Consider the following 72,089-nt stretch of genomic DNA (forward strand, 5'->3'; position numbering starts at 1 on the left):
TTTTTACCAGAAAAAATGTCAGTGAATTTTCGGGCCATTATAAAATTAGGTACACTAAGTATACTAAGTTTTATTGTGTTTAGTATCACTAAAATATTGGAAAGAAAAATGATTTATTTCATTTTTTTCAACGTAATCGTAAGATGAAGAACCAAATTTAATGCCGCCCAGCGGAAATATATATAAGTTTACTATCTATCTATTAATTAATATTTTATTATCTTTTTATGTCCAAATGCTAGTTTATCCTTTTCATAAGATTTGTAATTATTATACGTGGAACAAAAAAAACAATAAAATCTTTAAGTTCAGTTCCTATGAGTTCCCCCACAAAAATATAATTATATCATGTGAGGAAAATTCATTGTATTTAGGATTTGAATTTACTATTTATTGATTTTTTTCCCGTGTAAACAATTAAATATATAAATGTAAAAAAAATTCTTACAAATTCTGTTTAAACAATAAACTAGTAACTAAATATAAAAGATAGTGAAATATTTTTCACTAAAGAATATTAAAAATTTTTCCATCTTAACAAGATATTGAGTAGACAGAGAACTGATAAATATTTCTGCTAGGCAATATTCACCTCGGTTATGCACACAACGAATTGGAAAATAAAGGGGTCATTTTTCGATTATTCTGTCAAGTTGTATTCAAAAATTTACAACCATTTTAGATACAATAAAACTTGAACGTAATTTATTCCAATAAAATTCACTTTCCCGTTTTAATAAACACTATTTTCTAAATTTCCCAAGCGAAAAATTCAGCATAGAATATATTTAGAGCATTTATTTATTGATTAAATATTTTAAAAATTTATTTAAGATTGTGTGAATGTGTTGTGTGTAATAAGATTTATAAACTGTAAAAATGAAAATAAAATACGTGAAAACCAAATTTTTCATACCGAATTTTGCACGTACATTTTATTTTTTATTCAGTTTAGATAGTTAAGACATTTAAAGCTACAAACAGTGATTGAATTCTTACACATATATGTTTTGCCTTTAACGATTTAAACTGAAGAAAAATAAATAAAAATCCTACAAAAATATATTCGAAATGTCGTATAAATTTAATACTCCGCATTCAAACAATTTATTACGGATTTATTATTAATAAGCTACTTTAAAATTTAGCAACCAACAATCACCTAGCAATTTTTATTCTTCGATTGATATTTAACAATTCACAGAAAACATTGAATATGATATGAGTAAATTAATATCGAGTCTAAATAAAAATTTTTACGGTTTTCACTTAGCTTGTTTTAATTAAAATAACTGGTTTTCACGTATAATAAAATGATCAAGAGGTTTTTAAAAATGAAATTATTATTATGAACCAACTCGTATAACCTAAGCGATTCAAAAGATCTGTATGGTCATTCTTCCAATTTCGACGTAAGAGGTTGATTTTTTAAAGAAACATTTTCAACGAAATAAAGATTCTACTTGATCAAATGTCTACGTGTTATAAACAACTTTTAATTTTTACCTTTTAATGCCTTCATCTTGATCACTAGTTTCATGTTCGATTACAATATTACTATCAATTTCATCTTCTACACGAGTAATCTGTTCTGTAGGACGATTATCACCACTACAACTCACTAAACTTGATGGTTGCGATAAACTATGGTAAATTGAAAAACTACTGTTACGTGACGTTGATGACGATAAACCGAATAAACTTCGACTTAAATATGGGGATGAAGAAGCTGCGGCTCCGCTACCTCCTGAAGAAGGGGACGATGGTACAAAACTACTCGGATTGGGGGTTTTCTCACTTGATTTACTACTGCAGGCAATCGGTTGTGATGTACACGATTGGCTCATTTGTTGGTGTGGTTTTATTGATCCTATGCATTCTATTGGTAGGGATTGTGTGTTATCCTGATGAATTGAGGATTTTGTTAATGTTGCCTCAGTATGCATTGTTGTTGTACTCGTTTCCATTGAAGAGTGTCCTGAGGGATTGGAATTATCACGACGTACAGCTGCAATTACTTCCTCGGAAAGTGGTTTTACTCGGACACGATAGAATCGTGTTCCTTTAGGAAAATGATAACGATTTTCAGTCTAAAAGAAAAAAGAAAACGGGACTAATTTATTTTCATTAAGCGTAAAATCGATTATTATACAAATATTCTTAAATTTTCAGAGATCAATTGAAGGGATGAAACAAAATTTCTTCATAACATTTAATTCATGAAAAAGTATAGTTATTTTATTCACCTCAAAAATAAATGATGTTCACCTTAAAAATCTTTTCGATTATAAAAAATGTTTTTAGGAATATAATACAATTTTTTCGGATATTTACCTTTTTAGCATAACAAAATTCCTTTTCAATAATTTCGCCAACAGCCTTATCCTTTTTAGTGGCTTCAGTAGGCGGTCGTAAACCTAATGAAGGTATACAATCTGCATTTAATACAAATATTGAACTGGAATCTAATAATAGCACATAATTCTGAAAATTTTTATCCCATACAACCAACACGCGATCGCCCACACTACATAAATTTATGTTGATATTGTACGCTTGGATTAATGCTAACTGACTGGAGGATAACATACGATGAACACGATTCTCTGTACTCGTTGACGCGTCACATGTTTGTGGACGATTTTCAGCACTCCTAGAAAAAGAGAAATAAAAAATTGTTATACATTCACGGGGCAGCGAATATTTTCCTTTAAATACTTACGTTAAAATATTCGTTGGACAAACAGCTACCGATGCTCCCATACTTTGTGCCATATTAGTGAACAACATAGATCCTGCAGTCTGCATTGGTGAGAAAATTAATCGTTTTGAACGTTCTTTAGATAATTCTGCCTCCAAGCGACATCGATCTTGTTGTAATTGATCGATTTTTTCCAACAAGGATTTAGTTTCCTGCTGTTGACTTTCAACAGGATTATTTTTTAAACCATCATCATCCGTTAACTGCTGAATAACCTCTTTATATTTACGACATTCACGACTTAATGCTTCTTCTCGAAGCATCAATGCCTCAATTTGTTTATCCTTATCTTCGCGTAATTTACGTATCGAATCACTAATAATCATATGCCGTTCATCTTGGAACTTCACTGTTAACATATCAAGTTTTGTTGACCATTTTTCTTGTTCTTCTTCGATGGCTTTTTTCACAGCATCTTCCTGCTGTTGAATTAAATTTTCTTTGAGCTGCGCAATTATTGATTCGTGATTAATTAGCTCGATCACATCGATACGATCAATGCGTTCTAAGCTTGTATCACTAGGACTACGTTCCATATTCGCTACCGTCATTAAACGAAATCGTGAGCGTAATGATTCAATTTCACTTTGATGTTCTCGCTGCATTTGTTCACGTAACTGTTGTAATGCGCGTTCATGATCATAATGCAAATTCTCGATTTGTTTTTCGAACTGTTCACATTGAATTAACGCTTGTTTTAACTTCGTATCAGAATCAATATATTTTTCATTGATTTCTTCCACACGTTTTTTATACGCACATTCGGTACTAATTTTTTCTAATTTTAGTGTTCGAATATCGTCATCTTTGGCAATAGCTAAATTTTTAATATCATTCATTTCAAGTTCATGATCAACGGTTAATCGCTGAATTTTTTCACGCTCACGTAAAGCGGCCTCATGTTGATATCGTTCCCAAGCTTGTAGTAAATCTTTACATTGACTAGTGAATTCTTGTTTTTCGACATCTAAGTCTGATTTAATTGCACTCATTTGTGTACGTAAAGCAGTTGTTGCTAGCTTTGCGAATTCGCATGCTTTATGCAATGCATCTTTAAGATTTTGTATTTCTAATTTTGACGTACCCAAATTATCCTACAAAAATATTTCGAAAAAAATTACTAAAAACACTGACGTGGAAATATTTAGAAATTTTTTTAATTAAAATACATTGTTTATTAGTATTAGGGTTGCCAATTTATTATCAAAGGTGAAAACTATCCGACATTTCTCGAAATTAGTGATAAAGTTTGGAATATGTATCAATTTTAACAAGTTAAGCGTCAAATGCCTCACTAGATCATTTTCAGTTTCTTAATTCGCAGCGCGTAATCACGGATGAAGATTTTGAAAATCAAACGAACGCTCAGAGTTTCGACCCCTTTAAGGTTGTTTTCTTGGTATCCCGATCAAAATGGACACGATGATCCAAATACAAACGCTTCTAAGTTATGGGCATTGGATTGCCAATTTACTGTGTTGAAATTTGGTTTGTATTGAATATGTATTAGGATTATCAGGATGCTAAGATCCGCAAAATCTGTCATTATGAGCAAAGACCGAGACCCAATTTCAATAAGATTCCTGCGGGGTACTATATCTATGCCTGAAGGCTCAGTTCTTCAATTATTTTTTCAATTTTAAAACAAATAAGGCGTCTATTTAAAATGAAAATTAAACGGGCAACCCTAGTATAAAATTTTTTATGATAAATAACTTAAATAAAAATAAACGTGTTAGTTTAAGGATAATTGGATAAACTTAAGGATAATTATAAAAAATTAAGGATAATGAGCCACCTGATTCTACATACCAAATCCAAAAATAATTTTTAAATAAATTATAAACTAAAAACAAAAATAAATAAAAATTATGTACGATTGTTAGTTTTTCTTTTTGAATTTCGATCATTTTCTTCATTTTTCAAATCATATTAGAGGGAATACAATACGATAATTGAGGCCATAAGGAATTGTTATGTTAATGTACGTACAGTGATTGAATATAATTAAATAAGCGAAATTGTGCGAAATGTTCTAGAACAGATGTTAGTTACTAACTTATTTTCCCCTAAACCAATATCGTTACTACAGAGCCCTTTAAAATATTTCGTATTTTGATAGCATACAAGTTCTAGGCAGATACTAACAATTTTTCTTATTTCATTTCTAAAACACTCTGTATACTCTTTTCATGCCTAGATTATCTTTTCTATCACTTCCCCCTAATATAAAGTGTGATTTTGGAAAATTTTATTTAAATTTAAGGTTATGCGTGAAAAGTAGGCAAAACTTCACAAACGAACTTCGTTTGAATACAAGATCTTCTTGAAACATAGCTAAGAAAACTCTCCATTAAATTACCTTTAAAGCAAAAAACAAAAAATCCAAATCGGTTCATCCATTTAGGAACTACGATGCCACAGACAGATGCAGAAAGTAATAAATAGATTATATAGATGTAGAAAGTTCTTAGAAATCTGCAGTTTTTTTGAGGTTACGGATTTAGAAAGAGTGCGAAAAAAGAGTATAAAGTAAATTTAACTTCTTGGGTCAATACAATTCGAAACGTTGTCTTCGATAATAGTAGGTTGTTTTACATAAACTACCCGATCATCATAAAATCAATAGATTTTATTCAGATAGCTCACGAATCGATAGAAGTAAAAAAAGACAACACTTAAGTTTTGTGGTGTGTAATCATACTAAGCCCGTAATCCAAAAACAAAACACGCATTTTTAACATGAGTTTCAACGGCAATTATTCGTCATTTTAATGTGAACCAAGCTTCGCAATGTTTGGCCTACTTTTACGTAATTACACTTTGTATTGTTCGCGTTAAAAGAAAAATTTACAAATGACTATGACAAATAAAAAACAAAAAAGCGGTACACTAAAAAACATTGTCAACCTACGAATTTGGATAGTTTATAGAGTGTTACAAAAAAAAAGAGAAAATGATTTTTATCGAAAAAAGTAAATTAATAATAATAAAAAAAAGAAATTAAATTCATTTTGTTTTGGTGTCGACGATAGAAATGTACCTGGAGGAGAGCAACCACAGTATTCGAATCATCCAGTTGACGCATTAATTCAGCGGGAGGGAGCAACAATAATGATCCCCCACCGCCATCCGTACTAAGACTCGATGGCATTGATTCATCAATATAATATTCGGTGGTCACAAACTCTGATGGCATCATCATCTGATGGCCCTGGGATAACATGGATACTGATGTTGGTGATTGGCCAGATTCAGATAGGACAGGACTGCTGTTACTACGCGCCTTCAGATCAATACAGGATTCAGTTACTGAGGATTCTGGTTGTATGGATATATTAGAAGGGGATTTTGGTTGTGTTTTTACAAGACAAGTGCATGTTTCATTCCCGGATGTTAATGCTAAGGATGGTTTGAATACATCATCCGAGCGCATTTCAAATTTTAATGATTTTATAAACATGCATTCATCTTGGTGTATGGTGCGTGAACGAATATTGGTTTGTATTGTTGTTGTGGTACGACTGAATGCGCGTGGTGGTTTTTTAGGAGGTAAAATGGGGTAAGGAATATTTCCTCTGTGATCACCAACCTCTGTGAGCGTTGACGCATCAAGCGTTGTCGTTCGTGTTGTTGATACATTGTCTGTTGTTTTATTCTCGAACTGTAATTCAACGGGACTTTGACCCACTTTTTCAAATTCTTCGGTATCCGTTTCAGATTCAAAGCCTCTGTTTTATTTTATTTTTTTTGAGAGGAAAAAAAACGAATAAAATTATACAAATTTATACAATAGTTTAGAATTATTTCAAATTGAGTATTTATTAAAGAAAGAAATATTCAAACGATACAGAAATATTCAAAATGCACAGGACTCGAACCCGAACTTTGTGTTAAATTGTGAACGAAGTTTGTGAAAAATCGTGTTGAAATGTAAGACTGATTGTAGTTCATTGTCTGATAACCTTATTTTAATGCCTTAATAAATTAATAATATAGTAAGGCTTGCTTGCTATTATTTAAAAACAAAAAATTACCTGTCAAAATCTTTTAAATGATGATGTGCTAAATGACTTGATGCACCAGATATTTGACTATCAGTTGGCCGTAACAAACCACGATCAAGTACACTTCCTAATCCAGCATCAGCTACAGCTTGAACTAACCGATCTTCGATACACCGGTCATCACCTACACCTCGTTCTTCGAATTTAACACCAGATAACTGTTTAAAAAAATGCAATTAATTCCAAGCAAGTTTCGTTATAATAATTGAAACTTACCGATTTTGATTGGAAGAATTGTGTAAATGCTGCAAAATCAGGTATTTTGATTTTTTCAGCAATTTCTGGTATTTTCTCCTTAACCATATCGATATCTTCCATTGATAATAATGGTAAATTACAATCAAATAATGGAGGTGGTTCAGTGGCATAAGGGGGTGGCATATCTGTTAAACCAGTGAATAATGCATTTAAAAAATGCTCTTCAAATTCAGCATGGAAATCTGTTCGACGCATTAACTCTTCACTATGTATAGAGGTTAAATGGCAAGCTAAATCTGATGCCCACTGAAAAAGAACGAACATTTTATTATTGGACACACTAATGGGAAAATTTTGGGAAATGGGAAATTTCTTTAATTTAACTAAAATGTACTCACCGTTAAAAAAGCTTGTGAAAATTGTCGTCTACGTACAACTTCTATAACAGCATTTAAATACATTTCTGGAGCTTTATGAATTTGATCCAAAACACATAATAAATAATCCAAGTGCTTTTGTTTGGACGTAAATGTTGATAATTTATAATCACATTCTAATAATTGTCTTTCACCCGTTAAAATCCATCTAAAAAGTTAAAATACATATTGATAAATGCTATTTGATCAAATTAAGTCGTCTAGATCAAATTATGACGTAAATTTTGGTTACTGAATACATTTATACCATTTGAGAGAGGATGGACCATTTGGTAATACATTTTAGCATAAAAGATTTTAAATCACAGAGATTAGCAGGGAATGAATGTTCCACATATTCTAGTTTTCTTTTTTCAAGCTTAGTGTTAATCAGAGACAGAGTAATCGTTCTCTCCTTCTTTTTCAATGTAGAAAACCAAATTATAGTTGTGGTGCACTAGATGGCGAAAACTTTCAGTATACAAACCCTTCAATAAATTTCCTTTTATACTTCTTGTTCCCTTTTAGAAGTGAACTACTACTACTACCCTCAAAATGCCACTTCTAGTACCCTCGAAATGCCCCCAATTGTTATCACAGGTGCGCGTCTCTTGTCATTTTATTTTTCCTTTTTACGATTGTCAATCCAGGAGCAGTTTGAACTTTGCAAAGGGGAATTTACGAAGTTTTTATGTTAACAATTTTCTGTTATTTGTGATATTTTAAATATCTCGAATAAATTAGAATGGGTGATAAATATCACTATTTACTTACCCTAAGCGTCTATGTAAATTTATGCATAATTCTTCTTTTGCTTTATTGCACCTACGCCGAATATCACGAAGTAAATTATAATTTTGTAACATAACATTTAATTGACGTCGATGTGACGCACAGAGATCTGGTAATATGGATGCATCCCCTAAATTACTCGCCCTATTTTGATTCTAAAAATAATATTAAATTAGTTATGTTACACAAAAATTAAAGCCATTAATTTTCTAATAAATAGACCAGTCCCTAGACGCAAATCACATCAATTGTTGGGATTCCTTCAAAAAAATTCCAAGTCTACTCCGATAATTTCCATTTACGTTATTTCAAAATATAACGATTAATAATTTTTTTTCCTCAAATTTGATCACAACGGATTTTAAAAAAAATTAAATTCATATCGATGAAAACTTTTCTTTAAAAATCACTCTCACCATAAAATAAAAATCCAGTCGCTATTATTATTATATTTACAAAATTGTTATAAACAGCGATCAAATTTAATTTATGAATTTAAAAAACATTCGCTAAATCGTTCTATTTCGAAGTAAACGTGTATGAGAATTATCGGAGAAGACGAGAAATAAGTTTTAAAGAAATCCCAAAATTGATGTAACGAATCAAGATAATGTTTATCTCTAATAATTTGATTAAAAATGGCATTCTAAGCCCAGGCTCAAAAAAAAAATTTCTTGTTTTAATCATTAGCTTACCTGTAAAAATGAATGTGCTAAATCTGCTTGTTCATCGACCAACCGTTTCGCATCACACATTAATTGTTCTAAACCAAATAGACGATCCCCGAGTCCCGATATCTCTTTAAGTGGATAATTTTCTATGTAACTAAGCGTAATATCTTTTTCCATTATCCACTGTTCAATACATTTTTCACTTAACTCCTCCATTAGTAAATTACAATCGTACGCAACTTGTTGTAGCGTAAATTGACTATCTTTCATTGAGACCCATTGTAACAATGATATGGGTCGCATTTCTTCAGATTCTTCTTCGCTACTACTACTACTTGATGATTCGCCACTCTCATTTTGTTCATTCGAATTTTGATTTTCTTCTTCATCCGAATGCGCTACTTCTGTTAACATTGGAACTTGTGGTACATGTTCTGCTTCAGATTTTTTTAATAATGCGGGGATCACAGGTATTTTACTTAAAATTTCTAAATTGGTACGAAAACTAAAACAAAAGAAAAACAATTGTCAAGGTAATTCTCTAAAGAGATGAAGAAAGTTAGATTCGATATGCAATACTGGCCCTTCGAGCCGAATTTTTTTAAATTACGTATAATTGTTTATATTTTTACAAATTTGATACTTACTTTTGCAAATGCGGTCGATAACCTTCAATTCTTTCCAATTGTGAACGATGTATCCTTAAAAAGGCATCAGAACGTTTACGGAATTCGGAAACTAAATCATCTAAATTTGCCGCTACCGCAGCCCAACCCTGTTGTTGTCGATGTTGATCTGATACTAATCGTTCACATATTCGATGTTGTTCACGCGACAATTCATGAAATTTTTGCGCTAATTGTGCTCGAGCAACAACTGTGTTATATGAAGCCGGTAAATTACTAGATGCTTCTGTTTGTTCCTTTAAATCGATATCTAAAAATATATATTTTTAAATTAATATGACTTGTTAAAAGAAGTGTTTGAAATAATTTACCTGGAGTTGGGTCAGGTAACGGTTTTGGTGGTTCCGGACTTTCTGCCAATTCTTTACTAAACAAGTATACTGGATTGGTGTCTGTTCCTGTTCCAAAACTACATACACGAGCATGATTTTCTAGACAATGTCCACCACTCATCATTAATACTTGTTTGTCAACTGGAATACCGAAAGCCCTTTCGATTTCTTCCTTTAGTTTGTCCACACTAAAAAAAATTAAAAATAATTTTTTTTAGTATAATTTATCTACCAAAATGAGTTTTACGTTATGTTTATGGTAAATCTATCAGGGGTGTTGTTCTACAAGATGATAGAACCATTTTAAAATATTGAAGCTATTACGCCAGTAGAATCTTACAAAGAAAAAAAAACGCAAGTAAAATCGCAAAACGCGATGTAAAGCTGCTTTTTTAGTATGTTATTTGGACCCCTTAGGAGAGTGTGAAACTACATTTGGCGAGCAAAAAAAGTTGTGTTACCTTCGAAATACATGAAAAACTACAAATTTTTTTTACTTTTTCTGTTTTTGCAGTTCAATTCAAAAACTATGAGCTTCTGACATTAGTTGCTACTATTTTTTTGAAAGTATATCAAATTTGAAACAATTGAAGCCAACCCACAGCTCCGTAAGCTCTAATAGTTTTTGAGATACGATGCTTGAAAAATTTGCATGGTTTTTAGAAATTCAAAAAGCATTCTCTTTTTCAATTTATTCTAAAAACTAACCTTCAAAAACGCATAAATTAAAGGAAAACCTTTAGAAACAACCCCTATAAAGGGGTTTCATTTTATACATAGCTCAATGTAATTATAATAAAAAAAATACCCATCAGACTAATTTAGTAACAGCTTAAAATAAATTATTAATTAGATACGATACAGTGCAGGACAAAACATTGATACATTATTATTCTTTTGAAGCCATACAAAATCGATTACATTATCGATTCGAAGAGAAAGGGTTAATAACATTCGTTAATCACGTGAAGCATAGTATTTAAAAACAAGTGCTTTTTAAGAAAGCTTGTTAAATGTTACAAAAGCTTTATACACACATAAAGCTCGGTAATAAATAATTTTTTTATTACATTAATGGAAACTGAAATTGTTTTAAATCAGAGCTATTTTTCGTTCAAAATTCACAGATAAATTTCAGCATTACTCGCATTATGGAAAAACTACTAGAAATATCGAAATGTGTGATTCTTTTTTAAATATCATATAAGATCATTTTAAGCTGTATTAAACAGAAATATGATCATAGAGGAAAGGATAGATATGACATACTTTCTGTTTCGAAATCAACAGACTTGAAATTATCTCTCCTCAGTTCTTTCAGTAAAAAAAAGTGGTGATAAACATAACATAATAATACTTAAATAATCGTTTAAATAAGATAAAACAAAATATAAAATACATAAAACTGATAAGAATCCCCATAAAAAACATTGAAATACGTTTCACAAAAGTTTTTTATTATTTACTTATAGCTTTTTTACATTTATTTCTTAAATTAAAACTTTTGAATAAAAAGAAATATGCCGTTGTTTGTGTCAATATGACACCATCATATTTTCGTTATTTAAGTATCTTAAAAAATTTGACCCATCATCTTGGATGACTGTGCAAAATTTGAAATCGATATTCCTAAAAATAATGAAAATATGAGGGGTGTCTCCATCTTAAATGCGATGCACTATATGAGTCTGTTTTTATGAACTTGGCTATAACAACTTTAAAAAATATTTTCTTGAAATTTGAGAAGTAATACAATTTTGACATTTCCAAATTGAAGACTAATTTGTGGAGTTTATAGCAAATCATTAATTAAGTAACAGTTCTTTGTTTTTAAAGAAAGGAACATCTGGGAATTTTTTATTTTTAAATTCTACGTCATTTGAAAACTGCCATATTTTGAGAGCAGGGGATGTTAGTGTAAATTTTTGCTCTGGCACAATTATTACAAGAGTTAACTTAATATAATTTTTTTTTTTTTGCAAAATAAAAAAAAATGTTATCATTCACTAAAATGATAAGAACCGTATAAAAAAAGACAAAGATAAAATTTAAACATTTGTCATAATGCCAATAAAAAAGAAAAAATGTGCAACATTTGTGTTTGAATAAAATAAGAGAATGAATATGAACGGAACATAAAAATAAAACTTAAGAAAAGAAAATTGCAAACGTACATTTTGACATTGATTTCAATTCAATACAACTAAATAGTACAGCGGTCAAGGGCGGTTTATTGACATTTGTTATAAATTTTTTGGTATAAGCGTTTTCTTAGTATTCTTACTTGCTGATTCCGATAAAGATAAAGATTTTGGAGAAATTCTAAATGATTTTGATTCATGACAGAGTACATGCGTTAAGCAATGCGTGTAAGAAAGAGGTGTTATAGGTGTTACATGTTTCTTGCAAGGGTTGTAGCTTCGGTTCCCTTTAAGCTGTATGGATGGTTCTACTGTTACTGTGTGTGCTCATAGCAAGAAAACATGCCCATAATACCTCTTTCTTGTACGCATTGCTTAATGTACACATACGTACTCTCTCATACTCGTGGGAGATGTACTATACCAAGATGTAAATAAACAATTAGTATATTACATATTTACATGGTATAAAATGTAAAACGAATATGTTTCGAGTCGCTCTTGGCCGCTGTACTATAAGTACTGTTTAAAGATGTATAATAAAATATTTAGATACAATATAACACAAGCTGAGTGCTGAGTCCACGCGCGTCAAACGCGTCATACGTATAAACATTTATTACATCATTATGTAGGTGGATGAATTTTTATACCTTTTATTTATTAATAATAAGAATATTTCTTATTAATTTACACAACTGTTGTGTTACCTTTATACACAAATACAAATTATAATGTATGTAATTTAAAAAATATTGTTTTATTTAATGGTTACACAACATTTAATTGAAGTAGAAGAATTTCTGATAGAAAGTTAGTGTTTTCACCCAGAAAATTGAAATTTAAAAAAATTTATGGATCTTAGGATCCATGACAGAAGTGAAACCTCACTATTATAAATATTTATGATTGATTTATTGAGTGTAGAGTAAAAGGAGAATCATCTCTTATGACTGTTTGACCAAAAAAGTGTCCACAAAAAGCTGTTAGATTATAGTTCCAAAACCAACTAAAAAGGCGCTGATGACCACTAATGACTGATGGTTCATATTCATATATATATATATATATATATATATATATATATATATATTCATTCAAATGCCGTCATCAGCTTACGGCAGCGCCACCACAATTTCACATGACTTTATGGACACTTTTTATATACAGAGAGATGATTCTCCTTTTACTCTACACTCCATAGATTGATTATATAAAATGACAATAAATTGACATCTGTGAAAGGGGAAATAGAACTATTGTTAAATTTTAGTACACCAGCGCTTTCTGTGAATGGGAAATAGAACTATTGTTATACCATGTATAAGAAACATATCAAGGTATACTAAGTTTATTCCCAAGTTTGTAACGCTAAAATTTTTGACGCTACGAACAAAATTTTGGTATAGTGGTTCATAAAATCTCTATAGTTGTTAGTTTTAGAATCAAAATCCATGGATTCAAAAAATTTGCTGAAAACCATTTTCCCGAAAAACAAAAAATTTCGACTTAGTTGTTAAAAAACGCCCTTAAATAAAATATATAAAAATAAAACTTCTAATATCTCGATTAGTGTAAGTAAACTGCAAATAATTATCATATCAGATCTCAATCAGAAGGTGATTGGATTGCCTCCTAAAGATCTAATCTACTCTGGCATGTCTGAAATACGATTTGCATATATGAAATGGTGAGAAAAAGTATTAGATTTGCATAGTATTATTATTTAGATAGTATAATTTTCTTGACTTAAGTAGGTGATTTTTTTTTTCGCAGGAAAAGTGGTTCTATTAATGCAAGATAAACAGTTATCTCAGAGACGGATTTATTGTTGTCGGGTTGAAAAGAAGTTTACACCACAAAGTTATTTCTACAATAATAACCAATGAAATTTTTTTTTTTAATCGTTGTCATTTCTCCTCAAAAATTTATCGCTTTTACCTATGGTTGAGTTTGTATGTCAATTACAAATACAGTGAGTCCAAGGTAACCAGGACCTCTGGGATCTCAAGGGATCTAGAATTTTTTACCTCTAAAAGAGACTTTTCATCACATAAAGAATCTTTACAGTTTCCCAAATAGTCAGGTTGAACATTCATTAATTACGTAGGGAACAAAACATTTTGGGGGAAGGGGAGTAGTTTTAAAAAATGTAATCATGTTCTTTAGTGTTGGGAGGGGAGAGGTTAAACCCATTCTTACGTAAGATTTTATGACTTGAAATTTAATATTAGAAATAATGTATAAACATCGCGAACTAAAGTCTCTGTTCCTTTTCTAATAACGTTTTATTATTCGGCAAAACGAGATTGAATTTTACGTAAGAAGGGTGTTCGAGAAATCTTATGTATGCTTACGTGGGGAGAGGCGGTGTCAAAAATCGTCAATGAATGGCTCCTAGGTTGATGTGGAAGAAAGAAAATAGCTGTGAATGCTACTGAAAATTTTCTATAGTGTATACTTATTATTACAGATAAAATCTGACATAGTTTCTAACAAAAGACAGCTGCATCCACGTAGCTTACAAATTCCTAGAAAACATAATTTCATAACGACACTTCAAGACATGTAAAATCAGAGAGTTGGTAAAGGTTAAAGTAATAACGAAGAGGGTTCTCTCTGCTAAAGAACGATGCTGTATCTCATTTTTATTTTAAACTAAATTAAAGCACTGTACGACATGCCTTATTTCTATTAATTTATGACTTGAGTTCTCATCGGTAACTTAACCCAGCCCTGCTGTTTCACGAGCATACTATTTTCAAATTGATCATGTAAATTAGTGCATAAAAAAGTAGTTTTAAGCAAATGAAGCCGACAGACACACAAGTTGTTCATTATAAAAACATTAATAGTGATAATTAACTAAATTACACTGAGTATTTATAATTAAATAAAAAAAAGTTGCTGTGTAATGTTTTATTTGCTAACACAAAAATTAACATTTATTTTTTATCATAAATAATAATTATTGACTAATACTTATAATTAATGTTTAGGTTGATTGCAACGAACGCTAATTAATTTTTTGGAAATCGAATAACTTTTAATTTGAAGTTTATACATATTAAAGCCATGTTGAAGTTCAACGTTTTTTATTTATTTTCTCGAATTTTTCAAAAGGTTTCAATCACGAAGACCCAATTTATTTTGCTATCAAATAAATAGGAAATTGTCTGAAATCGATCCGAAACATCTCTCTTCAAATGGAACTTTGACAATATCTCAGAAATTATGCATCCAATCAAGAAACGTTCTCGATTTTTGTATTTTTGAACTATAGAAATTGAAGACAGAAAATTTTTCTCGTTTTAATGCAATTTTCTTAAGGGCCCTCGTAAAAAAAATACAGAAATCGAATACATTCGAAGGGTTGCCTGGTAGTGAAATACCGACCAGAATCTATAAGAAGGTAATTTCTCAGATCGATTTCGGACAATAATTTAGAAAATATTGGCCTGAGGATTAAAAGAACTAGATTTTCATGATTTTACGATCATCATTACTTTTGAAAGTCAGAAAATTGAGGGAAAATTTTTGCTAAAACTCAACCATAATTTTATTTAGAAAAAGTTTTCTTTGAAAATGGTAGACGTGCCAAAAATCATTTTAGCAATAGAGACAAGAAATGTAAAATTCTTTGAATATGAGGTCAAAAAATCATAGTTGGGATCTTTTGACCTCAGAGACCCCTGTAATTATAAACAATTGTCAGTATTTACAGATCAAATCAAATAATGTCTAAAAGGTTAAACTCACGCAGCGTTCTATTTAAACTGTAGAATTGATGAAATTAAATAATATATTTAACAAAATCGAATTATTATCTATAAAATTAAACATACATGTGTAAGACCTTGGTTAATTTCGTTTCCTTATCAAAATATAAAATTTATTTTAAAATAAAATCTTATCTATACAAGGAAGGTATTTTAAACATATATGCAGTACGACCTCTTATTATCAGTAGTGACAAAATGTTCACTTTATTATAAAAATTATAAAACTATTAATTTTATTACGTTTTACTTTTGAGAAATTCATGATTATTATAATTTTATGGCTAGGTTTATGGATAACCGCCCACAGTTAAGCACACAGAGGGTTTTTGATAAGAGGTCTCTTATCATTCTACAATTAAAACAGAATTAAGAATGTCAATAATTTACTTAAAAAATTCAGAACATGCTGACAACGTCATGAAAAAGTTAATTTCAAGTCAAATTATTTTATTATTGATGTAAAGTAGAGATAAAGTACACTTGAAAGCGGTTGCGAATTCTAGAAAAAAGTTGCAGAAAAGTTCCCCTCAAAACTAAATCTAATTTAATTAAGAAAGTAGAATTTTGTGGAACAAATGAAAATTTTTTCAAAATAAGTACAAGGTACAAGTTTTTAGGAGAAGGGTTTTAATGGGATAAGGGTCCCGGTTATATTTACAAGGGCTAAAAACAAAGAAAAAAATGTACAAATAGAAGAAAAGAAATAGGAAGAAAGCAAATTTTTGGTTAAAGGGTCAGATACAAGAGGTTCCCAGAGAGATTTACAAAACGCTTTCAAGCATTATAAATCCTGTCTTTAGTCTGTAGCCTCCACCAAAATTTAATTCTAGATACGCGCCTGAAATCATTTTAATACAATTTTTGTTTAATCATTTTTCGTATCCTGTTAGCAATATTTTTAAACTAACTACCGTTTTATCTAATTTTTCAAGTTAGTTCATTTTACCGTAATTTATTTTTATACAAGGTGTCCCAAGTAATAACAGCAAGACTTCGACAAGTGGTAGATAACGATGAAATCATGAAATATTCTCAATACACAACATGATTCTCATTCACAAATCATGAAGGATCCTTAGCTAACATTGTCATATTTCCAATTTTTTTCTAAGCAGGAATTTGGCGATATCCACAAAAATATCGTTTTTCTTACAAAATCTATACCTCGAAAAGGACGCTTTTCTAGCTATAATTGGGTAGATGACTAATATAGAATTTGTCACATTACCCATAAAAATGTAAAAATAAACCTGAAACCATAACAAAATTTGAAAGTTAAATTAAAATTGAATAAAAAAGAAGAATTTATAAGCATTCAAAGATTGTTGCCTGTCTCTTTCCTTGACGTCACTTTTTAAGTATTTTCTTCTTTGTTTAATTAGGAGTTATACGTTCATATTTTGCGCACTTCTATGAATTTTCGAAAACCAACTTCACTTTTCTGTCCGTTCAGTGACAATTATTCACCTGATGTAATTAAAAAACTTAGTCATCATTCCAACTGTATTGGGAAATTGCCATGATTTTCACGTTATCTACCATTTGATGAAGTCCTGTTGATATATTTTGGATCATTCTGTGTTTCATTCAAAAATTTACTCACATCACATTCACTTTAAATAATAAAACCTGCCCATAAAATAGTCAAATCTACACATCCGGTCTCATAGCAGTTCCAGTTGACCAATGTTTAAATTTGTATTTAGCCTTTACGCAATATGATTGAGAAGCGTTTAATAAATCACAGGGCGGAACTAAACATAACTTTATAAAACAAATAATAATGAGAGTGAATGCACGCACCTGCCCTAAAAAATGTAAATCATATCACGGTTTTGCTTCAATAATAGAAAATAAACTTGTAATAATATTAAATAAAAAATTTAAAGAAACCCCCGACATAAAGTCATATCTGTTTGATTTGTTTGTAGTATCAAAGCAACTAAATGGATAAACCGATTTTGATTTTTTTAAAGTAATTTGATCGAGAGTGTTCTCAGCTGTGTTTCAAGTAAATCTACTCAGTCGTTTGAATATCATTACCTCTTTTCTTGTTGTTCCAGGTACGGAATATTAACTTCGCATTTGAAACATAGCTAAGAACACTCTCGATCAAATTACCTCTCAAAACAAACATATAATCAAAATCGGTTCATTAATGTAAGAACTACAATATCACGCCACAAATTCAAGTCTGTTCGATTCGTTTGCGGCATCATAATAAGCTAAACCAATTTAAGTTTTTTCATATTTGAAAGGTAATTTGATCGAGAGTGTTCTTAGCTATGTTTCAAGAAAATCTTCTCACCCGTTTGAAGATCGTCACATCTTTTCTACTTTTATCGGGTACACAATCCTAAACATGCACTTGAAACATAGCTAAGAACACTTTTGATTAAATTACCTTTCAAAAAAAAATAAAAATAAAAATCGGTTCATTCGTTTAGAAGCTACGATGTCATAAACAGCCACACATCAGGCATGTTAAATTTATAACACCGTCTTTCTAGTCTGGGGGTTAAAAATGACCTGAAGTCAAAGAGTAAGAAAATTTATTAGTTAAAAACTTTGATTGAATAATGCACTTTATGCTCCAGGCTGTTACATTGTGGAAATGCAATTTTCTAAATGGAAAAATATTTTATACACATGCAAAGATTTAAAATTAGAATAATATATCAAATAAGTTGCACAAGTAAATGGATGCAAATATTTGACTTTGCAAAAATAAAAATTAAATAAACTGAAAGTTATCTCGTCTTAAGAATAATCATGTGCATGGTATTTCATTTTTTTTAGAAGGGGAGAGAAAACAAATTGCATGGCAAAAATTTTAAACTGACAACATGGTTTAAGAGTTAGCATCGTCATGAAAAAGTTAAGTTCAAGACAGCCTAATTTTGAATATTTCTTCTTATTGAAATTAGATACTGATAAAAAGCATTTAGCACTTGAGAACGGTGGCGTTTATTAGTATGCACATTGTTGATTTTAAAATCATTTTAAGGCAAGTATAACTTGTAACTGCCACAGAGTTTTGCCATTGCTAACACTGCGCTAGATATTAGTGCAATTTAAAAGAAACGTTTTATCAAATTATCTTAGAATGGCTGTAATTTTAATATGATTTAATTGGTATAATTAAAGAGTGCATTTTTAATTTTTCCAATACAATTTCGGGTACTTTACTAGTAAGCATCTCATGTTAATTAACGCAAACGCTCTCATGTGCAAGACTATTACTTAAGTTAAATAAGTAAAGGAATATCCGAAATTTAGCTGTCTTAGAATGAACTCTTGAAAACGTTGCCAGTTCTGGTATCAAAAGGAAATATTTTAAAGTTGTGGGGGGATTACTTTAAGAAATTAATACCAATTCATTTCATAAAGGTTTCGCAGTGTGTTTTAGAGCAAAAAGTAACTTCTGAAACGTGAAAGTAGAATCAATCAAACAGGATTTATCTGTCTAGATCAGGAGTAAGTAAAGAGAAAACTGTGATTGATGTTATATCAAATAAATATGATTCACAAATGGCAACTACTCTAAGGAGTGTCTAGAGAAAAAGAGAAAGGATGCAAAGCCTGGTTTTACGATATATGATTCTATAAAAAAACGTTTTCTAAATCATGGAAAACTCGGAGAATGGGAATGGGCAGAAGATGTAAGAGTGGTTGATGGATTTCAACCGTTAAGCGTGATCAGAGCCTCGCAGACCTGTCAGTGAAAAATCGCCTCAGATGTTTTTAAAATAACCCCCTCGGTATTTTCAATAAACTACGTGCGTGAACAGTATGAATGTACGTACACTGTCTATGTATTATAAAGGGCACAGAACTTTTATATTCAATATATTATTATTACATTTTTATTTATAGAATTTTCTGATTCTTTGTGTACTTTTTTTATTATTTTAAAAGGAAAAAAAACTCGTATTGTAAATATAATTGTCTACTTTTAAAGTACACTGACATTCATTGAAAACGGAACAAGATATATGTACTTTGGAATCGAGCTTCAAAGAGCTTTTGATTTAACATCCTACAAAATGACATCTTCGACACATTAACAACGAGGTGGTTTTAAAAATAACTAACAGTTTTCACTCAATCAAAAAATGGAGTTATTTTCATGACAGACACTACCGATGATTAAGTTTAATTCCAGTTGCAAGAGTCTTTTGCTCAAGGCGCATTTTTATAAAAAGATTTTTGCTTGGATATTTTTAACAAAGACAATTCTACGGATTTTATAGTCATTCGAACTTACTTTTTAATGTAATAATTTTTCGTTTAGTACAATTCATTTTCTTATAAAAATGAGACCTTCAGAAAAGATTTATGAGTAGTGTCATAAAAATATAATAGTCAAAAAGAAAATTTTTCACATTTTTATACCATGTATATATGAAATATACATAGTATATTAAGTTTAGTCCCAAGTTTGTAACGCTTAAAAATAATGATGCTAGGAAAAAATTTTGTCATAGGTGTTCATAAAATCACCTAATTGTTCCATTTCCGGTTGTCCGTCCGTCCGTCCGTCTGTGGACACGATAACTCAAAAACGAAAAAAGATATCGAGAAATTTTTACAGCGTACTTAGGACGTAAAAAGTGAGGTCAAGTTCGTAAATGAGCATCATAGGTCAATTGGGTCTTGGGTCCGTAGGACCCATCTTGTAAACCGTTAGAGATAGAAAAAAAGTTTAAATGTAAAAAATGTTCCTTATCAAAAATTAAACAACTTTTGTTTGAAACATTTTTTCGTAAACATCACTGTTTACCCGTGAGGGCGCCAATTAGGCGGGAATTTTATAATATGTACTATATTTGATTATCAGTTATCTATGTGTCACATGTTTGCATGTGTAATGTGATAAAGAAATCAACACTGACTATGCATGCTATTTCAACAATTAACTCAGTCAATTGTTTGTTTTCACTTGTTTATTTAAAAATACATTCTGTCGCCTTGACTTTTAAAATATTATCATATAAGATTAAATTTTTCGTGGTTACTGTCAATGATTTTTGTATATCTTCAAAATCCTTTTTCACCCAAAATGTTAAAAGCGGTGGGTCGTTTTTAACCTATTTGGAGTCCTGGATCCTTGTGTGCGGGGACCAATTTTGCTCCAGCTTATTTTAAAAGAGAGGTGACCTTTATTTCTAATAACTTTCTTTGAAATATTTTATTGTAAGTTCAATAGAGTGTTAAACCAGTTACCTATGTCACTTGTTAACTGTATTCATTTATAAAAAGTTGTCTGGTTTTTACGTCTGAGTCTTATTTCAGTGTATACGTGAGGTTTAAGTTTCAACATCAGACAAATTTTAAATGATGACTCATTGAAAAATCGTTTTCTTTCAAAGATATAATCTTGACTATCTGTATTTTTTAATGTTTAACTTTTTAATAAACATAATCTTATCTGATGATTATTATAATAATTTTTAGTTGTTAATCATTGACGATATTTTAATAAATGTTAACAAATTTTAATGATGAGTAATATAGTTTCTATTGTTCATAATTACACCTTTTTTAAGTTTTTAATTAATTTATTATTTTTAGTTTAATAATAAATATTTAATTAACGTCAAAAAAATAATGTTTAAGTAATTAGTATCTGAATTATTTAATAGGATTTCATAATATATAACAACCTTTGACTTTTAATTAGAATTAAATGCAAGGTTAGTTGAAATAAGGGCAAAAATAAGTATAGGAGAAATTTTTATTTAATTGCATTGTTTATCCCTACTTTTTGGTTTCAAATTTGGTATCAACAAGGGTTTTGGTATTAAGTTCGTTAATGAGAAAAATCGACAAAGTACAGTGGTTTCGCTAAGTACAAAATTTTCAAAATTAAATTATTTTTGTATTTTTGATCAAGGTACTCTTGTGATTTTTTTCTCTAGACGCTTTGGTTTTGAAATAAAAATTCTTGGAAAACTAAAAATGCAATATTCAATTTTAAGAAAAATGTGTTATTTTTTTTTTTTTCAATCTCTGAGGGAATTCGCTTAGCTAACGCAGCTCCTTCGCTGCAAATTTTCTTAATATCATGCGACAATTACACATAATAAAAATAGAAAATGACCTTGAATACGAACATCACATATCGAGAAAATTACTTAAACTAGAAATCTTTATATCGTGGCTGTCAGTACCAACAAAAAAATTGAATCAATATTAATTATTAATAGAAAATAAAATTATTTTGAAATTTTAGCAGAGTGCTTTTGCACATTCATGTTTAAATTAAATAAAAAGTTTTCTAAAACTCCAAACACTTTGAAAATAAAAAGACATAAAGATATAATACCATCACCAACTTCTTTTCCGTCAGTTTTAATTAACTAGCCTCTCGTTAAGTATATTTTATTTTATCGTTAAACATGACTGTCGCTACAGGAAATTGGAATTTGTTTGAATATTTTTAATCAATATTAAAAAATAAAATTATATTCTTTGTTATTTTAAATTTTTATAACAAAATATCTTGTAAAATTATGAATCATAATATTTCTTGTAATGGTAGGTCCACACGATACCAACTTCACACAGACCTCTATAGAATTTCGCTGCGCAACAAATCAGTGCATACAAAAGTCGGTATGATGGTCAAGTCTGAGTTTAAAAAGTCTGAGCACGGAAGTTGAAAGTATTCCCATATTAATGATATAAGTCTACACATACAATTCGTCATTATATTTACATAAACATTTTACTCATACTTTCAATCTGTACAGATATCTGTACAAACAATAGTCTTTATCGTGTGGACCCACCATCATAAGGTAAAAGTATCTACAAATGTATTTTAAGTTTGAAAAGAATAATATTGTTATAAAATATTACAAAACGAATCCCTTTTCATTTCAAGTATACTAGCTTTGTGCCCTTATGTCTTGACTGGTCTAATTTTAAGAAATCGAGTATTTCTATTTCTTATTTTTATTACAAATACACTAAAAACTTTTTATGAGATCTATAAATACCATCTAATAATCTGAAATGATTTCCAGAAATCAGAAAAAATACCCTATTTCTACGGTTTGAGCAACATAATCCAGAAAAAAGCAATTAATCTCAAATATTATAAATGTGAAAGTAAGCATGTTTGTTTGTTTGTTACGCTTTCACGCTAAAATTAGCGAGTGGTTTTTAATGAAACTGTACAGCAATATAGCTGATATATCAGAATAATACATGATATATAATTTATAAAGATATATTTAAAAAAAAAATAAATAAATTTAAGGTAGTACCAGCATGAAATCACTTTTCGACAGATTTGGCCGAATTTTTTTTCTCGGGTTTATCATAGCTTTATTTATGAATTCCTAAAATTTCATAATTTTTTATCGTTTAGATCGCGAGATATTTAAAGACAAAGTTCGCGATTTTGAGGGTCATGTCCCATTTAAAGCATGTAAAATGTCCGGTCTCTCCAACTATTTTTTATGATATTATTATATATTGAAGAAAAAGTAGAAAAAAATGTTTATACAATACAATTCTAAAAAAAAAATTTAGAAATTAATTTTCACTTTCGAGATATTAATTTTGAAGTAAATTGATCGAAATTGGGACGTTGGCATAATTATTTCCCATTTTAAACGGTCAAAATTTCTGAAACTTTGGGAATTAATAGTAAGCATTATTAAATTCTTAAATTTAATTTTTCGTTAAATTCTGTCGAAAAAAAAATTGTACCATTGCTTTAACATAGAAACTGCAAATACCATGCTGGAACATCCTTAATTTGACATTTACCATTTTTTAAATTTTTACAGAAATCTTTAATTTATGGTTCAAAATTATGATCATAGATCTTCTCCATCTATAAAGATAAATTAAAGAATTCTGTAAAAATTTAAAATCTTAAATGTCAAACAAATCATGGCCAACTTTTCTGATATACTCAATGAATTATGACTATTTTACATTTAACAAAATTGAAAACTGTGTATATCAAGACAAGGTGGAGGCTATAAAGCGGTGTTTTTTACTTTTAAGCCCAGTGAAGCGGGTGGGTACTAATTGAAGATGGAAAAAGGCCTGGGTTAACTAAGGCTTCTTTTAGTTTTAGGTTAGGTTAGGTTAGGTTAGGTTAGGTTATATTGGCTGTCCACATATATCTGTTTTATCACCTTCATAATATAAATTTTTAAAGAATCCTAACATTAATAATAATTGCTTTTCCACACATAAATTACACAACATGCGGTAAGAATATTGTTTCAATGTTACAATTCCTACATGTGTGTGTTTTTGTCGTATGTAGTACATATGTATGGTATAATTTTATTGTATGCAATTCATTTTGTCAGTAAGTACATAAGTATGAATTTAATAGTTTTAGTTATAGGCTAGGTATAATACTTTTTTTTTTATAAATGTAAAGCTAGCGCACATTTTATGGTATTAAAATAGAGTCTTACTAATCCTGACTCATTAAACCCCATGTGGTGATAGATTACCGGATTTTCTCGGATTACTGAGGTTGAATATAAAAATGTATGCGAAATAAAATGATTTCATAATGAACTAATTTAACAAGGACTATGCGTTACACAAGTTTAAAGTTTTTTTATTATATACACCTCCTTCATGCATATACCATGCAGCACACCACCCCATCACAACTATTAATTAAATTAACCTGTGTTATGACGGCGGGAATCGAACCCGCTACCTTAGGCATACCGCGAACGGAATTAGTTAAGCTGTAACCAAAACAGTTAGAAAAGAAATATCTACCATCCAGACGTCTTGAAATTTCAAACTTTTCAATGACGTTACTTTTATATCATGACTACCACTCCAAAAGAATTTTTTGACTTGTTACAAATAATATAAAAAAAAAGAGGCTGGCTTAATACCTATTTTATGCAGTTCTTTAACTACGATATGCACACATATAATATTATAAAAATTTCAACATTGATTACTCATTGTAAATAATAATTATAATTAAGAGAATTATTGTAGGTATATTTGTATATAGGAAAGATTTTCCATAATTACGTCGACAAAGGTAATGATATTATTACCAACATAATAGGTTGGCTGATAAGTCCCCGGTCTGACACATAGATGGCGTCGCTAGTATTAAATGCATATTATTTTTATATAGTACCAACCTTCAAATGATTCGTGTCAAAATTTGACGTCTGTAAGTCAATTAGTTTGTGAGATAGAGCGTCTTTTGTGAAGCAACTTTTGTTATTGTGAAAAAAATGGAAAAAAAGGAATTTCGTGTTTTGATAAAATACTGTTTTCTGAAGGGAAAAAATACAGTGGAAGCAAAAACTTGGCTTGATAATGAGTTTCCGGACTCTGTATTTTTTCCCTTCAGAAAACAGTATTTTATCAAAACACGAAATTCCATTTTTTCCATTTTTTTCACAATAACAAAAGTTGCTTCACAAAAGACGCTCTATCTCACAAACTAATTGACTTACAGACGTCAAATTTTGACACGAATCATTTGAAGGTTGGTACTATATAAAAATAATATGCATTTAATACTAGCGACGCCATCTATGTGTCAGACCGGGGACTTATCAGCCAACCTGTTATATACTTTTTATTATGTTTTTATGAGGTTACTTATGCAGGAGTATAATCGGTTTACGTCACTAAAAGTTTATTGAAATACATATTGATATTATCGTTAATCACTATTTCATATGTGAATTTATTTGATGATGGTAGAACAATATTGATTTAAGTAAATATCATTTTTCTTAAGGTTGTTGTTTCGCTATGTGCATAGTGTCAGAAAATTCTAATTTTTTTATACCTACCAAGGATATTATAAAAGCACATTATTATTTTATTATATTAAAATCAAAAGAAGTAATTTTTAATATATATATCACGTGATCTAAAACACGAGCCGCTATGATGTGACATCAAATAGGCAAAAATATTATGCATTAATTACTAATTTGTTGAGAGCTTTCATCATGGAGGTTATAAAGAAGGAGAACGATCGCTATGTACTAAAGCATTAGCGCACCTGTCCCTGAAAATTTGTATAATTTATAGTTCATTTTTCAGCGGCCAGCCGCGCTGTCGTCGGTAAGTAGTATATTAGCGCACAACAGCCCGCATTTAATGAGACAACTTAGCGATCCCAGCGCCTCACTTATTTTGCCCATATTTTGAGAACAATATTTTCTATTGCGATCGTTCTCCTTCTTTATAACCTTCATGGCTTTCATAGTAATTGTAGGTTATGTTACTACCAACTTTATTTATACATATAATAATATGAATTTTGAGAAAATCTTTCATCTAAACGTCAAAGAAGCTAAACCTTTTTGCAAATACGATAATTTTCAAAAATTTTCGTTAATTACTGAATCCCCAAAGTCTGAAACGATAATAATAAGTGATGGACGATTGTTATTGCCGTTTACAAAATCGAACATTTTAAAAACTTCTGATTTTCATATCATTTGTCAGTTGTAATAATTGTTGAATAGATACCATTGTGTTTACAATACAAAAAATAAAATATACTAAAAATCTGACAGTATATTGAACTTTTGCAAATAAAAAAAAATTTATTGCAAAAAAATAAAATATCGTGTATACCTCTCATCTTCAATTCGCACAATGATAGACCGTATGCTCATGATGAGTTAAGTTGTCCCATTTTCTCACTTCTACCTAGAATGGGGCTGAAAAGTGTATCAATTTATCTAACACATCGAAAAATTTATTTTCTATTTTTCGAAACAGCTACGATTTTGCCAGTTCTGTTTATTAAAGGAATTCTAAGGCAGAAACAAGCATTGGAAAACAACAGGCTTAAGGTTGCAAGTAGTAAAAAGATTAAAATAAGCACCCGATTTCGAAAATAATTTTCGAGAGAGATCGAAGACAAAAAAATTTTCTGTGAAAGTTTCCAAAGGGAAAAATCGAAAGAATTCTCTTAAAAATATTTATTTTAAAACAGCGAAATCAAATCAATTCCGCAGGAGAAAATACACTCAGATTGATGGTTTTCAAGATAACAACAGTTCCGCAGCTTTAAAATTCAAATCCAATGAAATTGCCTGTCCAATATTTTGAAATACCTAAGTTGCCATGACAAAACTTTCGAGTCTTAGAGCATATTATAGGACATCTTCAAGCTCACTTCATTATCCTTAAAATGAGTATAAATAGCGTCGAGTGTAATTTAAAATATTTCAGCAATCGAAATTATAAAAGAGGATACCTCGGAGGCCAAAAGAGACTAAGGGTCTTAAAAATTAAAAACTATTTTTTTGTATGTTATCCAAGCAATTCATTCGCAAATTTCTCGAAAGAATGAGACAGCACAATCTGGTATTATCACACGGTCTATGACTCTATGATAATGATGATGTTTTAGTTTTTGAATGTTTTGTAAAGTGTGTGTGTTTATACACAAGTTTATTTTGTGAGGTGACGTACCTCTCATGTTACATGTTTTCATTATTATTAGTAGGTGGCTATGAAGGTCATTTCAGAAGTTTTTTTTTTTTTAATTTATTTTGAATTGTGTATGATGAATTAGTTTGCAAGACACAGATGTTTATAGTTCATCTAGATAACTACTCTGTTACAATACTCATGGGCTTACGATCAATCTATGCATGCCATCACAGCAACCACATGAGGCATTAACTGAAACGATGTTTTTCACAACAAAAAACGGACACTACAATGCCTTCATAGTTCTTCAGGGTCCCGCTACAGATTTTAAAAATCCATGATTATTTACTTGCTTTATGTTAAGCTTACGTCTATTGAATGAGGCGCCAAACATTTCGCCTCTCATTTTACTACCCCTCCAATTATAGTGTAAAAAATTGAAACGAAATTTACAATTAGTTTGATATTGTTTTGCTAAAACTTTACCCATCCCACGAATTGATCTAAACTGACCCATTGGTGGAGTTCTGTTCCAGGAACTACGAAACTATTTTAGTTTTTATTGAAATTAGGATGATGATTAAATTTTTTTTATTACTTCAGGTGAAGAATTCTCACTACACGGACAGAAAAGTGAAGTTGGTTTTTGAAAATTTTTAGAAACTCTTAAACAAAGAGGAAGAAAGTGTCGTCATTGTTGAGTATCGCCATAGAGATTAAACTAATATCGCAAGTAAGCACTCGCAAGTTTTGACGTCACCACGTGTTATTCCTTTTTGTATATTTAAATTATTCATATTTTCGCAGTTCTTGATGCTACCCAAAAATGGATTTCATACGATGTTTTGGCTCGATAACAAACGTTGATTGAAGGAATAGAAATTTTTTTGGCAACTACCCTATTGTTCTACGACAAAATTCTTCTAGTCTTTGTCAGCTATCTAAAATTTAAGGTATAAATCAATATATGTGTTTAATAGCAAAAATTATAAATATTTATTTGAGCTATGAGTTTAATAATCACATTTGAATTTTTGAAAGTTGAATTTATTATAATAAACGTGCATGCTATCTATTTATCTCTATTTAAAATCTATTTATTGGTTAATAATTTTACATATTTTTTTTTGTTATTTGAAAAATATTCCATGAATTGGTTTTTTAAAATAAATAGTTGGATCGCATCATTAATAGTTTCTTGATTTGTAGAATAACTAGGGAAAAGAAAATTGGTGTTCAAATGTGTAGAATAAATCTTGAAAAGTTTATAAAAAGTTTTATTTGGATAATGATTCGTGTTTTATAAGAAAAAGAAATACTGTCTGAGTTCGAAAGAATGTTCATTCTGATATAATTGAGACAAAGAACGATTTATACAAACAATCACAGTAATTGAAACAAAATGTGGTCAACCTCCCTGTATAAGTTTGTAAGACCAAGTTCAACAAAGCTCGAAATTCCTCGTTAAATAATTATCCAACTATAGCAAATAGAAACACTTAAATAATTATTACGTGTTTATTAAAGGCTTTTGTTATTTGCGAGTCAGTTTTTACGGATGGACGTTTACCAAACTCGTGATACATTCATATCGACTTACAACGAACGTAAAACTTAGCTGGTAGATGTCACCCGGAATCAACCGAATACCACTTTTATGTTGCTAGGTTAAAATGTCAAAACATGCTTTGATTGGAAGAATATTTGCTGAGAAATCCGTAAGCAATTCTTAACCCACAATCAAATTATCAGGTTTTTAGGCTATAATTGAGACTTATTTAATTAAACTGTGCCACATTCACTTTAAGTCCGATAATAGTCAATCATATTTAAACAATCTGTCCTGGGAGCAAACAAGGCAAGAATGCTACCGTACTTTTACAAGTTGCCGTGCCTTCTTGCGTGAAAATTTGACTGTCAAGATTAGCTCTGACTGAATACCATACTTTTTCACTTTTTCAAATATAATAGTGTGATAGCCTAACCAACAATAGGAAATATCGATGATTTTGTTGTTAACATTTCTTAACAAAATATGAATTACCGTAAAAAAGATGACAAAAAGTGAAAAAAAAGTAAAATTAAAGTCGACGAAGAAATATGGAAGATATAAGCATTTTAAACTACTAATTAGACGGATATCAGGCAGATAGATCGGGCATATATATTTGACGCCATATACTATGTGGTTTGATCTTTGAAGGTTTTAATCTTGGCTGTTTTTATAGTCCTTCGAAAAATAATTTTTCTCTGATGCTTGTTACATGAATGAGCTCTTATTAAAGCAAAAAAAAATCACTATTCCCTAATCTATTCTAACCTAGTTCTGTCTATGGCAGCGTTGCAAATCCAAAATCTGTCTAGGTGGTAGATATGATTTATAAAGTTGATAGTTTCAAATCAATCAAACAATTTAAAACTTCCTCAAATCCTTCTTAAAAACTAGAACATTTCCACAGATATTTTGATTAAACAATTTAGAATTGTTCATGGATAACTATAAAATTAATCAAAGGATAAAAGTAAGGTTGGTTAAATAAGAAAGAAACATGATATTAAAAAGAATTTTCACGCAATTTGCTTAAACTTTAAATTTTTAAAAACTGAAAAAGTTGATAGATTTTCCTTAGGTTAGAGTGGCTGTCCAGGGATGGGAGACATTATGACCATGGGGCCCGTTGTGATACCGAAAAGAGGGTTGGTCCAACTCCGGCCACTACTTCATGAACCATTTGAAGCAGTCAACGGACTTCAGTTCGGAGAAATCGTCAAAGAAGGGTAACCTAGATAAGTACATTTCTTCATGGCTTAAAAGCACTCACTTAGATTTTCCTTGCGAGGTAGTAGATTTGAACAAGATACTCAAAGTTGGTACTACCTAAAAGAACTTGGCAATACTAGACATGGATATAATTGATTTGAGGCCTTAAGTCAAGTCAAACCAAAAATATAGTTATTTCACAAGATTGAATAGAAGTTTACTTAACAAAACTTAGACCGCGTAGAAGAAAACTTAAATCAAGTACAAATAACGAAATTCTATATTATTAAATAAATTTTTTTTACATGAATGATAACCGTACCCAACAAATAAACATTCTAACCATGTATGATGTATGTATACGTACAACATTTATCTTACCCAATACTCAGGTTGTGATTGTGATATCAAAACAATAGAATTAACAGTTTTCTTTCTATATGCGTTCGTTGTTCATTCTTCTACGTTTGTTTAGTGACATTTTAAAATATAATAAAATTAGTATTAGAGTAACATCACCAACTTTTATGTGTGTGTGTGTGTGTGTGTGTGTTGTTAGTTTAGTTGTGATAATACCCCGTTACTTTAATTTCAATGCTATCCACTTTAATATAATAATTTACAATACAAAATTATATGAAAAAAAAACTGAGGAGCAGGCAGGGCACCTTCACAAAGATCACATTTCCCCCTCATTAGATGCTTATTATTAAATTTTTAATGAATTGTGAACTTAGTCTTTTAATATTTTTGAATACATGATATCATTATATATATTACTAGCTGTTACCCGCCCGCTTTGCGTGGCGTAAAATATACCCGCTTTGCTGGGCAACATCCCCACTTGCACCCCTCCCTCCACATTTCCTCGCGTTGGATAACATTTTTGTAATGTACACGTCATGCTCTTTTATTTGATACCCCACTTAGGTATATTTGTAAATATTCGATATTTCCTTCCCACTTTCTCGCTACACCTTTCTACCCTCCGAAGGTTAAAAAAATTTCTAAATGTAATTTAAAACATTCTGACCAAGTTTTGAACTATTAAAAGGAATAATTTAAAAATATGAATTTTTTATTCATGAACACCCCCGCAACCCCCCCTTTTGGGTGGAATTTCGTAAAATCCGTTCTTAGCTGACCTCTACTTGACAAAAGGAATATTCCTGAAAAATTTCAAGTCTCTAGGTCTTATAGTTCCAGAGATATCGTGATGAGTGACTATCTATCTATATAGATCTATAGAAAGTCTCCTATATATTTATAGAAGACTAGCTGTTACCCGCCCGCTTTGCTGGGCAACATCCCCACTTGCACCCCTCCCTCCACATTTCCTTGCGTTGGATAACAGTTTTGTAATGTACACGTCATGCTCTTTTATTTGATACCCCACTTAGGTATATTTGTAAATATTCGATATTTCCTTCCCACTTTCTCGCTACACCTTTCTACCCTCCGAAGGTTAAAAAAATTTCTAAATGTAATTTAAAACATTCTGACCAAGTTTTGAACTATTAAAAGCCATAATTGAAAAATATGAATTTTTTATTCATGAACACCCCCGCAACCCCCCTTGTGGGTGGAATTTCGTAAAATCCGTTCTTAGCTGACCTCTACTTGGCAAAAGGAATATTCCTGCCAAATTTCAAGTCTCTAGGTCTTATAGTTCCAGAGATATCGTGATGAGTGACTATCTATCTATCTATCTATCTATCTATATCTATAGAAAGTCTCCTATATATTTATAGATAAATAAATGTGAAAGTAAGGCTGTGTTGTGTGTTGGTTTGTTACGCTTCCAAGCAAAAACTAGCGAATGGATTTGAATGAAACTGTACAACAATATAGCTCAAATTAGAATAACACATAAGTTATTAAGATATATTTAAAAAAAATTAAAATTATTCTGACATTTTACTGCTTTTGAACCATAAATTAAAGATTTCTGTAAAAATTTAATATAGTAAATGTAAAACAATCCATGGCCATCTTTTCTGAAATACTCAATGAATTGTGACTATTTAACAATTAAAAAATTGAAAACTGTGCATATATTTTAGCTGTGAAAAACAATCCCTTCGATTTTTATGGAAGGGGGATTAGTGAGATCAAGAGAGATGGAGGCTTTAAAGCGGTGGATCTGACTTTTAAGCCCAGTGAAAGTGGGCGGGTATCAAGCTAGTATTTACATAAAAGGGTCGAGGATTCGACTATAAAAAGACATTTTTTTAAAAGTAACTCAATTCCCTAACGAATTCCAACCGTCTAACAAAGTTTGGAGAGTCAATGGGGTGCGTAATCTAGAAAATTGCGAAAATTCATGATATTAGGCACTAAAAGGTACTTGACACTAGCTCGCCCAATTTTCAACCCTTAACTATATTTTAAGGGGTTTCAGTGATTGCGCAAAGCCTGAAACACGTAGAAAAAGGGGGTACACCTCTGTAGATTCCTTCCAAATTACTAAAATCAGCAAATAAAAATAGTTTATTAACATAGATCAAAAGAGGCCGCTGGAGATGCCCAAAACAAGCTTCGATAAAGTGCATAAGTTTATATTTTCTGAGAAAAAATTACTAATAATATAGAAAAAAAAGACGTACACACGAATCATCAAATATAGTTCAAACACATGCGCATATTATATGCAAATTTTTATTTTATAATACAATTTTAATTAAGCTTAGAAAAATGTGATTATACGTTTTATTAGTTCGATATTCTATGGTTTTATTCACGTTCAATTTGTTATGTTTATCTTCTTTTACTGTCCGATTATTCGATATTTTAATATTTAATTCAATCGCACACGAAAATTTATATTTTTGAAAATATATTTTTGCAGAGTTTTAAATATCCTTGAAAATGAATTTATTGTTCCTTAAATAAACAATGGTTTGTCAATGCTATCATCAGTGGCATGGGGGTACACGATTCAAGTATTTCTTATCATTTCACTGTCACATGAAAAGAAATAATTATTCCGCGATAATTAATGATATAAATCCATTTCTAAAAACTAATGAAAAACTCCCTTATATAGTACTATATTTTGTTCCTAAATACGTAAATATGTCTTCTTTTGCTCTAAGAAGTATTTTATGACCCTCAGACAAACCACGTTATTAATATCCAAGATTCTTCTACTTATTACAAGTTAGTCGAAATTACCGTCTATTCGATACAAGTGAGATACACATAATGCGTCAGTGTACAGGTGTAAAGTGTAAACATTTGACATATTCTCCCATACTCATTTTTGTTTGTTTGGGGTAATAGGGAATTCCAAAAGGTATGATGATTGACTCATAAGTAACATTTGTTCTATTTTCTATAATGTCCTTGAAATCATTATGAGAAAAGTTAAGAACTTGAAAAAAATTACATAAAGTGGCGAGTAATTGAATTGCTCCTTATTTTTTGCTCCGAAAGAGAGAGGGAGATGAGTATAAAACGAGCAGAGTATAAGTTTGTATAGTGATTAATCATGCGACGCTAAAATTACTACAAATTACTAGGTATCACAATAAATTTACTGTGTAAGGTTACTGCAACTCTAAGTATATCTGTAAAGATTGTATCTCGTGTTATTACCGCAGCTGTTATATTGACGTGCATTTGCGTCAATTCATCAAAATAAAAAATATATAAATCGCATAGAATCGCAATTTCATCAACGTGCACTACTAATCGAAAGTGTATTTGCCGTACAACCTGCAATAAGCAATTCATGCTAATCGAGGTCAATATAACCTCAAAGGTAAGGTTAGGTTAGGTTTACGATTTTGAATTGCCTGCATTTTCGAGCTAGGTGCTGGATTAGCAGTTAGTTTTCAATATTTTCTCTTTGGCAGATCTGAAAATTTACGATGCAAATATCATAAAAGTATAATATATGATGTATTTTAATCAATCTGTGTATCATTACAAGATTTAGTGTAAGGGGAAATGTAACCCTGGTACAATATTGCGGCTTGGAGCAATACCCACATGCACGCAACATTCCAGGCTATTCAAAAGCTCCTAATTCAGGTAAATCTCTCGTTTACAATTAAATCTTGCTAGGATTATGAACAAAATCTTGAACATATTCCGTCGACCTTGTGCTATTGAATGACTCTAATGGTTTTATGTAGCACAATGAAAATTTTTATCAACGGTTTGCTAATTTAAAAAAAAAAATTCATAAACAGCCTTCAATGCAATAAAAACATAAATTTTAATAATTCAAAAATTGATTACAATATTATTGTTATTGACGAATGTGTGTTTTCTGCTTTATATGAAAAAAAAAGAGGGGGGGGGTGGTGAATGATTATTTTCGAACAAAAACAAACAATTTTTCCAAAAATACATATGTATTAAATTTTCAATAAAGTTTTATTCGTATAAATTTTTCAATTAGTAATATCAAGGTTAAATCTAAGTTATTTAAACTTATTGTGGTTTTAAACTTATTTTATTTTTAAAACAGTTGTTCAATTCGCATTAAACGAATTCGGTCATTGCTCGATTTTTGTTGTATTGCTCACAATACGTTGTGAGCATTTTAGTTCGTATGCTTGTTTGTTGGCACCGATCTCTATATTTTGTTAGATAATGTATATTAAAAGTTATCAAGCCTGACGACCTTCAAACAACTTTTTTTAAACTAAATTGGTGCCAAAATTCACCACCCTTTAAAGAGAATTTCCAATTTTTATTACGGATTTTCATAGTTTTTTTATTTAATTTTTTTTTTATTCGAATGTATTTTTTTTTAAATATAAGTTTGTTACCAAAATTGACCAGCAGTAAGAAAAATTGTCTTCGGATGATAAAATGTATGAAATAGCTTACAGTTTTTCATATAGAGTTATAAAATTTGAAAATAGGACTTAGCAAATAGACTTTGAATTATTTAGAAATTAATAATTTTTTTCATTTCAAAAATTAGATTAAAAAAAATTAAAAATAAAATCTAGTGTTTCAGTAAGACAGGAGTCAAAATCTGCACAGGGATCCCGAAAAGGCAGTTTTCCATTTTTTCGCCAAGCTTTTCAATTATGCTTGTGAATAACTGACGAACCCTTTTTCGTAATTTCTTTACAAAGAAAAAAGTTTTTTAGGGAGAAAGTGCAAAAATGCAGTTTCAGTTATATAAAATTTAGGCATGAAAAACTGCCTGTCTTATATAGATTTTTCTATATCTCACTTGGGAAGACTTTAGGGATTAAATAGAATCTCATATAAAACAAACCGAAAAAAAACGCGATGTGGTTAAAAAACAGTTTCAATAACGACTTAATTCGCGTAATGCTACTAGCTCAAGTGTTTTTAATCGAACTGTTTAAATTGATTTATATACAGGGATACGTAGGATATAAAAAGGTCAATTTTATTTAATCAATACAATATCAATGAAGTTCTTGTGTGGGCTACTGGGTTAATGAACGCCGCTACTTATTATCATGTAAGACATATCACACGTGTTTCTTAGAAACAACTGACTGAAATTACGCAGGTGGTAGATATTCTAACATGGTAATTACATGTAACTGCAAATAAATTTTTTTTCTTAAGTTGACTGTATATCAAAAAAAAGTACGTCGGTGTTTTTCCAACTTTAATTAGTTATTTTATTAAGGTATTTTTATCGGAGTGAGAAAGAAAGCGATATCTTAGAAATAAAAAAAAATAGTTGTATACAGGGTGTTCTGTAATCGATAGTAGAAAAGTCCTCTACTGAATTAAGCATAACAAGACGATTAAAAAAGCTTCTTACTAAATTTCGCTCTGATGAGTACTTTTCGAGATAATTAAATAAATCAATAAAATATCAATAAATTTATCCTGTTACAGAACACTTAGGCACAGGCGATTCATCGTATATTACATACATAGTAGGGGAAGGAATGACATAGACGCAAATTTACAACAACAAAAATTGTAAAATAGTTTAATTAGTCGCAATTAATTATCTCACTTTGTCTGATTATTATGAAAATTGTTACAATTCAGAGAATTTAGACACTAGCTTTTACAATAAATAAGCCACATCCTGTAGTAGGACAGGAGTTGCAGTTCTTTGAGTTTGGAAATTTGTGAGGACCGCATTTGTTCAATTGATTCTTGTTCAGAAAAGCTTATAGATAAATATTCCAGATGTTGTCAGAAACCCAATTTTTGTATACCTCTCCTCCCCTCCACAGAAACAGTAAAATAACAATTTTTTTGAACCAAGTAAAGCTACTTTAGGTCCCTTGTGATTTTTTTCGTAAAGTACACCGTTTTTGAGATATTGATTGAGATATACATAATCTCTGTAATAAACCGCTTTTTGCTTGACCAGGTATACTGAATATTACAGAGACACATTCAAGCACTCTACATTCGAGGGTCGATCGTTTCCTACCTTAAAAGTTCAAGAAAAATATTAAGCAATGTTAATGAATTTTTAACAGAAAGTAGCATTGAATCTCAAGACAAATCCTCTAACCCAACTCGACTGACTCGAATGAACAATTTTTTATTTCATTGTAAAAACTAGATACTCAGCTACCGTAGTCTCCAAAAAAGACAGTGTTTTACAGGTTAATCATATTTAGAATTTCTAGTATATTAATAAACTTTTGTATAATCAATAACAAATTATATTTCATTGATTTTAACATGCAAGATAGTTATATAAATAAAAATTACTTACTATGCGACCGATAGCTGCATATCGAAGGTGACTAACGTCCCTCGATCTACATGGAATACATACAACATTGTTGAGGAATTCTTGTTCTATTGTTGCTGAATAATGAATTGTTGAAGGAATCAAGTACACAACAACGTCAATATTAAATTTGACCTTTGTTGGAATAAAATTAGGAAAACTATTGTACCAACTCATAGGTAACGTTGATTTGCAGTATAATACGATGGTTTTACTGCAACTCCTTCCTCTGCAACAAAAATAAAAGTTTATTAAAAATTATATGATAAAACGCTGTCAACAATATTATTATTTTATAAATTTATTATTTTTGTTCATCAACCATTTTCAGGGACAGTCAAAGTTTTAATAATAATACTTTTCTCACAATATGTGGGAAAGTATACGTAATTGGAAAGTAATACAAAATTTGAATATTATTCGTACCAGCAGGGGTCGTCCAGATTGACTATTTTCTAATTGTCAAGGGATCTGTATCGTATTTGCATTAACAAGTTTTAGTAATATTCGAAATCAATATTCAGATATAACGATAGTATGTGGGGTTTGTAGATAGAAATTCGACACCACTTCAATCTGTTTCTTTCAAAATTGTCCACTTTTACAAAATAGTTTTAAAGTGTGTAATATACGAAAATTGAGTATGCGATAATGGTTCCATAGTTCTTTAGAAAACCTTTACGCGACATATTTTTTTTATCGAGAAAAATCTATCCTATCAATCAAAAAATCTAAGAAACAGCTCCCTGTGAAAATAGCACCCCCAAATGTGAATTTTTATAAAATGCTAATTTTAGGCGGACAAATGAATCTAATCAGGAATTTTTTAAAATTTCGTACTTGTGGATGCTATTTTCACAGGCCTAGAAATGACCTATATCTCGAGTAAAAACTTTCGGTTCCCAAAGAACCCCTGCTAGCGTCCGCACTCATTTTATGAATAAACATATTAACATTTTTAATTTTTATTATAGAAATAAGTATCTAATAAAATATTACTTATTTTAGCTATAAAAATGCATTTGTTAATGTCAAATCAGATCAGTGGCGGCACATTCAGTTATTGTTTTTATTTATTTGATAATATACATTTAATTACTCATATTCAAATATTTTTTATAAGTACGTCACTGTACAGATAGTCATATTTTTAATAATAAAAAAACTTTTAACAAAAAGAAAACCGACTTCAAAAGAAAAACTTTTCCAAAACAAATTAATATGCACTAAAAAGTAAAAAAATAATTTATAATATAATGTAGTTAAAATTATTGTTTTTTTTGGAGTCGGTGTCAGCCAAGCTAATGTAGCAAACTGTTCTGTCAGAGTTGTTTCCTTGGGTGACACCGACTCCAAAAATAACCATAATTTTAACAACATTATATTATAAATTATTTTTTTACTTTTTAGTGCATAATAATTTGTTTTGGAAAAGTTTTTCTTTTGAAGTCGGTTTCCTTTTTGTTAAAAGTTTTTTTTATTTAGTGATTTTTAGTGAATCTGAAGTACACTAACTAATTTGTCACTGAAAAAAGAATCATCGAAATCGGTTGGCGTGATATTGAGTTATTCGTCTTCTTGTCGTGCATACTTAATGCTAATTTAATTCAATTTTTACGGTTTTCTCATAGATGCCGTTGTCAGAACTGGACGAAAATAAAATGGGACCACACGGGAAGCACGAGCTTTCAAATAGATAAAGAATCATCAAAATCGGTTCACCCAGTCGAAAGTTCTGAGATAACAAACATAATAATAATAAAAAAAAATACAGTCGAATTGATAACCTCCTCCGTTTTTGTTTGAAGTCGGTTAAAAAGGAAACAAAAATATCTCAAACGTTCTCTGTATCTTTCTATATTCAGACGTCTATTGTAAGAAAACGAAGATTCGATTATTATAGTGCAACGAAAATTTCGCAGCATCACCTACTTGACATTCAAGTAGCTTAAGATTCAGTGGAAGATATTCAAAAAAATTGATTCTACTTTCAGTAAAGTTTGAGTGGGACTAAGTTTTCCAAGTTACGTAAAAATATGGAGAATCCTGGCACTATATATTCTGCGAATAGTTAAATACAAAATTTAGTCAAATTAATTCTCAGCCAGATCTGTTATATGTCGTGCATTAATCAGAAATTTAACCGATCGTTAAAAAGAACACCCAGAGCGTGACGGTTCATATTAAAATTTTATTGGTTTTAAGAAATAAATTTAAAAAAAATTAAGTTTAATGTACAATTAAATAGTTTTTTATTGAATTAATATTTTTCGAAGAATAGTTTCCGAGACTGAAAATATTTAGGGCCGTGTGTTTTTGACACAATAGAGAACTTGCATGTTTTTTAATTTTATTTTTTTCTAGAGTTTGCTAAAAAACAAAGAAAAATTTTTTTTAATTTTTTTTTCATGTAATTCTACAATTGAAAATGGTTTTTCTAAACTATAAACTCTGTTAGGTCTATTTCGTTTTTATAATGACTCTATCTAGATAATAATTTATTTTCAGAAAACAAATCTTCTATCTAGCGAGACCTTAAATAACAAACTGGGGCCATCGGGAGGCCGTCTTCCAAGTAGTGAACCTATTCTCTAGAGAATTTTGTTCAAGTTAGTACAATTTTGGTCTCAGTATCGCATTTACAACTGTTTTGGTTCGTAGGCAGATTTTTGCTGGGGGTCCATTTAACCAGAGTCGAACTTAGTTTTTTTCCGACTCTACGCCACGGTTGACACTTCGACCAAAAAATAGTATATAACACATCTAGAGAGCATAAGTACAGAATCTCTCCGATCTCATATTCATTGTCCCCCAAAGCAAACATGAAATCTGAGACAATTTTTACTTGCTCCCGTGGTCTCAGTTCCAACCCGGAACTAAGAGAAAAATGTTTTTGTATGTACGAGGAAAAGTTAATTTTTTTTCTGTGGAGGATCTCTGGGGGTATGCGAGACCGCTTGGTCTTGTCTCCAAACGAACAGGATACTTAAATTTAAATTTGGACAATTTCAACATCAAATTTTGACCACTAGATAGTACAATAAGCAGTCAGTTTTTGATTCAACACATTGACTCTTTTGACTTATCTATATATTTATCTAGAAAAATTACCAGTTTGACTAGACTATTCAAACAAAAACAAACCATTTTTATAAATCATAGCCAAATGTAGGCCAACTAAATAAAGTTTTTTAGATTGAAGGCATTTTTTCCCTTTAAAAAAAAAAACACTTTTTTAATCTAAATTAAAATTATGAAACACAACTTTTACAAGAGTGGAAAAAGTTTTTTAATATCAAATCGATAATTTCGAAATTTGATACGACGATATTCAATGGAATCAAACAAAAACAATACAACAATTTTGTAATATATTTTTTCAGTGTATTATGTGTTTTAGATGCTAAAAGCAATTTTTATTGAAGTTATTTTCACGATAATATTACATTTTTAGTATTATGAATCTCACAAAAACCGTTCCAGTCTTCAGAAGAAATTTCAAAAGGTCCCTCAGTATAATTAATATTTTGCCTAATTTTTAAATATCAGATGGCCACAATAAAGTTTAAAATCGTTAGCCATAAGAATTGAATTTTGATTTTTGCAATTTGTTAAAAAATATTGCGATTTACCGAATGGAAAAGCTAAAAAAAATCCAAAACAGGGTGTCCATCGATGGGCATAGCTTAAGAGTGTATTTCTTGGACAATTTTAAGCCAAAAGTGTCTTATATATTTTTGTCCAAAATTAAGGAGTTATGGGCACTATTAAATTTAACCAATAAAGTAAAGACATTGTTGAGTAAAGTAATTTAATATTCTGTTATTTAAAATTTTTTCTTCGTGAACTAGAAAGAAGTTAGAAATTCTTCGATCAAGAAACTCATGTAGATATGCATCCGTAATATCCGTAAGTAAAGTTAATATCGGCATATTCTTGATTTGTTTCAAATTACTTAAAAAATTAAAAAATAAATAAAAAAAAACATAAACAATAAAATGCAAAACAGAAGAGAAACAAGTTTAATTTATTATTATGTTTACTCCTCTTAACTATTATCTTTGAGGACATAACAGTGCACATAACTCTTTAGCTATTGGGTTTTGGAAAAAAGTATATAAGGCACTTTCGTCTTAAAATTTTCCAAAGATTACGCTCTTAAGTTATGTCCGTCGAGTCACAGGACACCCTGTATATATATTTGGATATTGGTATACCAATTTTAGTCGATATCTTAGAAATTATGTATTAAATCATAAAATGAATACGATCTTTGTATTTTTTGCATCAAAATTACCCTATTTACTGATTTTCATTAAAATTACAGACAAAAACTTTTCCTCGACTTTTTATAATTTTCTTACTTACTCTTTTTAAAACATTTATAAAATCACAATTTAGTAAAACATTTCTTCAAAAAAAAATTACCAATTTGACTAGACTATATAAACAAAAACAAATCATTTAAAAAAATCATATGTGGGGCACATAAAATTTGTTCGATTGGATATTTTATTTTTAATCACTTTTTTATCTAAAACTACAATTAAGAAACTCATTTTTACTAAGAGTGAAAAAAAAACTTTTCTTTTTTATAAAATCGATAATTTTGAAATCTGATACGGTAACATTCAAACACAATACAGTCTTTTAATTTAAAACAAAAATTTATATTTCACTTGTCCTTCTAAGATGTTTTATCAGCCGAGAAATAACAATAACAAACTCAAAACTTGTTTTGAAAATTTTTTTTTTCTAAAATATTTTATTTTAAACCGACCATGCGTTCTTTCTCTACCTGTGTTGATGTTATTATTATTTTTTTTTTATAGGAGCCAACAATCTTTACGAATACAAAAATAACGATTATCCTTTTTTTGATAAATAGGCTCTCACTAACTTCTTTTTTTATGTAATTCTTATTCATCACAGACAAGTATAATTTTTCATAATTTACAAACAGCTGAACAAGTTTTGTCAAAAATTTTTTAAAAACAGATCTGGGTATGGTTCAATATGACCGTAGCATTAGTTATTAGCTATTCACCCGCTAACGTGTTAATAATACTTTGATTTGTTCTCACGTGAACAGAAAAATATTTTAGGATGTTTGATAATGATCAAAATTTGTGTGATGAGTAAAATTTATCTAGGTCTTGCAAATTTTTCAAGACCAAGGCTAAGATGGTATCCGAGATCTAACTCTGCAGACCAAGACTTATTTGCGCAAGCTTAAGACTCAAGACTAAATATATGTAGATAATTGATTAATGTTGCTATGCTCATTAAAAAAAAGGCTTCAAAAATTCTGAAATAATACAATAAACCCCAATCAAAACATGTTTCAAGCATGGTTGATGCAAGACTCGATTGGACAAAAACAAGACTCGATTGGATAAGACCAAGACTCAACTCTGCAAGACTCAGACATATTTTTGCAATACCAAAACTAAGACTAACACCAAGACATAATCGTCTAGATTAAAACCAAAATAACTATGGTCTTGGTCTCCCTCAGCACTTTAATGACTGGAAAGAACGACTTTAATCGCTTGTTATTTTTTCAATCAATTGATAAATAAGTTGCTCTTATAGTTGTGCAATCCATAGTAGCATTGCAATCAAAGCAACCGTCATATTTGATGCTTTAAAAGAATTTGATTGGAGCTATGCAAACATCGTTGTTTAAACGGTTATAAGAATAGATAATTAGACTAGGAGATAAAGAGATTAAAAAAAATAGTATACAACACACGATCAGATCTCGGGTTCACCTCGGTCTTTATACCAAACACGCTAGAAAATCGAACTTTCTGGTTTTTTCTCAGATTTTTTGAAGATCAGTAAATGAACATAATCACAGCGATAGCCAAAAAACCCACACACCCGTACTAACTCGGCCCCATTAAAGACATGGCTAATCAGTGGATCAGTGAATGAACGCAATCAGCGGGAAAAACTACTAATTTTTCCTCCAAAAACTTAAATAATATCCTGTTCACGCTAATTATCTACTTCAAATTATCTTAACGTGAGACACACGCTCAACAGGCGATAGTGTCCGTATATCCATTTCCAAAATGACGCTCCAAGGAAAAGCTGGAGAAACGATGGAATAAGACAGTATCAGAAAACGAAGTCTATACTTTTACTCTTACTCTTTTAATACATCAAACCTCAATATAACGTAAAAACAACCATAAACCCGTAAAAATTAGATGTTTCATTTCAGGTGTTCCCGCAGGACACAAAAGCTCCAATACTTAAAATACGAATATCAACAATTAAAATCAGTAAGTTAACAGGAGTCATTTTTTCGAACAATTTTTAACGAGCCTTTTTAATTTGATATCCTTTTTAATTTAAAAGCTTTACAAATCAGAATATTTTAACAAAAACTTTCACTAAAAGCAGCTGATTCGCTATACCGTGTCCCGTTTACTCATAATAACAGGATTAACAGGAATAACTTGTACCGGACAAGGACGTGTCGTATTCTTTTTAACAAGAAATGTTCACGGTCAATAACAAAAAGTAAGTAACCGGTGACGTTCCGAAAATTTGAAAATGTTAACCTAGAATATTTATTTCTGATGCAATTTCTCAGAGTTTCTGCTAAGATTTCTTTTAAAATATCAGCATTATTCTCAACTATAAATTAGACTGAAAAACTGAACTTAATTCTTAACACACTAAATTAATTGAAAAGTGATTTGACATTTTATAACAAAAATAAATCAACAAACTTTTGTGTATTTTAATATTATCTAGTTTATCGTTTTTATTATTTATTGTTTTGAAAATAAAAAATTGTAAACAAATGATTTGAACTTTTTACAAACACGTTTTGAACTAATGCCACTATCGAGCTGTACAAACAGATAAATGTTTTTATTTTGAAATATAAAAATTATGACAGGTCACAGGAAATAATTTAATCTCATCTCCACATATGTTTTCAATTATATTTATTGCCATTTTTAATTAATAAAAAATATATAATTAATAACTTACTTAATATAGAGCTGATAAATTAATAAAATATAATTGTTTTTTTTATATTTCTGAAGAGAAAGTAAAATACCTAAAACAAACTAGCCTAGAAAAAATGCCGGACAACATCAAGTCTGATAACAAATTAAAATTTACGTAACTTTCGAACAAGTTTTTTATTCAATCAATTCAAATAAAAAAATTCACCCACAATTTGTACCGATTCATAAAAAAATTCCAACCTATCGACGAATATTCGGAGATAACGTTAAATGTAGCAAATTTTTAGGAAGGAGAATTAAATTATGATATTTTTGATCTCACCTAAATAACCTTTAAAGAAACGAAACATTTCCTGAAACGTTCAGAAAAAAAATGATGTAATTTTAACATTCTATTTATGGGGGTTCAAATTCAAACTCATTTGTCATGATGATTGAGTCATTACGTTAAGAATTTCACAAAAAAATTTTCTTTGCTACATTTTCCTACTTTGTTTGTACCATACAGAAAAACAAACGTAACACGCAAATTAAAAACAGCCTAAAGATAGATATACTTAGTTACAACATAGGTAATATTTTTTTATTAATCTATTTCGAGGTCAAATTATCAACTAGACAAACAGTCACCATAATATTAAAACAATCACAAAAATAATAATAATGCAAGTGAAAAAAAAATCTCAAATATATAAACACATTCAACACTCACACACCAAAAACAATAACAGATCAATAATTTTTTAACATACGATTATTGTCAGTAGAACTTTGCAGATTTGTTGCCATCGCCCGATTTGCCAGTTGAAACACTGACATATCGTTCACATAATTCAAATGGCAAAAAAAAAGCAGCTGGTTTCGTGTAAACACTACAACACAATTACACTTTTAAAACATTAAAAAAATATTTAATTGAAATATTTAAAACAAAGAATTTTTGATTCAGACAACAAAGTGTATATACACAAACGGTGCGGTCACATAATTGACCATCAGCTGACAGGGAAATATTCCCCTTCCATTTTATTATTTAATATGCATATATTTTATTTACTAACAAAAACCATCTCCATTTTTATCATTCTTCACTAGATGGCATTAGCTGTATCGTGTATAGTAGCGCCAAACTTCCATTGTATGTACAAATAAAGAACTAATATGCAAAATAAATAAAAAAATCAATGTTTTAAAATCATAATAAACACAGAAATCTAATTTTGAAATCACTTTATTTTAATAAAATAAATTTATTTTATACACTTAATATATGATATATAAATCACTTTATTACTTATTTTACATGCAATCTAATGCATTCGACCCTGAAAATTTTAAATTTCACTGCACGAATTTTAAACGTTTCATAATTAAATAAAACAAAATAGCTTCAAAATTTCAACCTTGAGGAATTTAAAAATGAAATTAATTTCACGAAACGTGGTTGAGTATTCTTGAAAAGGCGCAACAATGGGATGTATAAAAGAAGGATTTACGTAGTTATCATTACCTTAATTAAAAAACCATATTGCGTTTTTGTTTAAATATCATTTTTGCGTTTTTAAATACACTTAAATTAATTCAAATTACTAGCTTAGATGTATTAATTTGGCGGTTTGCTAACAGAACTTATTTATGCTTCATATCTGCATGTGTGTCTGTTACTCAGATTGACTAAAATCATACTAAACTATAAAAATTATTCAACACGAGTTTTACATTTTTCAAGTGTTCCGTGGTAGGCGCGTGTTTAATACTAACATTATTTTAATAAAAATATACGTACTTATTAATAATACTAAATGTATACGCAATTTGAATGAATTTTGTGTTTACATTCTCATATATACTATCTGCCGTGTAGAAGTAGTCTTAAATAATATTTGTTTATTTATCTTTTTTCTGGGTCATTTATTTTTAAATGTTAAGTATATTTGAGTGGTTTGATTAGGATTGCATTATGGAACAGTCATTCGAAATATTGTTTCTTATTGGAGATACGTTTCGACTATGAGATGCATAGTCCTGAAAAAAAAAACTGTAACTAAACTCTTTTTTTATTAATTTTTAAAGTTTGATCAAATAAAATTTTTTTTTATTCGTATGTCTATTCAGATAAACCGCCAATCACTTCTCATTTAAATGTTATGAAGACTTAAAATTATAAAATTTTATAAGAATATTAGTCTTAGAAAAGAATCTCAGGTACTTAAAAAGGGCAACCCGTGCTGACTTAAACCGAGTTCAGCTGACTTAAGAGTTAGAATAGTGGATATTCGTTTAATTCGAATTGTTAAAGGGGTTATATCCAGTTAGAATTTCCAAAGAATCGATTTTTTTCCGGAATTTTATTTGAATACATATATTTAAGTACATTCTTTCAAAATTTCAAGTTGATCCAAGAACTATTCACAAAGATAAACGCATCAAAAAAAAAAATTTAACCGAGTGAAAACGTCTTTTGAATCCTTAAACGCATTTTTTTCGAAAAAGCGTTTTCAAAATCGGTAAGAAAGATTCCTACGAAGCGGCTCAATCGATCGGTTTCGAATTTTTACACAATCTTCTTAGATATTTTCCCTAGCTTTTAATCAAAGTAATAAGATTTCTGTAAATTATTTCGATAGTTTAGAGTTTTAGACCACTTTGAAGTTGGGAATTTTTTGAAGAAATTTGACTTTTCATTTAAGATAATCCAAACCAGAGATATGGTGCTCACCGCCAGACATTTTTTTTAAGAAGTCCTCCACGAGATCGCCCACAGGAGCAGTACCATATATCATTTTGAAATCGGATAACTGCACTGGATCTTAAAATTTAAGAAATGTCCTCTTTTTTACGTTTTTATATTTATGGAAAATAAATGGTCTTCTTAAGATATGACCGAGAATTAGTTATCACCAGAGGCGAATTAACAAACCATGCGCTCGTGAGCAGTTTCAAAGAATTTCACCCTCTTGTAATAAAAATCTATCAATAAAAATCTTTGATTAGTCTAGAAAATCTTTATTTTCAAGTTTTCCATTTCTTAGAACATGTAAAATCGTGTTTGTTGTTTGGGATAGATCTCCGGTTAGAGATATCGCTGTTAAATAAGAACGTAGACATTCGACAAAAAGCACTTTTCTAAATCACCAGAATACATCGTTTCTTACATAGGTACTTGCTCTATTTTGAATTTCTTCAGTGTTTAAATTTACTGTACTTTTTAAAATTGCTGTACAATTCTCGCCTTTTTTTAAGGTCAACCACAAATCTATATTTAATAGACTAGATAATGGAGAAGTAATATTTTCGGCATATTCATCTGTAGTGTCTTTTCATATTCTTGGACTATTGAGAGTTCCAAGGCTTGCTGTTCAATTTAATTAAAATTTTCCCTTTCTGCCGAAATTATAATATATATTTGAATAACTGTACAAATGTCAATATCAATGAACTACAATTTAATGAACGCTTCACGTGTACCCGAGCTAAATAATTATTAATCAATTTAAATTGCAAAATAATTATGATAATACTCGCAATACATCATATATAACATTCATTTTCGATAGACCTAAATAAAATTATCATACATTCCTATATTGGTAAACCAAAATAACAATAATTTAATAATATTAAAATATTCTGAATTCAAACAATAATAATAAATTTCTCAATAATATGATACGAATGTGTATTGTTATATTGTTTGAAAATTAATTTATTTTTATGTGATTATTAATAAATAATAAATAATTGAATTCACTTTCGTTATCAAACCTAAATATAAAGACAGGAAGGGACAGGCAAGTATGCGATTTTGAAAACGGTGTAAAACAAAAACTTATCAATTTTCCAAATTATTTTTTCACCATCTTAAAATGCAGATTATTTTTTCATCACCTTAAAGAATAGGATGGGCAAGACTAGTGTGCAATTTTTAAAACGCTGTAAATCAAAAACCCACTAATATTTCCAAATTATTTGTTCACCATCTTTTTAATAATACATAAAAATGCCGTAAAAGAGCTGTCAAAAAGTGAAATTGAAGTTAAAATCAGCCAAGAAATATGAATGATATAAGCATTTTAAACTACTAATTAGACAGATGTTAAACAAAGAGATCGGACATACTATTTGACGTCATATACTATATTTTCCAGAGGTTAGGTTAGAGTGGCTATCCTGGGGTGGGACACACTTAGACCATAGGATCCGTTGTGATACGGAAAAAGGGCTGACCCATCCCCGGCCACTACTCCATGAACCATTTGGAGCTGTTTAAGAACAGCAGAAGAGCTTTAACGCTGACGGCCTTTAGGTCGGAGAGGTCATCAAAGAGAGGCTGGCTCAAGTAAGTCCATCTCCTCATGACAAAAGCTGGGCAGTGACAGAAAAGATGAGACATTGTATCCTCCTCCTCTCCACTGTGACAGCTCCTGCAGTAGTCGTGATACACTTCCAGGCCCTGGCGTTCATATTTTCCATAAGAACTCCATCATAAATTCTGTTTTGCTAGAAAGAGATACAAACAAATCTTTGATGGCATTTATCTTGGTTTTTTTTATTGTTATTCGAAAAATAAATTTTTCTCTGCTGTTTGTTACTTTAATTAAATTATTAAAGCAAAAAAACTCATTGATATTTCCTCATTAGCAGAAATGGCAAGAGGTACAACTTAGAAGAAATGACAAGAGGTTCAAATTATGAATAATATCGCCTGAATAAACATCATTTTACTGCAGTTATTTGTTAAATTTAGATTAATTTAGTTAATTTTCATAAATGCCTTTTGTATATAATTTATCAATTTAAGTTGCTTGAAATATAATTTACCTAAATAAGTTAAAAATACAATTTGTTATTTACTTGAAAATACAATTTACATAAGTTGCTTGGATGTTTTTTTTATATATGTACTAGCTGTTTCCCGCCCGCTTTGCGTGGCGTAAAATATACCCGCTTTTCTGGGCAACATCCCCACTTGCACCCTTCCCTCCACATTTCCTTGCGTTGGATAACAGTTTTGTAATGTACACGTCATGCTCTTTTATTTGATACCCCACTTAGGTATATTTGTAAATATTCGATATTTCCTTCCCACTTTCTCGCTACACCTTTCTACCCTCCGAAGGTTAAAAAAATTTCTAAATGTAATTTAAAACATTCTGACCAAGTTTTGAACTATTAAAAGCCATAATTTAAAAACATGAATTTTTTATTCATGGACACCCCCGCAACCCCCCTTGTGGGTGGAATTTTGTAAAATCCGTTCTTAGCTGACCTCTGCATGGCAAAAGGAATATTCCTGCCAAATTTCAAGTCTCTAGGTCTTATAGTTCCAGAGATATCGTGATGAGTGACTATCTATATCTATAGAAAGTCTCCTATATATATATAGATGTATTTTAAGATAGTAAAAAAATGATTTGAAAAAATTGATGAATTTAGGTTTTATAACGTTTTTAAAATTGTACACTTCTCTGCCGCCATGCACAGTTATTACTTATTACATTTGAATTGAGCTACATTATTTGTTTGTAATTTAATCAATTACGAAAATAAAATTAAGTATTTACTGAGGATATTTAATTATTTTCTTTATTAACCATTGGTATTTATTTGTCGAAGTTTTTTACTCACATTTTTGTATTTTCAGAAGGAAAATTCTAGTAAGATGATTATAGCCAGTTCACATTTCTCCTGAATCGATCTACTTTTCAAATCACCACGTCCATTTCAAAACAGGTGGAGTCGCCTAGTCTAGACTCTAGACTCAAATCCATGGAATCGTGTAGTTTAATCCCATTGCTGAATAAAAAATCATAAAATATAATAATTATATTTGCGATTAAAATTTTAGAGTAGGTATTTAATTATATTTTTTTATGATGAACATTTTTTACTTTTAAACTTTTGTTCTAGCTCTAACGGTTTTCAAAATGGCTCCTACGCACCTAACATTTTGACTCATGTTTCTCATTTAAGAACGCAATCTCACTTTTCACGTCCTGAGCACGCTATGAAAATTTCAGCTTGATATCTCATTTCGTTTTGGAGTTATCGTGTTGACAGACTGACGGACACCCGGAAATAGATTACTTAGGTGATTTTATGAACACCTAGGTATACCAAAATTTTGTTAGCATCAATATTTTTAAGTGTTACAAACTTGCGACTAATCTTAGCTTACCTTGATATATATTACATATACACACAGGGTATAGCAAACTTGGGACTGAACTTGGTATACCTTGATATATATTACAAATATATAGGGTATAAAAATATTCAAGTTAAAAAGAAAATTTTCTAAGTAAAAAATGTCGTCTTGAATTTGTTTCCATACTGTGTTTGTAAACAAATGCCTGGTTTGAATGATAAAGCAAAATTTCCAAATAATTCGATAAGAACTTTTATTTTGTACCCGGATTTATATCACTACATATAGTTTAAAATACCTTTGACACCAATATAAATCATATAATTATGAAATATATATTCATATACAATTTTTAATAAATTATTGGGTATTATTAAAACTGTAAATCAACACTGAACACTTTTGTAACTCAACAAGAGTTAGCTTAAGGTAGTTCGAAATTATAGCTTATTATATGTACAGTCTAACTGCTTTCATACATACGCTGTTAAATGTAAATAAGCAAACCTGTCTATATTCAACATTCATAAAAGTATTGGCCTTGGTATCGACCTTAGAATCTATAGAAGATGGAAAAATCTTTGATTAAACTTTAGAAAGTTGATAAAGGATGTTCAAATAAAGGGTACGGTCCAATGTTTGAAACTCTGTAAATCAGAATGCTGTGAAAACTTTTTCTTGTTTCAAACGTCAAATCTTAGTTTGAAACATTCCATTTACGATATGAATCGTTTAACTAACGCTCAAATTGTTCACTTATTCTACAGAAATAACCATTCTGTGAGAACTGTGTATAAACTTTTATCGGAAGTTTATGGCCAATTTAATCGTCTTAGAACAATTCGCATCATTGTGCAAAAGTTCGAGGAAACTGATAGAATTAGAGATAGGGTAACGCGTGTGTACCATTATAGTATGTGTTCAGCCAAGAATACGCCCTTGAATTTCTTTTAGTGGAGTTTTCTTAAGAGTCACGTCTATTTAACAACAAACCTGAAACGTTGAAGCATTTAAAAGCTAGCATCCGCCAAGTAATAGCCAAAAAACCCCCCGAAACCTCAAATTCTGGCAACCTCAAAAATTTTATTTATTAATATTGTTTTCAGCCTTAAAAACTGCCATTTTTTCGAATTTTGAAACAATAATGAACTGTTGATAGCTCGAAAACGGCCAACTTAACATAAAAATGATAAATATTTAGGTAATATAGATTTTGCCATACGAATGCACAGTTTTGGTTTTTTATCTAAAGGTCAATTCTCGCAATTTTTGACCCAAGAGTCGATATATTTTTAACTGCAATATATTATAAGTTAAATATATCGAAAAGTTGTATTGATACTACCCGTTTTTTTGTCTTTAGAAAATCAAGGTTTCTAAAATCAAGCGCAGATACATACTTTTTTTGAAGAGTTAGGGCTTAAAATAAAATTCGTGAGTTCTTTTTGCGTGATTATACATTTCTTCCTTCTATTTTGTATTTTGTGCCAATTTGTATGCTATAAATATATCATCTGGATGCTGCATCTTTTGTCTGTTGCAGCTTGTCTGCTGGATTATTTGTAATTACATTAAACCTATGCGATTGTTTATTGTATCTGTGGTCAGAGATTTCCTTTTTTTACCATATGCCTCTTTGTAGGTTGTAGCTAAAATAGTTTTTTTTGAAACAAAAAAGAATTAATATTGGCAAGTTTATCAAAGGTAATAATTTTTCATGCGTTTTTTTGCCATGGCAAATCGTGCGATTAAGCGTTCCATTGAACAACTACCTTAAGCTAGTGCGATAGGATATAATATATAATAAATTTTTTTTATTTTTGAAATAACATTTCAACAAGTAAATAAAATATACTAAAACCGTTCAGAGGTATAATTTTCTATATTTAAAATTGCAACAGGTCATTCCACTTTATAGAATTATATGTATCTCTATGGAGTATTATTAAACTGAGTAAAGTGAACTCTTAGTAAATTGTAAATATAATCATCATTAAAATCTATAAAACTAAATTAACACAAATTACAATAAAAATGTTCGTATCATTACCGATTCTTAAAAAGTACCGCACTTTTTATGTATGTATAAAATATAGATAGATTTTATGATTATAATTATATTATTAGCTACCGTATAGGTTATAGTTCAATGAATATTTGAAAGTTTACATTTCAAAATTTCGAATGAAGGTTAAATTTGAAGATCCTTAATAATCACACCAAAGAGTATTACTATTTTATTAAAGAATGACCCAAACTTGGTGGGTTTCAAAAACAATTCCAATAAGATCGGATTAAATTTGCCTGTGTTATCAAAAAAATTCGAATTTTTAACTTTATGACGTCATCAGAATCCAAAAAATTAAATTTTGCTCTATCATATCCATATTTTTGCCAATTTTGATAAACCAAGTATGTAATCCTACTAAATTTGGGTCATACTTTTCAAAATTAACCTACCTCTAATAGATTTCAATAATGTGGAGTCCTGGTCTCGGAATTAAGCACATGAGTGATAGCTAGCGAAAAAAGGATACCACAACTGAAAAGAATGACCCAAAATTAGTGGGTTACAAAAAAAAATTCCAATAAGGTCGGATCAAATTATTTTTCTAAATTGTTTAAAATATTAAAATTGTTCATATTTTGAAATCGTTATAAAATTTTTATCAATTCGAGGCTATAATATTATGCGTCGATTCAAACAATTGGCGTCTAATCAATTTGGATTGCATCATACATTCATTACAAAAATTACTTTAAAGACCTTGAGAGTTTCATTTTCATGTTTTTTAAAAGATATATATGTACAGGTATAATATACTTATGAAATGAATATGTATTATCAAAATATAGAAATTATTTAACGAATTTGCTGAATGTTCTAAGATGGATATTTACATATAAGAAGTGAACTTCGAAAGCTCGGAATGGTCGACTTGTTTGATTTTTCTTAGAAATGTTTCCAGTTTCAACGGTTCAATTTCTATTACTTCTTCGGAATTTTTAATAGACAATAAACACTTATATCAGCTTGATTTTTTAAAACAAAGCGCTTATTAAATTTTAAGTAAGTTTTAAAAGTTAATAATTTTTCATGGTCTAAGAGGCGGTAGGTATAAGGTCGATCTACATCCAGTTGATAAAAAAATCAGACCTATCTTTTATGAAATTTTATTGATTAATAAAAACGCCTATCATAGTTTTTCTAACGAAAAGTATTCACAGCTATTTTTATTTAAATCAATTTTAATCAATTTTTTCATGAACAGTTTTTTGCAGACAAACCTATACACTTATTTTCGTAATTTAATTATCTTTCTTCATAATTGACTTGGCTCAAAAGCTGAGGTACATAAACTTAGAAGTATTTAGTTGAATTCAATAATAAACATTATGGAATAATTTGCAACGCTTCTTAGAAATAAAATGACATGAAAAAACATTGGAATTACATGAGGTATAAACAAATATTATCTATAGACTTGTTGACATTTTCAAAGTTTGCCTGTACTAATGAAAAATATGAAAACAAAAATTTTGTTTATTTTATACCGGACATGGAAATTAACTTACAAACTTGTATTATTTATTTAAATTGATAAAATTTTTTAAACTACGGACATGGAAATTAACTTACAAACTTGTATTATTTATTTACATTGATAAAATTTTTTAAACTAATGTTTTGAAAATATTTTGCTTATACTTACCTAGAATAATATTAAATTGTTTTTCAAATTTTAATACCTAAATTATCGTTCTACACTAATTTGATTGACGACTAATTGTTAAATTAAATCAATAGTTTTTTTATTTTATAAGCATTATAATACTAACTGTTATCCGTAACTTCGTGTCCGTGTAATTTATAAGAACACGATTTTATTAGCTTGGCCTGTATAAATAGAATGAAATTTTTCAGTTCAGCTGACCCACCTTCGAACATCTGAATGAAAATTCAAAGTTTTTGCCCGTCAAGTAAAAAGGATATCCGCTATCAAACTTGGAACTTTTTGCATTGGTTAAATGTACCAATTGACTAAAATTGACAAATTTTAAGTCATATCTTAAAAACTTTCCAACATATTTTTTTCATTTTCTGGCCCGGCTTGTTAAAAAGATAAACATAAAAAACAACTTATAAATATGTATATGATGTCTCCGAATTACGTTCAACAACACACCTGAGACTTAAAATTAATTTGTGTTGACATTCAGAGTATTTACTTTTCCACAATTACTAATTTTGCTCTTCAAGATAAACTTGCTTCAAGGTAAGAGTAATTATTTTCAAGGATGCAACTTCCTATAAACATTTTATAAATGAAAATTTGAAAAATTTCAATGTAGTTTTTATTGTAGAAAACAAGTTTTGAAAATCTTATGACTTTTTGCAATAACTGGAGCAATAATATTAAATTTTAATAAGATATTTGTTAAGTTGCAGTTTTTTTTTTGTTATAAAATGTTAATTTTCCGAGAAAAATGCATTAAACATAATTAACATGATAAATTTTAATTGTAAGTATAATTGTAAATTAAAATATCTTCCTAAACAGTTTTTTTTTACATTACATATTGCATCACGCAAATTGCTTTACAAATTGCAATAGACGTAACATATCCAAATTTTATCCAATTTTGATCAACCAAGTATGTAATCCTACTAAATTTGGGTCATACTTTTCAAATTTGTCATCAAAATTAACATAGCTCTAATAGGTTTCAAGAATGTGGAGACCTGGTACCGAAATCAAGCACATGAGTGATCGCTACCGAAAAACAAACATCACAGCTGAAAAGAATGACCCAAAATTAGTGGGTTTCAAAAAAAATTCCAATAAGATCGGATGAAATTTGCCAGTGTTATCAAAAAAATCGAATTTTTTAACTTTATGACGTCATCAGAATCCAAAAAATTAAATTTTGCTCTATCATATCTAAATTTTATCCAATTTTGATCAACCAAGTATGTAATCCTACTAAATTTGGGTCATACTTTTCAAATTTGTCATCAAAATTAACATAGCTCTAATAGGTTTCAAGAATGTGGAGACCTGGTACCGAAATTAAGCACATGAGTGATCGCTACCGAAAAATAGACATCACAGCTGAAAAGAATGTCCCAAAATTAGTGGGTTTCAAAAACAATTCCAATAAGATCGGATGAAATTTGCCAGTGTTATCAAAAAAATCGAATTTTTTAACTTTATGACGTCATCAGAATCCAAAAAATTAAATTTTGCTCTATCATATCCAAATTTTATCCAATTTTGATCAACCAAGTATGTAATCCTACTAAATTATGTCATATTTTTCAAATTTGTCATCAAAATTAACATAGCTACGACTTTTGCAGTTTATTGGCACGTGATTTTCGCAGTTCATTGACAATTTTATTAAAATTTCTTCTTAAATTTCAAAGTTTAAGTTATGTTTTTTTTTTAATTTTAAATTTACAAATTTTAATGGCCTTTCCTTTTTAGAAAAATAGTAACATTCGTAAAACTTAACGACAACTTTGTGTTCTGGAAAATAAACAATATAAATTAAAAACTTAATTAGGATAAATTTAAACTTCAACATTTATGTATGTTATAAAACTTTAAATAGAAAATAAGAAAAAAAGTATAAGGAAATTGGCTCATGACCAACAATAATCAATCATTAAATAAAAATCATAACGCGTGTATTCACTTTTATGTGAAAGTGAACTAACTTCAATGGAATTGAACTAAGAGAGTTCTCAATACATTTCTACGAATCAGTAATAACGTAATTTGCACTATATAATTAAGATCATTTCGTTTTTATTAATAATAAGAAAGTATACTTATATTTCTTTTTAAGTAAAACCAAAAGAAAAAAGTGTGATATGGACTCCACATGAATTCCTTGTACAGTTGTACGCTTATAAACATACGAAGTCAAAATAAATCATAGAATAATATAACCTATCGGAAAATATATTCAGGGATAGTAAAAACTAGCTCGACCCGTACCCGTGGCTAAAAACAGGCTGGAGAAATAATATATAAGTGATACAAAAATTTACTTTCTTTTTATTTATAGGCATTTTTATTACAGATAAGATATAAAAATTACATAATGAACAAAATTAAATCTTTATGATATTTCTTTAGCCTGTTTTTCCTAAGCGGTCCATTTTTAGACCGTTAGTCTATTTTTTGTCCGTAATCAGCACTATAAGTTTGAAAATGAGGGGTAAATCATGAAATTCGATAAAGGAATAAGATAATAATTCGATATTCTATATCGATACGTACAAACTAGTTTAAGATAATCCATAAAAACCAAGTTTTTATCTTTCTTTGTTTAAATTTTTTTTAACGAAACTCAATTTTTAACGTTGCCATGAGTCTGCTTGAAAAGTTTCAGCTCGATTGGATCACGGGAAAATGGTTAAAAAGTGAACCAAAGGTTTTTAGGCGGACTAGCAGACACTACGATTTAAAAGAAAATTAGTAAAAAGTCAAAGAAGATTCGGGGATGCTTAAAATGAATATTTCCATTAAAAAAGACAAAAAGTATATTTTTTCGCGATTGCAATACTTCCTTTACTTTTTACAAGGAAGTACAAATTATATATTAATAACTGCGCACTTTTTTATTTATTTAAAAGTAAGTTTTATAAAATATATAGGCCAGGCTATAAAAAGTATTCGATTAAAGTATGGCTTACACTTTAAACCGGTCTCTTAGCTTTATGGAAACGGGTTTGAGCTGAAAATTCTGAGGAACCAAAATGTGTAACCAAGCAATAAAGTGATCATGATCAACAAGTGTTTGAGAAGTGTACTATTTAATAATCATATCCAAACATGGAAATCAGATGAAGAATTCTCACTTCACGAATAGAAAAGTGTAGTTGGTTTTTACAGTTGGTTTACTAGTAAACGTCTTTACTAGTATCTAAGATACGAACGTTTAAAATTCCTAATTAAAGAAGGAGAAATATATCTACTATGGACGTCATAGTTGAGTATCGCCACAGAGATTACATATAAAACTTTGTTTTGCAAAAAGAAGTTTTGCAAATTTTGTCATGGTATCAATCTAGTTTTACATCTTTATGGGTAATATGGCCAATTCGACATCAGGATTATTTCCTATTGGTTGTACGATCATTTTAAGTTTATCGCCGTGTCTTTATTCATTCATTCTTATATTGTATGCTCAATTTTTTTGCACATGAATGTAGTTAATTCATTCATTGCGTTTTAGTATTTACAATGATTGTAAGCATGCCATTATAAAACATATTGGTAAGTACTATTGCGCGCGTTTGAATGAAGTGTTAATATTTATAAGTCAGTCTACTAAGCATCGCACATCACTTTATTGCTACGCGATGCGCGATATATGTTTGGTAAAACCAAATAAAAGTAATAATAAGTAGCGATTGTGTGTGCGCGACCAAGCAAATCAAGTATTTAAAATACTGTGTGGTTATTTATAAAATTAATAAAAATTACGCATTAATTTTAACAAAAACCGCTCACTCACTCATTCGCTTGTTCGTTCGCTCCTCTAAACATATGCGTGTACATTTATTTTAACTAACAATAAATCAAGGTCAAGTTAATTTGCTATCATATTAAATTTCTGCCATTTCAAATTTTTTTAATATATTCAATTAAATTCATATTTCAGGGAATTAACTCTTTGCTGCCATTGTTAAAGATTTTATAATACAATATATGATTATTTAATTGCTAATGCCTCTAATAGGACAAGATGACAGATCAAGGTATACCCTTTGCTCCCTTCTACTTAGGAGCCTCGAAGAGGAACTAAAAGTATATGGGCTAGAAACCTTTTTTAGGAATTATTTTAAGAGGACTTAATATACCGTGAGACACCACGATTTTTTTGAATGATGCATGTTCATACTTGTGAGTGGCTTCCTTTTGAGGAGTCTAACAAACTTTGCTTTACGAAAAGGCTGCATAGAGGAAAGTTTCGTAGACTAGTCAAAAGAAAGTCACTCACAAAGTATGTACCTATTCATCATTTAAAGAAACCCGTTCGGCTATTTCACTCCTTATTGAAATTAAGCAGGGACAAAGTGCGTCTTGCACCCAAGAGTGGATGTGTTATTAACTGAGGCAAAGCACTATTAAAGGAACCTAATTTCTGTCGGGTAAATTTAAGTTACATTCTTTAATTATAAAAATGCCATACAGCAACGGCCAAGCTGTCTGGAATTTGTAATTTATAATGCTTAAAGAACATGAAAATATCAGCAATTTTTGCACCTTCTTCAGAAATGTGCACCAGTGAAAGCATAATAAGCGTAAATATTTCCAGGTTCCATGAGAAGCAAGCACCGTAACCACAAGACCACAGACTCATGTGCGGAGAATACTAATTAACAATTCGAGATAATTAACTAGCCGCGCGGAAATGAATATAGTTGCAATAAAAATATAGTAACTTCACATTACCTATTAAGGGTTTAATTCATACTGTAAAATATTTGTGAGTATTTAATAATATTGACTCGGTGATCGAATCTTACATATTAATGTAGATTGATTGACGCTTCTCTATTGAATTCCTTTCCTATTCACATACGATTTCAAATCCATTTATTGAAATTCCAAGGTTTTTCTAACAAGCATAAAAATATTAATTCATATATTTTGATTATAAAGTAATTTGAAAATTCGAAACTTTAATCCTTGTATCATTTAATTTTAATGCCATTGAGCGATAGTAAGTTTTAAATTTTTGTTAAGTTGGGATCTTATTGTTATTTTCTGCGTTAATATAAACGACATTCTGGTAGCTTAAAAATCGAAACATAGAAATCGAATTACTTGCTTTCTATAAATTTAGCACAGAATCATAGAATCACTTCATTATGGGCTTTATTCGGCCGAACTGAGCGCTCATTTAGTTTACTGCACCCAATATATTTTTGAAAAAAATTAATTTTCGATTTATGTAGTGGAGTGTTTATGCAGTTAATGAAGTGATATGTTAAGCTGTATAATAAATTGAGATGAGATAGTAAATTACTCAAAAAGTGTGTATAGGTGTATTTCTATGAGCACAAAACCATAGGCATCGTTGGTTCAGTGGTAGAATGCTCGCCTGCCACGCGGGCGGCCCGGGTTCGATTCCCGGACGATGCATCACATATTTTTAATTACAGACAGGATAAATCTCCCATTACTTTTACACCCCCGAACCAAAACGAGGCGTGTTTTCAATTTGACCACTATTTGTGTGTCTGTGGCATCGTAGCTTCTAAACTGGTTAATTCATTTTTTTAATTCTAAATGGTAATTTAAGGGAAAGAGTGCTTAGGTATGTTTCAAGGGCTTCGTACCCGAACAAATAAAAAATAGGCGATTATCTTAAAAATCGGTTCAGTTTAGGGAGAGAAAAGAACAGAATCTGTGGGGAGTTTTTAAATTTTGTAAATGTCACTTGTATATTTCAATAATACTAAATTAATATTGTACGTAATTATTACGTACTCTATTTTATCAAATACAAAATACAATTATTTGAAAAAATAATAAATAATAAATAAACAAATAATAATAGCCTTTGGTTTGATGAATTGTTTAATAAAAATTATTTATGATTATTTTTTTACGATATATTTACGGTAATTTTATCATGAAGCCAGTGATAGATATTTTATTACGAAATTAGTTAACATAAATTAAAATAAAAAAAATTTAATGTCCATATTCAATGTTGAATAAAACATAATAGTTCATAAATCAAATTGACTATTGTTTAGGCTTTTGGCAGTTGAAAATTCGTACTCTTGCTACGATTCTGACGGTGGCTAGATATGCTAGTTGTTATCCTTGAAAAAGATTCTTTATGCGGATAAGAAATTTAAGCTTTCATTTAGCTCTAGGAGCACATTTTCAGCATTTTTCGTTAACAGATACAAGTTTTTAATAAATAATAAGTTTATTTATTAAAAAAGATTCTTTAAAGTTGTTTTTTTTTTTAAATATCTTTTGAAGAAATTTCAGTGGGATGATTATTTCAGAATATATAGGCTTTTAAAATCAGAAATGCCAATTTTTCTTGGAAAGCGAATATCTTTATCCAAAATGTTCATGTGGGAATTTGGGAATTTGATAGATCCTTTTCAAGAAAAATAAACAAACTTTCGTGTGTTCTTAGCAGATTTATTGTAAAATAATTTTTTAAATTTCGGTACGGCTATAAACTTTATATAATATTTAGGGATAATACTTATCACCTCTCCAACCCTCCGTAAAAAGCGGCAAGGGATGCTATTGTGTTTCTAAATTCGATGATTTTTCGCAGAGATACAACTGTTTGAAATTTATATAAAATTTTGTGTTTTAAAAAATTTGCCTTTAAAACTTTTGAAGACTACCCTGGTGGAGAATAATTCTTAAAAACTTACTCTTTCTTATAATATTTTTTCCACCAGGGTATATTTAATTTTATTCTTTTAGCTTACATATAGAGGTCGCGTGATCCTCACAGTTATAATTTTTTTTTTACAATATTAGATTAAAAAAATTTTACTTTCTTATATTTATAATAAAATTAACATATAAATGATATTATTAGAAAACTTGATTGATGAAAATTTTTAAAGATAATTAAATTGCAAGTAAGAAATATGTAATCACGTTATATTGTAGTGTTCATTGCATGACCTAAGCGCCAAGCATATTAAGTCGTGTATAAGTTTGTATGTAATAAATTTTGATTATATTGCTAAGCAAGTTCAAAGTATATATTTTCAAATAATATAATACTGTGAATAGTTTAAGTCAAAAGTTAAGTTATAAATATTTGCATATAATTTACACCTTCACAACTTTTACATCAGTCATAATAAATGAAAAAAACACGACTTTGATCTTTGGTTTCTAACTAAAATAGCTAAAATACCGTTACATAAGTCTTACTGGATGGTATTGAAACTTCGTCGAGACAGGGTAGGTAAATGAAAATGATAATAAATACGTATCAGAAAAAAACCTCACTTAAGTACACTTTAATGCACTTAAAAAAATTCCAGGCGGTTTATATGTGTGCAAAACATGTAGTCTACAGAACGGAGGGGAGTATGGTTTCGTGAATAACACTCTTACTTAACTTTGCAAATGGCTTCATTTCTTTCAGTGTAACCTTAAACGTTTACATTTACGAAAACTTTGGAAATTGGGGCGTTTTCAATGTGCAAAACGGAAAACGTGTCAATTAAACGACCTATTGAAAAAGTATGAACAACCTTTTGATTTCTTCTTGAAGGCAAGATAAATGAATATAACAAGAGAAAATAATAGTGGCCTACAAAAATATTGGGTCGTTTAGCGTGACATCTTCCCCCAACATGTCGGAAAAACGATGACACGAAAATTTATTAACAACCGGCTAATTTTTACAGACTTGAATGAGAAAATTGAATGCTCTTATTGGCCTACAAATTTCATGAGCCGTTTCTCAGACCTACGCCTTAAGCATGTCAGTTTAACAATTAAGTTTAAGGAGCCCTGCCCCAATATGTTTAAATAGCCCTGCATAGTCTTCGTTTTATAATTAAAATTGATCTCGCAATTTTCGTGAAGCTGAGACCAAAATTGATTTTCACTTCTTCTATAGTTAAAAATTATACGGAATCCTAAATAAAAGGTAAACAAACCAAATGAACTTAAATCTACAGTTTTTGATTATACTGGGTGTTCCAAACCACCCGTCCAGGCTGATTATTCTGAATAGTTTTCAAAAAAAATTGAAACGAAAAAACACGTATCAAATATTTTTTGAAACTCTATCTAACCATACCAAAAACACCCTCCACCCTCAACCCCTGTTAGGGGTAGGGGGTGTAACTTGAAAAAATCAAATGGTAACCCCTATTTTTTTCTGCAGATTTGAATTCTTCAGAAGAAAAGACAAACATTTTGTCTAAGAAATTTTTCCCGATTTTCGGTAAATCACGCTACAATCGACAAAAATCGTTCTTTTAGATTTGGCATTAGAATTGCAGTTCAAGTGAAGGCGAGAAAAGTTTTTTGAGTCGAGAATAGTTATTTTCAATTTTGTTTTTGTTTTTTTGAAGAAAAGACTATTCTGTTTTGTTTTTCATATTTTATTATGATTTAGAAAAATTATTTTTGTAAAAATGTTTTTTTTTATTTTGGAAAGTCTGAAAAAAAATTAAATCTAAAATGATTCATATCTAATTCTTTCTAAGAGCTTTATTTAGTATCCTCCCAATTGTCTAGTGGTTTATCTCAATTACCGCAATTCGACATTTTCGCTTCTCTTTTATTTTCGTTGAATTTCTAACTTTTGTGTTGCTTTTGTTTTGTTTTTGTTTTGGTTCTGTGTGTTTGTGTTTTTATTTTTTTTTACTTTTTCGTTTTGATTTTTGTCATTGAACGGCGCAATTCTTATGCCAAATCTAAAAGAACGATTTTTGTCGATTGTAGCGCGATCTACCGAAAATCGGGAAAAATTTCTTAGACAAAATGTTTGTCTTTTCTTCTGAAGAATCCAAATCTGCACAAAAAAATAGGGATTTCTATTTGATTTTTTCAAGTTACACCCCCTACCCCTAACAGGGGTTGAGGGTGGAGGGTGTTTTTGGTATGGTTAGATAGAGTTTCAAAAAATATTTGATACGTGTTTTTTTGTTTCAATTTTTTTTAAAAACTATTCAGAATAATCAGCCTGGACGGGTGGTTTGGAACACCCAGTATAATGAGATTTAATTACGGAAATAAGAAGTTATTCAAATGTAATGTGTTTGTATTATGACGTATTTATTAAAATATTTTTGAATTTATTAATCAGATAATTATTAAACAAAGCGTTGTGGTGATATGCTGATTATAAATTTTTGTATGTACCGAAGCAAATATTTATTAATATAGATTAATAATTTTTAAATAAAAATTTGCAAAGAAAACGTCATTAATTATAACGAATTTTCCAGATATAAAAAGTTTATGATACTCAAGTTAGCACGTATAATTTACAGTTATCAAAAACATTTGACAAAATATTTTTTATTAGGGTATTAAACCCATAGAGATACTATAACAATAGAATTCGCGAAGTGGTAGTGTCCGCATCTAGGATAGAAAATGCTACCGATTTTTACCGTATCTTAAAGTATCATATAGGAAATGATGCGGTAGTTTGGCAGCGTTTTCTCTTTTTCCTTCGGACACTCTCACTGTTCTCTTTCGCATTCTATTCTTATAATATCCCTATGATTAAACCATTAAAGCATTTTAAAATGTAGATTTCTAAATGGAATGGAGTTTCTCAACTTTTATTATTGAAAAATCGGTTAAGCGCAATAATGATTTTGAACAACTAGTGTTCTGTAACAAAAAAATCAAATTGATTATAATGTTTGAATTCGTGCTTCAATAGATCTTCATAGGATACCTACTCAACACGACGTCCTTGATAGCTCTTTTTCCATTTCCCAATCAATGTCAAAATCAACTTTTTATACTTTATGCCTATATTTGGAACATTAAAAGCTATCTTTGTGCTAGATTATAAATTTTTATGTCGAAATAATATAATATAAAATGTTATCTATTTATCGATTCTTTACATTTATTTCAATTTATTAAATTTCATTCTTTACATTTATTTCAATTATTATTTCATTATTTACGTTTATTTCGGTTATTTTAATCTCCATTTAAAGGTATTATATAACCATATGGAGACGGGTAAAGGAAAAATGTTTTCTAAATGACTAAATGACCAAAAGTCTTGATTTAAGGCAGTTAGTAAGAAGAAATTAGTATTAAGTTAAAGCTATAAAAGGTTATTTCTTTAGTATCGGCAAATTTAGAACTAGCAACGACCCGCGACCTCGTCTACAAGTGAATATTTTCATCAAAATCCGTTCAGTATTTTTTGCAAGAAAGCGTAACAAATATACATCCATTCTTACAAATTTTCACGATTTTTGTGCCATTCATTTTTCAATAGACAATTTTTCTCTGTGGCAAATAATAATAACTTAGATATGATAAATTTTCGTCTATACAGCAGCTTCTTCATCAGTAGTCGTTCAAGAACAATATTCGTGTATTGATTTAAAAAAAAAGTTCTTATTGGTTCACGTGTACAAAAACTTGCCAAACGCTTACGGTTTTTATAAGCGCACCTGAAAAAACAGTTTTTGGAACTTATTTATTTACATTTAATGAAATAAAATGTTTGTTATAAATAAATGTTTTCACAGATGGCAAAAAAATTTTTCTTTGACAAAAATCATCTATTTGACATTCTACAGCTTATCTTTGGAATAAAACTTTAAAGAATGTTAACTAAAATTAGGTGAAGGTTTTATTCATTAAAAATTAATTAACGAGATAAACTTATAAACAATAAGAATTATATGTTTTGGAATAAATATCTGTTGACATTTGCAAATCTTTTCTATAAACAAGGTTGAGAAAACCTTATACGTAATGAAAAAAAAAAATATATAATGATCGTTTTTCATTAACAAATGTCTGCTGCGCATCAATAAATTATGTCATCACGTCAACAAAACCGAGGTTTTATTATTGTTTGTTTACAAAAATATAAATTAATCGATTAAGTGTGAAATCAAACAAAATGAGATACGATTACGACAAAATATTAATTGACTATGAATTTTTCATAATTTTGTACACCAACTCGACCCGTGGGAAATTCCGCAATGCGGTACCCGTGCCTAAAAATATACTAGAGAAAATTTACTTTCTTTTTATGTTAATTTAATGATTGGATGCAGAGTTTCTGAGATATCGCAGTATTTGGATCGATTTTAGTCCAAATCTCAAAAAGTATTCGACCAGTCAACAAATGCACCCGATTTTTAAACTTTTTAGGTCAAAATTACCTTATATACTGAGTTTTATCGAAATTGGAGGTAAAAAAAATTTACGATTTTTTAAAAAGGAGAAATTGCCCAGCAAAGCGGGCGGGTATCTGCTAGTTGGTTTTATATAATTTAACTCGATTCAACTGAACATAAATTCGATTTGCCAGCTATCAAAATACGTAGGTAAAATGAGACGAAATTCGGCAATGGTATTGAATAATTATGCCGAAAAAGTTATTCAGGGCTAAATTGATTCAAGAGTAAACATACTAAATGCTAATATTTTGTATTCGTGCCAAAAAAAAAGCGAGCCCCGTGATCCTTATTTGTACAGTGCCTCCAAAGGGCTAAAGACGGCTCTACTTCCAATTTAGAAATTTCGTTTCGTAATTGTAGGTATACTTAGTAGACATTAAAAATAAAAATATTTGCAATGTGTAATACTTAAATTTTTATCGCAATTATTTTAGAACAATCAAAATTCAAAAATACATGACTTCAGATTAAAATATACAAAAATTTAATTCATATACAACACGATAATCCACTAACCCAATTTTTGTGTGAAATTTCTATAATTAGCACAAGAAAAACGCCATTCAAAATTCATTTATCAATCATTAATGTGGATCATGATTGGATGATTATTTTAATAAATCACAGGATTTATTAAAATTATATACAGGGTGTTATATTGAAAAAGTATTAGGCAGTTTTTTAAGTCGAAGTTTTGAAATGTTTTAAAAGCTAACTTAAAAGTTGGATTACAGATAAAAAATGCTGGGAAAACCTATTATATAGGAGTTTTTACTTTCATTTACAATGTTGATAGTCGGAACGTTTTGGGTCACAATTTTTACTTTTGACCAAATTTTTGTATGTAAAAATTGATGAGGCTGAATTAAAAAATTACAAATTTGAAATTTGCTGTTATTTATTTCGGAAACATAGCAGGTTACAATTTTGGAGAAAACTTCTGCAAGCTAAATTTGCATACAAAAAAGACTAAATTTTGCGTGTTTTAAAACCTCATTAAAAGGAGAAAGAAGAGTTAGGATACCTACATATTAAAGGTGTTTTTTAAAGGTTCACATCGTTGAGTTGGCAACATTCTTTTGTTGGAGAATCGATTTAGATTAGACTCACACCAGAGCAACGCATGCAAAGTGTTTCAATTTCACGTAGTAGATCTGTTAGTTATGTTTAAGATCGTGTGATCTAACCTTATTAGATATTTTCTTTAGGGATATGTAAAGTCACTTGTCTACGTTGATAAACCAGAGACTTTTGTATGGTCGGAATACAACATTCGGTGAGCTATTGGCAAAATACGACCGCAATTACTGCGAAAAGTGTATGAAAATTGGACATCCAGATTGAGTAATCTACGCGCCAGAATCAAACATTAATAGAACAAAATTACCTTTCCAATAAAGCCAATTTCATTGATGTAAAAAATATTTTTCTTTGTTTTATTTTAATTTAAAGTAGTGAGCCTTTACAAAGACATTCTTCATATAATAAACACCAGAAACAAACCCGGACTCTGATATAATTATATCAGAGTCCGGGTTTAAACCAGTTCGAGATATAAAATACACATCCGACATCCAGTGAGGAAATAATAATTAAAAATAAAAAGAATCTCTATATCTTTGGTAGATTTTGCTAAATGCTCATATATGGAGGAAATAGACTATGGTTTTATTTATGCAAATTTATCTACATTTTCAAACAAAAGTATTTTCAATCTAGCAATATTCAAAGAACAAACCCCAGGGTCCGGGCAAATAAAACAAGTTTATCAACATAACGTTTATATTACTTTTTCTGGGTCATATTGTACATTTGCATATGAATATTTTCAATTAATTTTATATCAATAATAATAATAATAAATTTTGATAAAATGACAAGTCTAAATACTAAGATATGAAAAAAAAGATCTGTAATAATTGACTAGGAATTGACTTTTATCTAAAAATTTTTCAAGGCTGCAATAAAATGTCTAGCTTACATTATTTAAACTGTTAATATGTTTCTTAAGCATTTTTAATATGGACATAATACGTATAATAAATATTTGACAGATCAAATTAATTGTATAATTAATAATTCTTATACCATGTCAAGTCACACGCTAACTTATTAACAATTTTGTGTACTGCTTTCACGTGAAACTGGTTTGAAAATTAATAATTATACTCTGGACAATTATGGCCATTAGAGATTTGGCAATTATCTTATAGGCTCTATTGATAACTGGGAGTTGCAACCCGCCAACTGGCGATAATAATTGGTACTAATTAAAATCAGAAGTAGACCCAAATTCAGTAGTTACAATTTTGACTACCAAATGGCAGTACTTGTACTCACCATTTTTTAAGGCCAATAAAAATATTCAAATTCGAATCACGCGAGCTGGTGATAAAAATTTGCACAATTAAACACGGAGTGAATCGCTTTTTCAGTAGTTCCAACTTAGATCACCTGATTACTTACCATTTATCAATAGTCGAGGAGCCCGAAGGGTTCCTATGGCCGATTAAGATCGCTAGGTTCAGCCACGTTTATTCTGTATACTTTTTCATCCTCTACCTTTAACTTTTTGCGGGTTAATATCAGAAAATATTTGTGAATTTTCGTTAAGCGTATATAATCTAAGAAACACGTTATATATAATATAACAAAACACGTTAAAGTCTCCCTCATCAAATATTTATAAATTTTCTTTTTAAAATAATTCTAATCATGCGATATACTTACCAATGTATTCGCGTGAAAAATATTACAAAACATATTACCATGTGAATTGCGACATCGCGATTATACCTTGAAATATAATTCCGCATTTATTGTTAAAACAGATAAAAAAATTTACAATTATGTAATAGCCTTATATTATGTAAATAAATCATTTTTAATTATTTATTTAATTACTCTTTAGGTAAATAGGGGGAATGGGTGGTGGAAGCCTTTTGTAATTTTTTTTTACGTAATATAAGTAATTCAGGGAGTGTAGCTTTCCAACAAAAAGACAATTAAGTTCGTTGCTCGATTACATTAAGCCTCTGATTTTAGATTTTTAAAGTTGGTCTTGGTATATACTAACGTCTACGTAATCCGTAGCTATCGATTTCCAAATCAAATAGAAAATTTTCGAATTTAAGGAGTGAATTAAAGTATTATTGTGATTTTCATTGATTTTTCTCGATTTTTGAATGTCTAAATGAATTACAGACACAAAGTGACTCGTAACGACCGCATTTGGACAATAAAATAATAAAAGAGGAAAAAAATCTTAAGAAGATAAGTTTTTTAATCTCATGCACCATTAATGAGATGATTTTACTAATTATTAGTTATTACTAATTAAAATCAACCAATTTCATAGGTGATAAAAAAATGCTTGTTTTAGACCTTTACCGCCAACAATCATTAACTTTTTTCAGGTGTAGTGCACTCCTGGTACAACTCACTGTTATCAGACACTGGCTACAACTCTGACTAATCACCCATTTCAACAATTTATCCCATGAACATTAAGTCGAAAATTTTATTTTTCGAAGTAAAACTTCATTATATTCACATATTGATTTCTAATTTTAAAATTGTAGCCAATAAAATTGTACGTAGTTGGAATTACGTTAATATGTTTTCTTTTTCATTTATATTTCATGATTTTTCATATTTTAGATTATCGGATGTCATGATATTAAAACTCTGCCTGTATCCAAAACACATGCTTTGAATATTGAAGTATTAGAGTTAGAAAACATATTATGTCAGTGAAGATACTCCTAAAATTTTTGTTTTTCGGGCCTTCTTTGACTATGGTCATATTTGGTAATAAATAACTTAAAAAGATTTTATAATTTACACGTTATTTACAAAACATATATTTGTATATAGATATTCGCGAAGCAGGGTTTAGTGTCGTGACTTCTTGTACTGCATTTCGAAAACAAAAGAACATGACTAGCGCTACCATCTTTACAAACCTAACTGAACTAATAAAAAAAACAAATACAACATTTCAAGAAGTATTACAGAAATTGATATTCTTTGTAAGATGACAGTAAATTTGACATAATTTGACAGCAGACAGGTAATGTTTATAAATTAACATGCGTTGTAAATTGATTTCACGACGTGAAATGTAATAAAATAGTTTGTATTCGATTTTTATGTTGGTGTAAATTCAAAGAAATGATATTATTATGGTTAATAGATTTTTAAATATATCGGAAAATTGGTGCATTTTCGACGAGAAAAACAGCTGTGTTTCATCTACTTGAAATCGAAAATTTTTTTTTATAAATGGGTCAAATTTTTTAACCAACAATGACAGCAATATTTGGCTATAGTAGGGAGGCAATACGGGTGAAAGTAAAGGTAAAATTTAAATTGTTTTATTTATTCAGTTTAAACAATTGTATGATTTTTTTGTGTGTACAGAAATGTGAAGGTTTGTTACAACCAGAATTTCGAAAATTTAGTGTTGATCCTCAAATCACTTCTTTTGAAGTGCTACAAAGTATTTTAGGAAAGGCATTTGATATTAAGGGAGAATTTACAATCGCATATCGGACACATGACGCTTTGGGTCATGAAATTTATTTATCAATTTTATCTGATTGGGATCTGGATGCTGCTTTCTTAAGGTATCAAAAATTCTCATTTATTTTTGTGGAAATTATTAAATTGATTAATTATTTCAGTTCTCATAATGCATCGTTAGCTAATGGATCGGAGCCTAGCTTATGTTTACGTGTAGATATGAAGCCTTTTGCGGAAAGTACAGATGATTGGGACGTTACAAACACAACAATGGGAAAAACACGTAATACGTTGCCTGAAATTAAGGCATCATCACAAAGATTACCCGGATTGATTATGAACCAGGTAAATAATCCAAAATTCTATTAAAAATAATTTGGTGTAACATTTGTATTACCGTATTTTGCTTTAGGTGGAACGGACATTTAACATGGTACAACGTGCACTAAATTTAGGCGAAGATGGCAATATTAATATTCAACCTGTGAGACCTCCTTTATCGGATTCAGAATTTCGACGATTTTTAGATCCAGTTGGCCAAATTGTTCATGCTAAAGAACTCAGATCTGTTATTTATTATGGTGGAATCGATCCCAGTTTAAGGTAAAAAATATATTATTTAATTATTTCCTTTTAGAGCACCTATTTTTTAAACATAGGGCGGTTACTAATTATAAATTTTCGCTCTAATAATTCTTGAAATAATTTTATTCAATTTTTTAATTCATTGTTCAATGAACTTAAAATTAACATCGTAAAGCGTGAGACAAAATGATATCGTATTGGATCAGATTGTCACCTAATTATTTATTAATAAATATTTTGCTACACTTTTTTTAAGTAGCTAAATTTATTTCGTATTGTTTAGCCTATTAAAACAACAAAATTTCGATTTTCGTTAAAGACTAAAATCGAATTTTGTTTCTCAAGATCTCGCTCATTTAGATTATATTGTATTATTGTCAGGCCGATTCGACAACATTCCTCTAGGAAACAAAATACCTGCATAAATGTTAAAGAAATATGGATCGAATTCACAGCAATGTTATTTTTTAAAATCATTCATAAACATCTTAAATTATGAGATTTTTTCCTCAATATTTTGATTTATAAATTTTTTCCTTTTAGGAAAGTTGTATGGAAACACATTTTGAATGTATATCCAGAAGGAATGTCGGGTAGAGAACGAATGGATTATATGAAACGTAAAGCAGTAGAATATTATGAGCTACGAGACACTTGGCGGGAAATGTTACAAAAAGGTCCCGTAACTGGTGACCTTGCCTACACTACTGGTATGGTTCGTAAAGACGTTTTGCGAACGGACCGGCATCATCGATTTTATGCTGGTAGCGACGATAATCAAAATATTGCATCACTTTTTAATATTCTCACGACGTAAGTATATAGTGTTCGGAATTTTAGCAAATGTAAAAGTTTCTTATCCTAAATTTTTCCTTTGTTACCGATTGATCCGCATTCGTTTATTAAATCGTATTTAGTGTCACTTGGAGATTTTATTTTGTTCCAGGTATGCATTAAATCATCCAAAAGTGAGTTATTGCCAGGGAATGAGTGATTTAGCGTCACCATTGCTTGTAACAATGGGGGATGAAGCGCATGCGTATATATGTTTTTGTGCGTTAATGCAACGTTTAGGTCACAATTTTATGTTGGATGGTATTGCCATGACTCAAAAATTTACTCATTTAGCCGAAGCGTTACTCTATTATGATCCAGAATTTTTTGGCTATTTAAAAATGCATCAGGCTGACGATTTACTATTTTGTTATCGATGGTTGTTACTTGAAATGAAACGTGAATTTGCATTTGAAGATTCATTACGTATGCTTGAAGTGCTATGGAGTTCTTTACCTGCAACCCCACCGGCCAAAGAATTAAAATTATATGAAACTCATTTTAAACCTACAATAATAACGTCTACTCCACCAGTTAGTCCTTTGGTAAAAACACCTCGGGAAAATGCATATACTAAAGTGTGCGCTCTACGTCGCCAAAGCTCATCAATGTCAATTGCTTCGTGGGCCGGAGGATCCACACGAAAACCTGCTACACCAACAATTAAACGACAAATTCATAGTTTGGATGAAACTGTAAGTCGAGCTTTTAACGCTTTGCATAATGCAAAAACATACCAAAGTTTAGATGATGCTAGTATAACAACAGTGGCACCTCCAATTCAACAGGCGATTGAATGTACTGAAGAAGAAAATGATAGGCCCCGTTCAACTTCTCCTTTAGAAAGTAATCCAGAAGAAATCCAAAAGAAAAGTGATTTATCTGCGAGTATGAATAGTTTTTTTGTGAAACCAAAGAAAGCAGGACATTTTAAGGAGTTAAAAGAACGTATTTCCGCTAATCGTAAAGGATTATTTTCTTCGTTAGATAAATTAGATAGTCGAAATGTAATTAAAGAAGAAACGGAAATTGAGAAGTCTACAAAAAGTGGCCGTGTTGTCAAAAATTTAAATGAATTTTTAAATTTTGCCAAGAAAAAGGAAAGTCAAGAGGATGTAAATAAACCAATAATCACTTTAACTTCATCCTCGTTTGACGAATCCGAATCTAGTCAAGATAAACCTAGTCAACAAAAAAGCAGTAGTTGTGATACCACGGATACTTTTGACGGAAGTAGCCCTGATGATTCCCAGGAATATTTCCCAATGACTACATCAATCACAAGAGAATTAAGACTTGAACTAGAAAATTTAGATCGACAAGTTTTCGGCACTAATTATCAA

General features: G+C 29.8%; 2 protein-coding genes and 1 non-coding gene across 4 annotated transcripts in view; 2 read left to right on the forward strand and 1 right to left on the reverse strand.

Moving 5' to 3' along the window:
• Nucleotides 1–921: 921 nt before the first annotated feature.
• On the reverse strand, nucleotides 922–44,701 carry LOC123304648 (RB1-inducible coiled-coil protein 1). 2 transcript variants are annotated; one of them, XM_044886375.1, is made up of 14 exons: nucleotides 44,482–44,701; nucleotides 36,717–36,963; nucleotides 9,903–10,111; nucleotides 9,553–9,841; nucleotides 8,930–9,410; nucleotides 8,217–8,389; nucleotides 7,425–7,611; nucleotides 7,045–7,332; nucleotides 6,799–6,986; nucleotides 6,354–6,492; nucleotides 5,805–6,047; nucleotides 2,723–3,855; nucleotides 2,335–2,653; nucleotides 922–2,090 (listed from the first exon to the last, which is right to left on the reverse strand). In XM_044886375.1, the coding sequence occupies exons 2-14, from the start codon at nucleotides 36,782–36,784 to the stop codon at nucleotides 1,503–1,505; spliced, it is 4,305 nt and encodes a 1,434-aa protein (XP_044742310.1). In that variant the 5' UTR covers nucleotides 36,785–36,963; nucleotides 44,482–44,701; the 3' UTR covers nucleotides 922–1,502. The 2 variants fall into 2 exon arrangements, with proteins under 2 accessions (XP_044742310.1, XP_044742311.1); XM_044886376.1 differs by lacking the exon at nucleotides 5,805–6,047 and having other exon boundaries at nucleotides 923–2,090.
• A 14,269-nt stretch (nucleotides 44,702–58,970) lies between these two features.
• On the forward strand, nucleotides 58,971–59,041 carry Trnag-gcc. The gene has a single exon. It is a non-coding gene; the product is annotated as a tRNA-Gly (tRNA).
• A 9,948-nt stretch (nucleotides 59,042–68,989) lies between these two features.
• LOC123306028 overlaps nucleotides 68,990–72,089 on the forward strand; it is a 5,410-nt gene continuing 2,310 nt past the window's right edge. Inside the window, exons 1-6 of the mRNA XM_044887890.1 lie at nucleotides 68,990–69,162; nucleotides 69,226–69,431; nucleotides 69,489–69,672; nucleotides 69,740–69,930; nucleotides 70,456–70,725; nucleotides 70,859–72,089. The exon at nucleotides 70,859–72,089 is cut by the window's right edge and continues 2,310 nt beyond it. Of these exons, the coding sequence (XP_044743825.1) occupies nucleotides 69,112–69,162; nucleotides 69,226–69,431; nucleotides 69,489–69,672; nucleotides 69,740–69,930; nucleotides 70,456–70,725; nucleotides 70,859–72,089 (2,133 nt within the window). The 5' untranslated portion in view covers nucleotides 68,990–69,111. The remainder of the gene's footprint in view (nucleotides 69,163–69,225; nucleotides 69,432–69,488; nucleotides 69,673–69,739; nucleotides 69,931–70,455; nucleotides 70,726–70,858) is intronic.

This window comes from Chrysoperla carnea, chromosome 1 (genome assembly GCF_905475395.1).
Source record: "Chrysoperla carnea chromosome 1, inChrCarn1.1, whole genome shotgun sequence".
Classification (NCBI taxonomy): domain Eukaryota; kingdom Metazoa; phylum Arthropoda; class Insecta; order Neuroptera; family Chrysopidae; genus Chrysoperla; species Chrysoperla carnea.

Coding starts and splice junctions, on each gene's coding strand:
- LOC123304648 (XM_044886375.1), bottom strand. CDS start 36,784: ATGTTGTATGTATTCCATGTAGATCGAGGGACGTTAGTCACCTTCGAT. Junction 7,612..8,216: donor AATTTACATAGACGCTTAGG/GTAAGTAAATAG, acceptor TTAACTTTTTAG/ATGGATTTTAACGGGTGAAA. Junction 6,987..7,044: donor AATTCTTCCAATCAAAATCG/GTAAGTTTCAAT, acceptor TTTTTTAAACAG/TTATCTGGTGTTAAATTCGA.